Genomic DNA, 72,089 nt, shown 5'->3' on the forward strand with positions numbered 1-72,089 from the left:
CGCAGCGGGCGCGCCGTCATCGCGCCGAAGTCGCGCCTAAGTCCCGCCCGTCTGTGCCCAGACGGGCGCAGACGGGCGCAGGGGCCAGGGACGCTACCGCTCCCATAATTTACACCGCTGCGGCACTTAAAGCACTGCAGTCCCCCCCCCTGCTCCCTTCATCCTACCATCTGGGCCCGCATTTCCACTCTGGGAATTATGGGAAGTTTCCCCCCCTCTACTAGGGGTAGACATACCTGCCATTCATGAGTCACGCATTCGCATATTCTACCTCAATACTCGTTCTTTTATTAGGCATCAGATCGATATCTTCCTCTTGTTGACTACCGAGAACCCTGATCTACTCCTACTCTCGGAGACATGGTTATCGGAAGACTCGCTCCCAGATATCCTGGCGGCGTTGCCTCCCGATTATTACATGCTGAACCCCAATCGACCAGGTGGTCGTCATGGAGGGGGCGTGACAGCAGTAATTCGGAAAAATCTACAATTCATCTCCACTTCCTCGCTTACTCTCCCAGCAGTTGACAATCTTGTGATCAACTTGGGCACGAAAGAGGGCGCTGTCACGCTCGTGGTGCTATACCGTCCCCTTACCCTATGCCCCTTTTTCCCTCTTCCTTTGTCGAACAGCTGGCCAATCTCACCACTTCTTCCTCCCGTGTGGCCATCTTCGGGGACTTTAACTATTGGTTCCAACATAAGGAGGCTGGCCCTCAGGCCACTGAGCTCTTCGAGGCCTTATCGTCCCTCAACCTAAAACAACACATAGACGTCCCCACACACACTGGAGGCCACATCCTCGATCACATTTGGACCCATGGGGTCAAGCTCTCTCACCCGGTGATCACTCCCTGCATCTGGTCCGACCATTTCCTGGTCGAGGCCACCCTCACTATCACTGGCCATATCAGGGTCCCTCCCTTAGAGGGCGGCATGGCACGAAAATGGAGGGCTGCAGACACTCAGGAACTTCTTGACCTCCTCTCGAAATCGCGCCCTTCCCTCACGCCTGACCTCAGCACTGGCGAGCTAGCCAATGACATCCTCCACTGGCTTGTCTCGGCCAGCGATACCTTGGCCCCCCTCACTAAATTCCCTCGGTCCCGGCATAGTCACTCCCACAAGTGGTACAACTCTAATTTAAAACAGCAACATCTTGAACTTCGCCAATTGGAGCGCAGGTGGAGAAGGGACTATTGCACCACGAGTAGGGAGACTTACCTGGCCGCGCGTAATAAATATAAAAAAGCTATTATCGCGGCCAAATCCGCACACATCACTGAAAGAATCCTCTCTGCACCCATCAAATCCAAGGAAATCTTTAAAGTCATTGGGGAACTCACCACTGACACTAGGACTCTTCCTACCCAGGCCCCCACCCAGGAATCTTGCAATGCCCTCAGTTCCTTCTTTGTGGACAAAATTGTTAGGATTAAGGATTCCATCACCGCCTCCCTTCCTGACGCTGATATCATTCCGGTTCCCCACAATTCTTCCTCACTCTCACACTTCCCTACTCTTGACTCAGCCACCCTAGCGAAACTAGTCACCCGGGTCAAGTCTGGTTCCCCGGATGATTGTTGCCCCCCTTCTATACTACGAGACATCTGCCTTACCCTTCCCGAATGCATTCTCCCTCTGTTGAACTCTTCTCTTTCCTCGGGTACGGTGCCTGGCTCTTTCAAGGAGGCTGTTCTAGTGCCTCTTTTGAAGAAGCCTGGGGCTGACCCCTCGGTCCCAGCTAATTACCGACCCATTTCCCTCCTTCCCTACCTCTCCAAAATTCTGGAAGCCCACGTCACTGCTAGCCTCTCACAGTTCGTCGAAAGTTCGAACTTCCTGGAGGCCAATCAGGCCGGATTCAGACCCGGCCACTCTACGGAGGCAGTCATCCTGGCCGTGCTCGACACTCTGAGAGGCAATGCCGACAAGGGCATCCCCCAGGCCCTGGTATTGTTAGATCTGTCGGCCGCGTTCGACACGGTGGATCATGACATCCTTATCCGCCGTGTCGAACAAGCCGGCCTCCAGGGCCCGGCGCTGGCCTGGGTCCACTCCTTTCTGTCCGGCAGGTCTCAGTCGGTCAGTCTGGGTACATTCCGTGGACCCAAAGTACCTTCCTCTTGTGGTGTCCCCCAGGGTTCCTCTCTGTCCCCCCCTTCTTTTCAATCTCTATCTCCGCCCCCTTCTTCTTTCTCTGAGGCAGTGGGACGTCACCGTCTTTAATTACGCTGACGACCTACAACTCATCTTTCCTCTCTCCACCCCCTCCGCCGTTTCCAATTTTCACTCTGTCATGTCCCACATTCTCCTCTGGATGAGCCAAAATCAGCTTAAGCTGAACCCTGGAAAGACAGAGCTCCTTCTTCCTGGCAGGAGCTCTACCCACTGGGGTCCACACTTTTGGCCCATTGGGCTTGGCCCTCCCCCTGCGGCATCCGTAAAGAGTTTGGGAGTCATTATTGACTCCGAACTCTCTCTCAAGGCCCAGGTGGGGGCAGTGGTCTCCTCCTGTATGCACCAGCTCCGCAGGATTAGGAAGGTCGCTTATCTTTTGTCCCCCGAAGTCTTGCTCCAAGTCACCATGGCCTTGGTCCTCTCCCGCTTGGACTTCTCGAACTCCCTATACTATGGTCTGCCAAAAACCTTGCTCTACAGGCTGCAGATCGCCCAGAACCAAGCAGCGCGACTGGTATTCAGGATCCCTAAATGGCAGTCGGCCAAGCCTCTCCTTGCCAAATTGCACTGGCTCCCAATCAATCTTAGGGCAGCCTTTAAGATCGGCTGCCTAGTATTCAAGTCCCTTACTGGTCCCTCCCCAAGGTTTCTGAAATCCCTCATCACTCTGTACCGCCCCCGCGCAATCTCATATCTTCTCATCTTCACCTCCTGGTCACCCCCTCCTTTAAACTCGCGAGGGTTGGAGGTCGAAGTTTCTCACATCTTGCCCCTACACTTTGGAACTCTCTTCCCCTTTCTCTCACATCTGTCAACTCACTCATCCTTTTCCGCAAGTCTCTCAAAACTTGGCTCTTCCCCCAATCTGGTTAATCTCTAATCTGCCATCCTACAGAACCCCAATCAGCGCCAGGAAACTCACGGTGACAGTGCGCTCTAAAAGAACCTCCTAACATAACATAACAGTATGGCCAGGGTAGGTTCAGGGTCAGGTTTAGGGCTAGCCTTTGGCTTGCAGTAGTATTAGGATTGGGGTTAGGACTAGGGCGAGGCACGCGCTTACATTTTCAGTATGTTCTATGTATTTTACAATAGATTAGCTAATTTATAGGTCTTTTTGTATACTAAAAACAATATCTGAAAAGATGTAAAAAATATTATGATAAAAAGGATAGGACATACTAACAGGTACCGGCAATGACCATGTTTTTCCTAGAACAGAAAGCACCTCTTGAGTCACTGGTAGGTTTTGGCACGCAATAACTCATCAGGCATACACTCTGACACATATTCATCCCCTTGTGCATACATATATCCACAATCTAACTAATTCTTGCTTTCACCTACTCACCAATTCACATTAAAATACACACAAACTCATCAAGCATATGCAAGATAAATGTAAGGAATAAATGTAGAAAAGAGAAAGAAATGCTGCAGCATAAATGTACTTGCAGTACAAAAGTTAGGAAAAAAAACCCATAGCAGAGGGTGGCCAGCATGTTACTGCTGTACAGGGTGGCTATCTTGGACTAACAAGGATGCTCACAGCACAGATCATTTACCATAAAGATTTATCACACGTGGTAACTAACCACAAAACTCTGGCATACTACCAGAATCTGTGAGATTCCATATAATAAAATGCTTGTGTACAGGCTTCATAAAGTGTAATACCAATCCACCCATAAAGGCCTATTGGCAATATCAAATGCTTTTCATAATAAATAAGTCAGCCCTAGTTCCTTTGTTGCAAAGTTTCAAAATAAACAGATCAGACCTATGGCATGTGACTCAACCTTCCCCAATGAAGAAATCAGGCCCATTGCCTTTATCATTGGCTTGTCAACCTAATCAATTCAGGTACTGTATTGAGAATAAACTTTTCCACAAGGTAACCATCAGACATACAGTTACAAAGATGTACAAAATTAGAGTTGGCAAAACAATACACATCCCCTCCTAAGTGGGCCCAATATAGGTTCTCACTGTGCAAATCTTCTACCCTAGGGTTCGTCAGAGGGGGTAACCGACAACCAGAAACCCTTGCCTACCATTGTAGCCTCTGAGATTCCCTTTAGCAAATTACCCGTGAACAGTCATTACCACAGTAACAACAATCCACCTTAAAAGGTTTATTGGCTTTAGTATATGGCTTTTCACAATACTATTTGTCATGATTACTGCCTTTGTCATAATGTTTATTAGTAAACAGATCATTCTTATGGCATTTGGTATATAGCATTATTGACTATTACCAATTCAGGCCTACTGTACTGAGCACAGCCATACTGACGGGAGACCTTAATGCTAAGTTTGGAAGCGACAACACTGGGTACGAAGAAGTTCTCTCTGATGCAAAAACCATTTTGGCATTTACTAAGCCTTGCAAAGTTGATTTGTGTGTTTTAGTGAATACAAAGTAAAGCTGCGCAGTGCCGCTTTGATTTATTTTGCGTTGGGTAGGCGTTACATGGGTCGAGCATGGGCAAAACTCTGAATCCATCCATGTATTTTGGCGCAAACCCAGATTTGCAAAGACTTGTAAAACATTGGTGTGCTCCAAAATGGAGCACTTGCCAACAGAGGCGTAACTTCCTCTTTCTGTGTTTGCTGCATCCTACAGCACACATAAAAAGAGGCAGGAAGGTAGGCTTTCCTGCACAAAAATAATCTTGCTTAGGACGCAGACTCCCATGCACCAGGTCGTAAGGCTGCCTGTGTTAGCCCTAGGCAGCCCCAAGTGTGCCAGCACAGAGGAGCTGAACAGTGCCACATCCTAGTAAATATGAATTAAATAAAAAATTGTAAATGTCATTAACAAGTAATGGATCTGATTATGTATGGATCTGGATGTTTTATGGCCCTGTAAAGCGCTCTGATACCCTGTACAGGGTCATGTTCGCGCTATAGAAAACACCACAAATAAAAAAATAAAAAAATGGCGCAGTTCAACTCTCACCCGGTCATTCAACGCAGTGCAGCAATAGGCCTTGCTCCACTCCGTTGCATGTACTATCAGTCAATATGCCCCTATAATATTTGTCATCCATGCGTTATATGAACAAAACAGTAGTTTTTCTTATTTGCTCTGCAAAGCACCAGATATTTTTACACTGAGTTTGTCAGCGCTCAGGTGCTATTGGCGTTTCCAGTGCTTGTTAAAACTGCAATTCTGATTCACTCTATCCTTTCCCGGATGGGATGAGCTCATTAAGCATCATCAGATAGTCTTTGAACTGCTCATAAACATCATTTGCTGGTGATCAGTAAGCCTGATGTATAGCCAAGTAGATGGATGTGCATAAACCAATCAATAGCTGGATTATCGGGTGATACCCGGACACAGCACATCCTGTCAGCAGTGCCTGGAAATGACAGCGCCATCATCGGCTTTTCTGTTTATGGGAAACCTGCGGGCTGCAATGCTGTTGGTGCTGTGCTTAAAAGATTATCAGCTTAATACGACTCGCTCCACACGCGTCGGCGAACTGGACAAACCTTTCAGCACAGTGAAGTCAGGGCCATAGATATCACCAGGGCCAGACTGGCATATAGTGCAAGCTGGCAGTGCCAGCAGGACTTGTCTGACCGCTCGGTGTGTGGATGGCTGTTTTTGGGTGTTTGTGGGCCTGTTTCATGGCAGTGGGGGCGTTTTTGTTTTGACTATTTTACCGTTGTTCTGACCGATATTACCACAAGCGTTGCTTGCAGCAAACACAAATGTATTCAATCTCCCATACCTTGGAAAATACTTACACAACTTGTCTTCAAAAGTGGCGAGGAGCCTAGCTTCAGGGGGGTGTTTGAGGTGCTACACCCCCTTAAGAAATATATTCTCTAATAAATAGTTGGGTACAAGTGCTTTCAGTCAGGCTATGTCAGGTGTCTGTCAGATTTCACCTAGGATATTTACATACAGACACACACAGACAAAAGCGCACACATGCACACACACACACACACTAACTCGTCTCTGTTTTGAAGGTCTTAAAACATGTTAGATATTTTAAAATATGATAAAATTGGAGTACTTCTTCCCCTTTCCACTGCCTCTGGAGCCCCCCTTATGCCATGCTTCTCATTTTTGATTTTAACATATGTCAGTGTGATTGTCGGTAAATCTAAAGCTCACATCCCCACCTCCAATCTTCCTGATCAAGCTAGTCCCCTAAAAGTAGCCTGAAATACAAATCCGGGCCTCTTTTTTCATTAGGTTGAAGCCTACTGCTGTCTGGTCTGCTAACGACATCTTGGAGACATTTGGGAAACTTCCCTGGGAATGCATTCTGTCCGTTGCTGACCAATGGCTTTTTGGTTTAGAACTCACATTTTCCTGCTTTCTATTTGCTGGATTGATTTGTTTCAGTCTGTCCAGCATGAGTTGGTCCCTTCCCTTGGGCAAACCATATTTACAGTATCCTTCTGAGTGCTCAGATTCTGTACACAGGCATTTAAATCTTGTTCTTATCTTGTCAAATTTGCTGTGCATTCAAAGACAGAGGTCAAATATTAGACCTTTTACTTTTCTTTCTCTGACTTCAAAGTGAGAGGATTTATGTGACAAACATGCTGGCTGCTGGGGGTATTCCGAAGTGTGGTGGAAGCAAATATTTTAATACCATCAAAACAAATCAATACACTAGGTGATGACATTTCCACACAGTTTGTGCGCTGTACACTTTTATCAGTAAAACTGTATGGTTGTGCAAATGTAATAGTAATTTCAATTGAAGATGTGTTGTCTGTAATGGCAGTGTGCTACTACACCATGCATACTCCACTTTACCACACTGTACTCTGCACCACACCACTCCACTTTGCACCACTTACACTACGCCTCTCTGACACTCCACACTGCACTCTACCCTACTCTGTGTCATTACACTCTACGCCACTTCAGTCAATACCTCTCTACTATGCATCACTCTCCGCCAGTGCCCTCTAACTCACTGTAATCTACTATGCACCACTGCACTCTACACATTGCCACTCTACTCTGCAACCCTGCATGCTATGCCACTGCATTCTATACTGCAATACTCCACTCTACCATACACCATTCCACTGTATGGCACTTCCCTCTGCTCTGAAACAATCTACTTTGCAACACTCCACTTTACGCCACTGCAATTTATGCTGCACCCCTCCCCTCTCTGTCACTACTCTTGGCCAATGCCCTCTACTCTAACCACTGCACTCTATGTCAATGCTCTCTTACTCCACCCTTCGCCATTCCACTCTAGGCCACTGCACTCTATGCCACTGAAATCTACACCGCACCACTCCACTCTGCACTTCTCTACTCTACACCACTCTACTCTACACCACTGCACTCTGGCAATCCACTTTGCTCAAAACCAATGCACTCTAAGCTACTGCACTCTATGCCAATCTACTCTGCACCTCTGTACTTTATCCCATTTCACTCTAGGCCACTCTACAATACTCTACTCTATAATGTTTTACTCCATTAAACTCACTCCACTCTGTGAAACTTTAGTGCACTTTGACGCACCACTCTACTCCACTCTACAACACTACTCTACAATGCTATACGCAACCCCCTCTATGCCACTCTATTCTATGACATTACTCCACACCTCTACACCCCTCTATGCCACTTTATTCTGTCTTTCCACTCTACTACACTGCTGTACTCTTTGCCACTCCACTCTATGGCAATCTACTCCACTCTACAGCACTCTACTCTACAACACAATACTCCACTCTAAGCAAAACACTATACACCACTGCGCTCTACACCACTCCACATCACTATTTGCCACTCCACTCTGTGACACTGTACTCCACTCTGACACTCCACTCAACTCTACAGCTTTCACTCCATGACACTCCACAACACTGTGCCACTCCACTCTATGCGCCTTCATGACATTCCACTCCACTTTACCCAACTCTACTCTACACCACTCTGCAATTGTCTATGCTACTCCTTAACACCCCACTGTACTCCACAACACTCTACTTCATTGCACTCCACGCCACAGTCCTTAATGCCACTAACTGTTAGCCATGCTGAACAGCTGCCAATCTGGTGTACAACATGGATTAAACATATTGGCAAAGTGAATAGCTCTTGCATAAGTGTGAAACATTGGCTTTGCCAATGCTTGCTTTTTAGCTAACTGGTTCTCCAGTGAAGGCCACTTTTATCTTGGTGCCTGGGCCTATGTTTTTTGTCTTAGTCTGACCCTGAATATTTCTAGTGCAAACAATTGCAGTGGCAGAGAGGTGTGTTAGGCCAACAGAACCCTGATTATTGTTTAATTTTACCATCCAAAAAGCAGCCAAAAGGGTTATTTTCCTTGATTGTACCAGGGCCAATGGTAACCTTGCTATTTATTTATTTATTAAGCGCGACAGCTACCCAAAAAGGGCTTCCCCGGCGCTGAACAGGCAAGTTCTATTAAATCTCCGTTTCAACTGCAAAAGAGTTACTGATTAAAAAGACAGGTTTTAGTAGCTTTGCGAAACTTCACAAAATTTGTTTCAGTTCGTATGTGAAATGGCCGGGAATTCCACAAAGTAGGACCCAGTAGAGCGAAGCGTCTCCTCCCATTCTGGCTAACCTAATTTTAGGCACTACAAAATAGGCCAAATGGGCAGATCTCAGATTCCGGAAGGGTACATGAATGTGAACAAGGGACTTAAGGTAATGGGGGCCAGATCAGCTTTGATTTTAGACATGTAGGTAAGTGCCTTAAATTTAATACGACTATCTATTTTGAGCCAATGAAGACTACGTAAAGGACCTGAAATATGTCTAGAGCGAGGTATTTTGCACAGCAATCTCGCTGCTGCATTTTGTACCAATTGCAATCGTCCTATTACATCTTTCTTTGCCCCTAAGAAAATAATATTTCCATAGTCCAAACGTGAGGTTATAAGGCATGGACTATGGATTTTTGAGAGTCTTCAGGCAACATCCACAGAATTTTCTTTAGCCAACTTAATATGACGAAACATGAGGCCGAGACCTTGTTGACTTGATTTTGCATTGTCAAAGCTTTATCAATCACGAAGCCTAGATTACGTACATGATCCGATGGACAAGGAAGCGGGCCCATTTCAGTGGGCCAATGTTTGGGAGACCATAAGTCATGTTGCCGGCCCAGTATTAACACCTCAGTTTTATCGCCGTTAAGCTCTGAGAGATATTATCTCACATATGTTTTATAAATAATATCCTCACACAATTTTGCACAATTTATACTTTGTATGAAATACAAATTTCTCTAGTGCAGACCCACGCAAAGTGTTGGGTTGGTATTTACTATCCAATAGTTTGTGTGAATTGTAACCCAAAACAACACGACACCGCACAATGCACTCCCTTGCGTTACTTTGCATCAAGGAGGCATTTCATGGGAGGTGCATGGGCGTCCCCGTGTATTCACCAATTGATTTTGATGCAAATCCATATCTGCAAAGGCTTGTAGACATGGATTTGCACCAAAACACTGCGCCTGAATCAGGCGTGTGTAAGGAGGAGAAATAATTGGATTTCTCCTAGTGTTATTCCACTTTGCATGTGTGATGCATTCTGCAGCACATGTACAAAGAGGAAATTGTCTTTCAACATAGAAGTGTTTGCAGGAAGGGACACATTCCAAAACAAAAACCATGCTGGTCACAATGCAGACACTCTTGCTCAAGGGTGCACTGGAGACTGTATTGGTGCCTTGCAGCATAAAGTGCCCCAAAGCATGGAGGGAGCAGAACAGTGCCACATCTTGTAGATATGGCAGTGTATCAATCTCTACTGTTCATGCAACGCAGCGCTTTGACTACATTTGCTGCGCCGAGTTGCATGATTTATTTGTAAATCTGGGTCCCTGTGTGACATGCAGATTCAATGTTTTGTTTCTCCATGAAATAATATTGAGATGGATATTCACCTCTTTGGAGGAGGGCTGATGCTCCATAAAAGCCTCTTCAGGCAGAAACCTTACAGTGACCCCCAAGGTGATCGCACAATACCGCCAGATAGCAACAAATGGTTTAAACTGGCCTTGTCGCTAAAGGAAAAGTCACAAACTTGCAAAATATAATTTTGCATTGTATTCTTAATATATTTAAGCAGGAACTGCTTTGCAGAGTTGTATAGTTCAGTTTCAGGTTCTTGCATAGTTATCTTTGCCTTTATTACAAAATGCACTGAAGTAAACTGGAGGGAAAGCTTACATTAATCTCAGCCACTGGTAATTACTCGGGGCCCATCCCAGTCCATTATTATTTTGCACACCATGCCTCCACAGTTTGAACCCACCCATATGAAATCAGTCTTGACCCTGCTCCAATAAGAACAGTCCAGCCTGACCTGCCAGGCCAGATCCTCACTGAACCGGAACACAAGCAACCAAAGACTGGTTTGCCCAGATGTGGGTCTTGTGCACACTGTACCTCTAGAACCAACCTATGCCCAACTGATACACCCTAATAAGGGTAAACCTGTTTTGTCAGCTCTGACAGTGAAAAAATGTGACTGACTCACTTGTTTCTGTTTCACAGTCTCAATTACCAAGGAAGGGAGGGCTCTGCAGCGCACTCAGAGGACTGTTGCACAACCAGGGCCAGTGTGTGCCTAACAGCCAGATTGCTAGAGGTGAGGTGACTTCAAGAGCTGAATACCAATCCTGAAATAGCAAAAAGCCTGCATGCCTGCTGAGAGAGGGAAGAAATCTCCCGTCTCTGCAGGAGGGAGTGTCTGTCCAGGAGAAGCGAGGTGCAGCATTATCCAGGTGCGGTGATTCTCTAGAGAAAGAGGGCTGTGGCGAGCGATCTGCGTTCCAATGGCAGGGGACCTCAGAATCACCCATGCAATTCCTGGCATGATTTGTGAAGATTGGCGCAACGTGAACTGCTGTGCCTGAAGTATGAAAAGAAGTGCAATGTGACCTGAGCTCCTGTGTCTGATCTCAGAGGTGTGGCATGATCAGCACCACTACACCTGACCCTTTAGTGGCACAATCTGTGCTGATCTGGGAAGACCACATCTCCTGAGCCACTGTGCCCAAATTCACATCATCGTGCCAGCTGCTACACCTATCTATGTCACAGCATGTCCCAGAGTTGCTGTCTACCCAAGGCAACTGCACGCCTAAAGCATTGACCCAACTCCGGACCAGAGAGTCCTTTGCAAGGACTCCCAGGGGCCTATTCATGAGAGCGCTGCATCACTTTTGCACCACGTAAAGTGGTACATGCATGACGCATGGCTCTCATAAAGGTTTATGAAGCCACACAAAGCTACCATGCATGGTTTCGAGTGGCCACATAAATCATGACTGAGGCAACGCATCTCTGTGCCCGGGGTGGGGTGCCATGGGCATTGTGGTGGGTTTTGCCATGCAACACCCATGGAATATGACGCTGCCCCAGATTTACAAAGTGATGTAAACCTGGTGATCAGACCCCTATGCCCCATAGGTGAGGTGTAACAAGGAGAAATATGTTTTTATTTCTCATATTTATTATCTCTTTCCATGTGTGCTGTATTCTGCAGCCCAGATAAAAAGAGGAAAATGCCTCGTAGGATTGTTTTTGTGCAGGTAGGTGCCCCTTTATGTCCAAAAACAATCCTGCATGCAACAGAGGCACCCTTGCACCATGGTGAAAGGGTGCGTACATCGGCACTAGGCTGCCAAAACAGTCCCAGCACAGGCAGAAAGGATAGGAATGCACTGCATTGCTTAAATACGGTTTATTCCTGCTCTTTCAGTTTGGTGTAACGCAGCACAGCACAGCATGGTGCCTTCCTGAGCTGCCCTATGGCAAAATACCATAAATGAGGTCCAAGTCTGCTCACGTCCGCCGTGCTGGGCCACACCTGCCCAGACCCAAACTGGGGCTGCAACAAGTGCCCACCAGACAAGCGGTAAAGAGTATCCTGCTCACTCAACGTCCCCGTCCCTGATCACAGCTGCATCAACCAATGAGCTCTTTGAGGAGGCAGAGGACTACAGGTCCACACTCCACCCAGAAGCGAGTGAGCATGTGAGCACCAGAAGAGCCAGGCAGCTGCTGAGGAAGCACCAGCACCACATGGACTATAATGGAGGTTTAGCAACTGTGAGAGATTTGCTGATTCTTAGCACTTCTTTAAAAGATACAAAGTAATCAACATCTGAGCATAATCTGTGCCTGCACCAGTGCTAGAACTACCCGGCCCACAAGCAGAGGAGTAGCACAAGCCTACTTGAAGTGGCAGGAAACTAAATTGCATCAGGTGCATTCTACTGTGTATAGTAATACATTTCAGTGTGCAATAAAACTACTTTTCTGCTTGAAAGTCGAGGCCTGGGTTGGACAATCACTTATTATGTGGCTGTGTGCTTGTTTAGTACCGAGCTCGAGCAAACCCGCACAACCTCCTGGAGAAGCCTGTGACAGCTCACCATCGCTACGACTGACAGTCAAGTCTTGGAGGGGTTGTATGTGACCAAGTTTGCAGAGCCATAGTAGGACGGAATCTAGGACATCAGAGGGAAATGACTCCATTGTCCACGTTTGGGGTCGTGTGGCCCCTCCTGGCCCCGTGGACCCCCAAACAAGGCTGGCCAGTGTGTAGGTCACATTTCTGGTTATGGTAACTTGAGAGAGTGTGTGATTTTTCTCTATGGGGTGTTAGTGTTTTATGATACTAAGAAGAAAAGGCAGGATGTATCGATAGGCAATAGCATTTTTCAAGTGTCATGTTGGCTGCCAGCGTTCGTGCTTGTGGTATTCAAAGGTAGGTTGGGATATTTGGAAAGGGCATGAGTCCCAGAGGTGTTGTTATGTGGGATCTGATATAAAGCTCCCTTTGTTTTTGTTTTGGTGGGTACAATAAGATCACATGCACATTTTGAAGGCGACTGCTCTTGAGGAGGAAATCTAAAATGGTACATCCGCAATAGGCAGCAGTGAGGTATTGCTCAGTACAGAGAGAAAATACGGTTGTAAAATGTCATATACGGAAGATGTGCATCAATATAACTTCATATTTGGCTGATAGTTTGAGGGGGGAATAATCACTGTTACTGGAACTTCAGCAAGAGCATGGAAACATTTTAGTAGCAAAAATTACATTAGGGTGCAAAATTACCTGAGACCCAAAATTAGCAGACGTGTGGAAACACATTTAGAAACATAAATTATGTTCGGATTAAAACCACATTTAGGTTTAAAAAAAAAGATTTAAATGCACTCTACTATTAGTGGAACATTAATAGCTGTTTCAAAACACACTGGCTGTGCGTCACTTTTACGCCGCCGGTGCATCACTTTTTGTGACACACCAGTGGCGTAAAAAATGCACCTTGTTGCACCATATTTTCAAAGTGACGCATCTAGGTAGATGCGTCACTTTGTAAACGCCTGCGCCACATTATACCTGCGCCAGGTATAATGTATGCAAGGGGGGCGTATTGACGCAAGGAAGGGTCGTAGAAGTGACGCAGTGAAATCTATGAGATTTCAATGCGTCACTTTTAGGACGCCGTTGCATCAAAATCTTGCGCCTGCCTCACAGCAGGCGTAAGACTGACGCAGGCCCTTTCACATGGGGCTTGCTACATGTTAAAGGACGCATTGCTGGAGTTGCGTCACTTTTGTGACACACTCCAGCAATGCGTCACTATTGCGCTTACAGATAAGTCAGAAATACTGACGTATCTGTAACTCCTTGCGACATGATGCGTCATACATTAAATATGACGCATCAGGAATGTCGCAAGGAGTGCGCACTGAGAAGTGACGCATTGCTGCTTTCACGCAGCGATGCGTCATTTCTCATAAACGAGGCCCACTGTTGGGAGGACAGTAGCATTTTGGTGCAAAAATGCATTTAGTTGCAAAATTGCCCTTTTGCTAAGTACAAATAGAAAATTTGGAAGGAAGATGTAAAATCTGGTGTAACAGGTGTGCATATGTATGACGTTTGGTTGACACCACATTGAGTTGCAAACATAGACTGGGTGCAATACAATACAAGTGTGGCAAACATTTTGGAGCCCACGTCTAATTTAAATGTAAAATCACATTTAGGACAAAATGACTTTTATGTATACATTCACTTTGAGGTGCAAAATAAGCAACACCCTGGTATCATAATTAGGAACAACTGTGAATTTTGGTGCAAAGCCACACATTGTTGTATAACCGCCCTAGGTCCAATCTCAACAGCCTTATGGAAAAAATGTGATTATAGAATCAATTAAATTTATCTGTACATGTTGACCTGTGTTTTCAAGTCAAGCTTGGCGAATTTTGGTTTGTGAAGGGCCACCCTTTACCTCCACTCGGTCGACTCACACTGCAGTCTTTGATAGCTCCTCTTTTTTTTCTCGTGCTCTAAGTAACTGTTTTGACATCTTCATAAGTACAATGTTTGTCTATCTACTAAAGTACTTCATACGTTTTTAGTTGTTGTAGGTATGGAAAATAGTTATATTTTCTAGTGTGCTATATTTACTTTTGTCCTGATGAAGATCCCAGAATAAGTTGTTTAATTTAGGGGTTGAAACAAAACAATACCATTATATTGGTCCCATTATTAGAGCACTTATGTGAAGTTCTAGGATATTATGAAGTCTCTGTTCTTTGGAATGTTTATTAGTACAGGCAAAACAGTGATTGCTCTTTATTTCTTTTGTAAATATCAATCAATCAATCAGGAAATTTGTAGAGCGCACTACTCACCCGTAAGGGTCTCAAGGCACTGGTGGGGGGGGTACTGCTCGGATAGCCAGGTCTTGAGTAATCTCCTGAAGGTTAGTAGGTCTTGGGTCTGCCTTAGGAGGATGGGGAGGGTGTTCCAGGTCTTGGCGGCGAGGTAGGAGATGGATCTGCCGCCAGAGGTCGGTCTTCGGATGCGAGGGACGGTAGCTAGGGCCTGGTCAGCGGAGCGGAGCTGGCGGTTTGGGGTGTAAAAGGTGAGTCATCTGTTGAGGTATGCTGGTCCGGTGTCATGAAGTGCCTTTGTGCATGGGTGAAGAGCTTGAAAGTGATCCTCTTGTTGATGGGCAGCCAGTGCAGGTCTTTCAGGTGGGGTGTGATGTGGCTGAGTCGGGGTGTCTAGGATCATGCGGGCAGAGGCGTTCTGTATGCGTTGTAGTTGTTTCAGCAGTTTGGCCGGGGCTCCCTCGTAGAGGGTGTTTCCGTAGACCAGCCTGCTGCTGACGAGGGCCTGGGTGACCGTTCTTCTTGTGTTGGTGGGGATCCACCTGTAGATCTTGCAGAGCATGCGGAGTGCGTTGAAGAAGGAGGATGAGATGGCATTGACTTGCTTGGTCATGGAGAGTGTTAAGTCGAGGATGAACCCAAGGTTGGATGCCTGGTCGGTGGGTGTCGGCGCTTCTCCCAGGGTGGTCGGCCACCAGGAGTCGTCCCAGGATGAAGGGGTTGAGCCAAGGATGAGGACCTCCGTCTTGTCTGAGTTCAGCTTCAGGTGGCTGTTTTTCATCCATTCGGTGATGGCTTTCATTCCTTCGTGGAGGTTGGTTTTGGCGGTGAGGGGGTCCTTGGTGAGGGAGAGGATGAGCTGTGTGTTGTCGGCATAGGAGATGATGTTGAGGTCGTGTAGACTGGCGACGTGGGCGAGCAGGGCCATGTAGATGTTGAACAATGTCGGGCTGAGGGATGATCCTTGGGGTACGCCGCTGATGATCTTGGAGGCTTCGGATCGGAAAGGGGGGAGGCGGACGCTCTGGGTTCTGCTGGAGAGGAAGGAGGTGGTCCAGTCCAATGCTTTGTCTCGGATTCCTGCGTCGTAAAGGCGAGTGAGTAGGGTGCGATGGCAGACTGTATCGAAGACGGCTGATAGGTCCAGGAGGATGAGGGCCGCAGTCTCCTCGTTGTCCAGCAGGGCCCTGATGTCATCGGTGGCGGCGATTAGGGCCGTTTCGGTGCTGTAGTTGCTGCAGAACCCGGACTGGGACGGGTCCAGAATGTTGTTCTCTTCGAGATAGCGGATCAGATGTTTGTTGACGGTTTTTCTTGATGACCTTTGCCAGGAACGGGAGTAGGGAGATGGGCCGGAAGTTCTCATGGTCCCTCAGGTCTGCCTTGGGTTTCTTGAGCAAGGCGTTGATCTCAGCGCGCTTCCAGCTCTCCGGGAAAGTTGCGGTCTCGAAAGAGATGTTGATGACCTTGAAGAGATGGGATGCGATGGCGGTGTTGGCTTTGTTGAAGTTGTGGTGTGTGCACGTGTATGATGGGGAGCTGGAGTGGATGGTGTTCATAATTTTGATGGTGTCGTCATCGTTAATGTTAGTCCTGGTGAGCAGGGGGTTGCTCTGGGTGGTGGCCATGGGGCTTGAGGTGTCATTGGCTGTCATGGTGGTCTGGTTGTCGAAGCTGTCGTGGATGTCTGCGATCTTGCGATGGAAGAAGGAGGCGAGGGCGTTGCACAGGTCTTGTTATGGTGGGATGTTGTTGGTGTTGGAGCTGGGGTTGGAGAGTTCCTTCACGATGTTGAAGAGCTCTTTGCTGTTGTGAGCGTTGTTGTAGAGGTGGTCCTTGAAGGAGGTCTTTTTGGCAGATCTGATGAGGTGATGGTGTTGGCGCATGGCATTCTTGTGGGCTGTGTGGTTCTCCGGTGTCTGTTCGTGGCACCATTTCTTCTCTAGTTTAAAGCAGGATTGTTTGGAGGACTGGAGGTCTGTGGAGAACCAGCTGGCAGTCTTGCTGGTGCATTAATTGGAGGCTTTCTTGATCGGTGTGAGGGTGTTGGGGCAGTCGTCGATCCAACGCCTGAGGTTGCTGGCGGCGGCGTCGAGGTCGGTGGGGTCTGTATGTGGACTTCGGGTGAGGGTGGTGTTTAGTTGGTCTTTGGGGTCCGCTGGGTATGGTGGTGCGTGGTGGGTTTCCGGAAGGTGAAGTGGATGCAGCGATGGTTGGTCCAGTGGAGTTCGGTTGGGTGGCTGAAGGAGATGTGGGAGCTTGCGGAGAAGATGGGATCAAGTGTTTGCAGGCAGAGTGGGTGGGTGTCATGACGAGCTGTCTGAGTCCGAGGTTGGTGAGGTTGGCAATCAAGGTGGTGGAGTTGGTGTTGTTGTTGTTCTCAAAGTGGAAGTTCAGGTTTCCGAGGAGGATGTAGTCCTTGGAGGCGAGGGCGTGAGTGCTGATGAAGTCGGTGATTGAGTTGCTGAACTGAGGCCGGGGTCCAGGGGGTCTGTAGACGAGGGTTCCTCTGAAGGTGGTGTTGGCATTGGTGTGGATCTGGAAGTGCAGGTGTTCGGCGGTGCTGAGGGTGTCATAGGAGTTGGTTGAAACCTTGAGGGTGGATTTGTGGTTGATGGTGATTCCCCCTCCTACTCCATTGGTGTGGTCTCTGCATGTGATCTTGTAGCCGTCCGGGATAGCTATGCCAATGTCGGGTGCCGAGGAGTCGTTCATCCAGGTCTCTGTCAGGAAGGCGATGTCCGGGGAGGATGTGTCGAGCAGGTCTCAGAGTTCAACGGCGTGTTTGCATGCGGAGCGGGTGTTCAAGAGTATGCATCTGAGGTGGTAGCGTCTTGTCCTGGTGGGTGGATTGGTGGGTAGGATGCTTGTGAAGCTGCAGTACCGGCAGGAGAAGGGTACTTGGGTGCGCTTCGGGGCGGCCAGGAAGCAGGTGTGTGATCGTCTGGTGTTGAGTACATGGAGGGTGCTGGCATTGTAGCGGAGATGGGCGTCGTGGCGTTCGCGGGGGCCAAGGGTTCTGGCGCTGGGCACGGTCCGGCGCAGACGGGCTTGCCTTAGGTGTGCCTTTGGCACGGCCGCGCAGCGCCCTCCATATAAGGGTAGGTGGGAGGGAGGAGCAGCTGGGAGGCGGGAGCGGGGCGGCGAATGGGCAAGCAGGGGGCCGGGGCCGCAGGGACGCAGTGGCGGGAATAAACGAGTGAGGGACTGCGGAGGGAACAGAAGGCAAAACAGGGCACAGAAAATAACAAGAAAAAGGAATTAAAGCAATAACAAGTGACAGAACAGCCAAAAACAATACAAAATACAAATGCAGGGAGCAAACCTAAGGCCTACCACTGGCCACCAGGGATGAGGCGCAGGTGGTAGCCTGCGGATGGAGGAGGGCCTCGAACTAGCGTCAGGCAGCAGCAGTGAGCTGGGGGGAGGCCGTCACAATAGGTGGTGCCGTTGCGTTGGCGTGGGTGATTTTTCACCAGATGCACTTCACCTCCCTCTTGCTCTGAAACGATTATTCAGTGGCAGCACCAACTTCGAGCTCTGAATGAAATCTAATGATTGTATATTAATAGTTTCTCCTGATTAGTACATTAATATTGCCTGTGGTTATTTGTAAAGATCGTTGTCTCTTTCATTTGGTGATAATTGGGTGAGGACTGGTTGCTTCCTATGTATGATAATGCTTCTTGTGAATTGAATCCGAAGGAACCACTGTTTGTTATAATGTTAACAAAAGACAGGGCACCAGGCGATGATTGCATTTTAGAGCATAACTGCACCCTTATCAGCTTGTCTGTGGGGGAGGCGCTGGGAGGAATTCCTTGATGCGAGAGTAACACGTTCTGCTCTGGTTTGCAAGGACCTTTCGGAGTGCCCTCCAGCCTCTACCCTAGTGGAAGGCATGCTGTGCGCTATGCACAAGGTCTGTGTAAATAGCAGGCCCTGGCCTTTCTATACAACTCTGACAGGAGATGCCGTCTGCTGTGTCTGTTCCTTTACAGTCTCACAGACCTGTCACATTTGCACACATTGCCAAATAACACACCCTTCCCAATCAGGTTAAGCTAAGTTTTCTGCATGCCCGAGTCCTGTTACTTGGGAGAATTGGGCCAAATCTGCAAGTCTTCCCTTGGCAGCAGCACTAGGGTCTCTGGAAGCTCGACTCAGCTTTTATTGAAACACTCTAAAGTCTCATTTCCATCACAATTGTCTTTTTCAATGCATGTTAAGGGGGACCATACATTTCAATGTTTCTTAATTCTCCCATTTCTCTTTTACCAAATGTGAATCTGAGCTCTTCCTGCAAACATGCCAACATTTCAGCCACATGATCACTCATACATTTCCTATTACATCAAGCATTCGAACACTGCAATAAGGACCTTACAGTATTGAGACTGCTGATCACTTTCTCTCATAATAACAGGTGTTCTGGTTATTTGTTAAATGATTATTTTTTATACACTTGACCAATAAAAGGATATTTCAGACCCATAGGGTTTCAAGCCCGTGACCTAGAGGTTTCACATCTGGACAACAATAAAATCTTACTGGCTGCAGTTGATGGAGTAAGAACTCGTAGAAAAGAGACTTGCTCGGAAGCAATTCGCTCATTTAACTCACTAACATGTTATTAATTACGTTTTGTGTGAAACTAATACGCACCACATAAACACATGAATTAGTGAAGCTTGCATATGTGTTTGCTAACGTTAACCAACTCGAACGCATTGCTAAAACCGCTTTAAAGGGAAAATCCTAACTGCATATGCATCAACTGCATCTACGCAATATGACGTACTAAGGCTTGGAGGGAAATTCTTGCGCATGAGCAAATGGTATTAAAATGGAGTCTTGAAGACTCGCGTGCATGGCACCTGCTTAGCTGAAATGAAATTGAGCTATTTAACTAATGCTAATGCGGGCAAAGTATAAATAAATAAAGGAGGTTAGAGTAGAGACGGCTGGTATACAGTGAAACCATTTATTTGTAAAAAATAACATTTGTCTTTTCTGATTTTCTCATTAGTGAGCATTTGGGCCTCTTGTGTATAGCTGAAGTAAGCTGAACCATGTGATAATTGAAACTCAGCCCGGAAGAATGACATGTGGGTCAGGAAGAGGATAAGGTCGTAGTGTGCCTGAGCCTGAGAACCGACAGTGAAAGATCTAAATGAATGAGTCTACATATTCAATTTAAAACATTTGTTGCAGATGAAATGTGAATGTGGGTGGGAAAAATAAAACATGAATAAAAATGAAGTGGATGGGTTTGTTAACAAAGGGCTAATGGAAAAAAGTGATACGTAAGCATGGTGTGATGATCTTCCCCCTTGCTTGACCAATTAGATTTAGCATTTGTGGGATATTAAAACTTTAGTGGGTGGCACATGAAGAGCGAAAGGTATAACTGAGGTAGCTTTTAAAGTTAGATAGACATCCATGCTGAGATGCTGTAAGCCGTGGGTGTTGTCGGAGTAACGAGAGATTCTGATGAAGAAACCGAATGCAGAGCCCTCTATCCTAATTCAATTGGGTTAGAAAGAAGATTAAGGAAGAATCTCGAGGAGGAAGAGTGTCAGAGAGGGGCGCAATGCGACCGTCGGTGTTTGAGAGGCCATTTATCTTGTCTCGAATCCTGTCCTGAAGTCTTTGTCTCCTGAACTATCCCGAGGGACCCTTACCAGCCCTTTGGCCAGGGGGTTGGTCTTCACACCATCCTGCGTAAATATAATTTTGTGCCTTTGCCGATGTCCTTTTCTCTCTGTCCTCTCCTTTATGAGAAAAAGTCATTGCAAAGGTTCGAAGTATGTGTTTGATGATTGATTAATTGTATTTTATGAGTGATGGTGACTGTACTGTATTTTTGAAGTGGTTCACATGCAATTGATTTATATATAGCCGAGTCTGTGGCTATTTACTTCAACGTATAGAAAAGTTAGAATTATGTTCATTATCACCATCAATTAGTTCAACTAATGGTTCATCGACCAGATGAATGAACTTTGTGATCAGTGAAAGGCTAGTTAGGAATGGTGAATAACTAATCTTGATATCGTGATCACCCACATTAAACTTTGACTCCAGGGGTTTACTCGATTGTGTGTTTATGGACCCAGGTGAGTATATGGTAGTAGAGTATCTGTTATTGGTACACCGCTGGATCACAGCCAGTGTGTCCTGCATTCAGATTTGCTGTAAGTGCTCTGGCTGTGGTGGTGTAATACCTAGCAAGGTCGCACGGAAAGGAATATTAAGACCCAGGGGTAGGTTTAACGAATAAGAGCATAAGCAACGTGCAAATAAAGAATCATTGACTTTAGCTGCAGCACATGATTGCCTTTTACATGTGGACCAGGAAGACATTTATAAACAAATGGACAACTCACAAATTGAGTTCTGGTTGAGTGGCTTGTTGCGGAAAAGTGCGGCATATATACAAGCCCTCAGTGCCACTAGAGCCACTTTTTTGACACTCAGGTGGCGCAACGCCATTTTCTATATTTACAAGGTGGCGCTAAGCCACTGTACGTGGCTTAATGCCACCTTGTAAATATGCCCCTTTCTTCCGCGGTCCTTTGTGGCAAAGGGGTGTGCATTGAGTGTTGCTGTGGGCGTTCACCGCAACACCCATTGCTTTTTAATGCTGCCGCAGATTTACAAGAATGCGTAAATCTGAGGCAGCGCCAAAAATAAACACCACAGAATACCAGGCTTTAAAATGGCGCAAGAGGGAGAAATAATTAATTTCTCTTAGTTCTTTGCTCTTTCCATGTGTGCTACATTGTGCCACACACTTAATAGGTGCAAAACTTATTTATGTGCAGAAGGGACACCTTTCTGCACATAGATAATCATCCCTGCCGCAAGAGCACCCTTGCAACATGGTGGCAGAGTGTCTGTGCTGGTGCTAGGCAGCTTTTTTTGTGCCAGCGCTAGGGGAAACAGAAGGGTGCACCATATTCTTTTGAATACGGCGCATCCCTGCATTTTGTAAATGTCGAAGCCCGGCGCTGCCAAATTTGGCACAGCTCCACGCTCCGACATTTTTCTGTGAATATGCCCTAGTGTTTCTTAAAACATGTTAGGGAACCTCAATTGTAATGTTAAGCTAAACTGTTCCATGCTCCCCTAAATATACATGAGTCAAAGTATCCTCAGTGTGCTTATAAGTTCTTTGCAAGTCAATGAGAAGCCCTCTGGTCGCAGCAATGACCATGGTCAAAAGGTGAGTTCATTTTGGAGGCAAAAAAGAACTCAGAGAAGAATCGAAATATCCTTCCTATATATAGTTCGGGATCAGTAGTGGACTGGAAATAAAAATCAGCCTTGACAGAAATATTCATACCAGCCCTACAATGAAGGAGCCCATGATAGAATGGGGTAATGTGGGGGAGGGGCGATTGGGTCATAGGATTCCATTTGCTTTGAAGGGAGCCCCCCCCCCCCCCGCCTGCAGGCTACCAGGGAAATGCCAGAGTGGCAGAAAGGCCAGGTCAGTTCTGTTAGGGGTACTTTATATTGTGTGATACACAATGACTCCACACAATTTCTATACTCAGCGCGTCAGTTGGCACAGCGGGAGAAGCACTATAAATTAGTGGTCTCCATTTCCCATTTAGAGGTGAGGGAAGCACCATGATCACATTGGCAGACCCTCAGCTGACACCACTGGAACAAATGTTTGATCTGGTGCCCTGTCAACCGCGACCCACCATTTCATAGTGACGGTTGCCCTGCTGAAGGCCGCTCTTACATATTTTAGGCAGGTTGACCATCGCTAGGTTTCATATACTTGGGTTCAGGGTGAACTGTCATGCAAGATAAGTTGTTCAAGGGAAGGGAAATCAATTAATGGCCCTGACATACATACAGTAGCTGCTGCTACCGACCAGGGGTAGTGAGGCATAATAAAACAAACTGTGATTACCTCTTTAAACCTGACCGCTGGAAGCAGCCTTTTCTTTCTCCATCCTTATCTCTCCAGGAAGCACACAGCCTCCCAGAATCACCTGCCCATACCACAAGCATTGCAGCGTTGTTATTGGTCTGAGAGCCGTGGTTCGAAGCTCAGACAGGGGCCTGGCAGGCTATCCATGTTCTCGACTCAGACTGTAATACACCATGCATGGAGAACGTGGAGAGTGTGCAAGACGCTTTGGCCGGGCCGTGACTGCATGCCAAAGCATCATGCGCACTTTAAGTGCTGCCACCACTTCTCCCCCTGTGGGGAGGGGAGCCCAGCCCCACCCAGCTTCAGCTGCAAGCAGAATAGTAAAACAATATGATAATAAAGAAGTTTATTATAATTTTATTTTTTGTATTTAGCTTGCAGTTAAAGTAATGGGCCAACACACCTTCGCCTTAGCGGAGGAGCCGCCACTACATACAGAGAGAGAACTCACAAAACGTCAGCGGCATTTATTTTCTTGTTTTATAGAAATAAACGCATGCTGCAGTGGTTTATCTTTGGAATTCAGAATTCCTTGCCAAGTAATAACAAACATGGTGCACACTCAGCAAAATTCATATGGCCTCATTATGAGGTTTTGATGTAGGGCGGCGCTGTAAGGAATCTTGCTGCGCTACCCTATTCAACACTAAAGGGCCAGAATATGCTATATCTATGAGATACTGAGCATTTCTGAGCTTTTCCCCTGTGCTGGCGCACAATGGGCTGCCATGCGCAAATGCAGGCATCCTTGCACCATGGTACAAGGGTGCCTTGCGTTGCGGGGCTGATTGATTTTGTGCAGGAAGGGTCACCTTCCTGCACAACAAAATCAATCAATTCAGTTGATTTTCTCTTTTTTGTGTGCTACAATGTAGCACACATAGAAAAAGGAAAAAACAAGGAGAAATTAAAAAATGTTCCTCATTGCGCCTCAGGTGTGCTGTTAGATTCTAACGCACTCCCAGGTTTACGATTTCTCGTAAATCTGATAACGCTGCAGATTCCATGGGTTTTGCACAGGAACACCCACAGCCACACCCATGGGACGCCCCTTTCACACAGTTTTCCTCAGAAAAGAGGCACTTATTTACAAGACCATGAAAAGCCATGTACGTGGCTTTACATGGTCTTGTATATATGCCGGGGCATATTGCTCCACCGGAGCTCAAAAAAAGTGACGTTCCTGCGGTGCAAAAGTGCTCATGATTGAGACCCAAAGTCTTCATTCCAAACACTGTACCGACTACTCCAATGAAGGCTTTTGAAACCCCTGCATGGCAGGAGGGTGGACTGTTGTCAAAGGAGAGAAGGCCACTGACCTGACACGCCTGAGTGCAACGCACCAAAACTAGATCTGGCCCCTGGTTTCATGCTTCCAATGAGGAAATGGATCCTCTGTTTTCCAATATATAGAACGAAAACGGAATTTGTAGCACATATAAAATACAATAGATTTGCACTGCTTGTAACTAATTGCAAAATATTTTACGCAACTGAAATTAAGGAACTATAACAGCTATATATATATATATATATACACAACGCTCAGCTTTAGAACTTGTTTTTCCAAAGAACCGCACTCGTGGAACCAGAGTTGTCAGTGCTCACACCATAAGAATTTTAATCACAAAGTTTAACAGACGCGTTTCAGCATCAAGCCTTCATCAGTGTCAGTTACATTGTGCGAGTTAGCCTGGGTATTAATGCAGACATTCACAGACATAGTTGACGGACTTAGTTGTTTGTAACCGGGTTCCCAGCGACAGCCCCGCATTAGGGCGCGAACTGACCTTTTGTGACCCCCCCCCCTCTTCTTTCCTCAGCCTGTACCTGCAACGAGATGGCCTGACCTGGAGAGATACAGTTGCGACGAGGAGGACGACGGGCCCTTTAACTGGACCAAAGCCCTGGAAGAGGAGGTGGAGTCAGAACCTCCCTTAAAAGGCGTATCTGAGAAGACCCAGGAGTGTTATTTCACCGGAGGAGCGGTCAGTGAGGAGCAGGGCGGAGTGGCGGTGTCGAGCGAACAACAGGCTCCAGGCAGAAACCAGCTTCCTCAGAAGTGTAGACAGTGTCTCTCTCTGTTACAATCGACACCACACACCCAGTGAATAGCAACACACATAGGTCTGAGAGGTCGTCAGAAAAGAGAGAGACCAAAACCCATAGGTCTCCTGAATAGAAGATAGGGCACTCGGGAATGATAAGCGATGAGGACGCAGTAACCTGCAGAGGAGAAAGAAAACAGAACACACAACAGGGACTTAGTAGATTCAAAAGGGCACCAACGAGGAGCTTAATATATTTCTGTACCAAGTGTGCTGCAATGCTCTTACCTGCCCATTGAGTGCAGAAAACCCAAAAGGTATCCAAGGAATAAAAGAAATATACGAACCAAAAGAAGGGTGTATACTTTGGTCTCTCCAAAATAAAGATAAGTAGTTCCTCGTAAGAGATAATAGTCTCGAATCAATTCCCAATATGTAGAATCCAACAAATGATATTGTAGGTAAAAGTTAATCCTCTCTGCGTAGGCAAAAAACACAAAGTTCACAAATGCGTGCGTATGTTCACCAAGGATCCTTAAAACCGGCTACATTTAACCGGCGTGCCTTAGTGCAAAATAATAACTACGTGGATAATTGTCCTCCAACAAAAAAGGCAGAGAGTTCTCAGCAGAATTTCGCAGCGTGTAGGTGCGGAGGCACAGGGGAGCCGAAGAGAGACTGACAGAACCAGGCAGCGCTTCCAAGCGTCGCACCTGTAAACAATTAGGGTGGAGGCAGGGTAAATCCGGTCCCAAGGTCGGCGAAGGCAAAGGCAGGAGACACGAACCAAAACACCGTAGTAGTTCTTGAAATAGACCGCGTGAGCCCACACGGTCTCGAGGAGCGCTATCTCGGGGGTGGGAAAGAAGGGAGGAACACGAACACAGTTCACGGGGATACAGGAACAGTATCAGCGATTCTCTGGTCGGGAACCAGGCAGGAATCCAAACATGAAAACCAAGCACCGCCAAGAAGAGGGAGGAGGCATATGAACCTCCCAGACTGCAGCTGATTGGTGCAAAAAGAAGCATGGTTTCCATATAACGCCTCAAGGCATTCTGGGACATGTAGTCCATGGTAGGCGGAAAAATACATTACAACACACTCAGCACAGACTCGAAAGGCCTAGACTTCCCCTAAGAGCTACGGGTCCTAACAGGCGGGAAGCAGCGAGGAGAACTGGAGGAGCGGAGGACGAGTGAGCGGAGAGGACGACTGGAGGAGCGGAGGACGAGTGAGTGGAGAGGACGACTGGAGGAGTGGAGGAAGAGTGAGCGGAGAGGACGATTGGAGGAGCGGAGGACGAGAGCAGGACCACAGCTACACGTGGATCAGCGAGGACTGCATCGCGGACGAACCGAGAACCCAGGAGCAGGGAAGAGGACAAGACGGGAGAGCCGAGGAAGCACTGGACACGCCCGGAGGCCAACACCACGATTCACCCAGCCGTACGCCAGGAGGGGTACGGCTCTCTGAGGTGCGTAATCGCTTCATAGGCTGGATCAAAAAGCGAGCTAGTCGCAACAAGTAGAGTGTTGTGTGTTTTACTTAATACCCGGGGGTCCTACACTGTCACTTACCCTGTCAGTAGCGTGTATTTTGGGCTCCTGTTTTTTTGTGTATCACTGGGTGTTCCCCTCACGGCCCCCCTTCCCTGAGCTCAAGTCTTTGCTTTAGCGGTCATACTTATACCAGCCTCTCTTCTCTTTCCCCCCTGTACGGTGTCGGCGAGGGCGGACAGCACGGAGCCTCCGGAGTCCAACAGGAGGAGGAGCCCAGTACGAAGAAGAGAAGAGGGAGTGCTTAGAAAGACCAGGAGGGAAAGGAGCAGATCACCACGCAGAGGAGCAATCAGGAAAACCTGTACTGATTCATTATATGAAAGATTAAATCCTAGCATAACCAAAACCAGACTCTTGCCTTTTACTAGTCCCGCCGTTACAGTGGTGGAGAATGCGGGCACAGTGAGCGTCTGTACCAAGACGATGGAAGGAGTTGTACAAGCCCTGGTGCAGGGCCAGGAAAGACTGGAGAGACTTGCTGAACAGCAGCTCAGGGCCGCAGAAGCTGACAGGGAGTTAATTAAAACCGCCGTGGCGGCCCGAGCACTGGACCCCCCCCTTGCCTCTGGGCCAGTAACAGTGAGCAACATACCTCACACTATTGGAGGAGTGTCTTTACAGAAGTATCAACCCGGCGAAGATCCGGATGCATTCCTAATGAACTTTGAGCGGGCTGCTCGGGCCTGTGGATGGCCTGGAGTGAAATGGCCCTTCTTTTTGGCCCCCTTACTAGTCGGTGAAGCCCAAGCCGCCTATCAGGTAGCTAACCCAAGGGGTGACACACCTTACGCCGACATTAAACGGATCATCCTGGATCATCTGGGACTAGACCGGGAAGCCTATAGGCTAAGATTCAGGAGAGAAAGAGGAGTAACAGGGGAGACACCGAAAACCCTGTTTGTCCGGTTAAAAATGGCAGCCGACAAATGGCTGAGCCCTACGGAAAGCACTAAAGAGGAAATTATGGACAGGATATACCTGGAACAATTTCTCGAGGCACTACCATTTGCCACTCAAAGATGGCTAAAACAGCACACTGACCTAACCACAGCTCAAGCCGTCGAGATGGCTAATACTTTCTCTCGTGTGCAACAGAGACCCATGTTTCCAGTGGAAGCAGAAAAACAGAAAATCTCCTTCAAATCAGAGAAAAGACCAGTAAGACTCCCAGATCCTCCCAGACCACGTACCTGGAGGTCCGAACCCCTTCCGCACAGTGGACCTCAGTATTTTGAGTGTGGCACATGGGGTCATATTGCCAGATTCTGTCCCAGAAAAAAATCGACCGAGGAACCAATGGAGGTGGGATACTTACCTCGCACCGTACTCTATTCCGCCGAAATGGGAAACGCCTACAGAGTAAGTATGAGAATCAACGGTAACCCCGTACAAGCCCTCCTAGATTCTGGCTGCCGCCAGTCAGTAGTACAGGCCCACCATGTACTACCACAGCAAATCCTACCCAAAGAACAAGTGTTTATACGGTGTGTCCACGGGGACGTAAAACCTTACCCCGTGGCTATAATCACATTGATATCTCAGGAAGGCCCCCCTTCGAGAGTACGGGTAGGGGTACTAGCCACCCTTCCAGAAGACCTGATCATCGGGACTGACAACCCGACCTTTCTGAAAATGTTCAAACAGAGTATGGGAGAGGGGAGCAACGCCAGAAAGAACCCCAGAAATAGGAGTGAGGCACTCGCATTGATCTCTCCCGACCCCTGGACATTGGACCACAGCTTCCAATTTGCACAGGCTAATGATGCTACGTTGTTTAACGCCTGGGAGAATGCGCATCAAAACGAGGGCTTGGTGCCAGTTCGGTATCCTCGCATGTTCATCAAGAATGGACTCTTGTACAGACAAGGAAAAGAAGAAGACCCGGAACAGTTGTTAGTCCCGGTGTCCTTCAGAGAACAAGTGCTGTTTTTTTCACATTCTCACCTGGTAGCAGGTCACATAGGGGCCGAAAAGACAACTCAGAATCTCCTGCAATGCTTCTATTGGCCTGGTATTTATGAAGATGCCATGAACTATTGACAGGAATGTGACATTTGCCAGAAAAGAAATATGACCCGGCCACCAGCCGTACCTCTGCAGCCCCTCCTATAATAGGAGTTCCCTTTGAAAGGATAGGGATGGACATCATTGGGCCCCTACCGAAAACCAGAAAGGGGTACCAATACGTCCTGGTGATTGTAGACTACTCAACCCGATTCCCTGAGGCTTTTCCCCTTACCTCAACGACCACTAAAAATGTCGCTGACAAAATGTTGGAACTGTTTTCTAGAGTGGGATTCCCGAAAGAGATATTGACAGACCAAGGAACTCCCTTCGTTTCCCGCCTCATGGGGGAGGTCTGCAAGATGCTACACATACACCAAATACGCACTGCTGTGTACCACCCACAAACGGATGGCCTCGTGGAGAGGTACAATCGTACGATAAAAACCACATTGAGAAAAATGTTGGAAATCAACAGTACGGAGTGGGATCAGGTACTGCCTCTTGCTTTATATGTCATCAGAGGACAGAAACAGAGTAGCCTTGGATTTTCTGCTTTTGAACTGCTCTACGGTCGTCAACCCAGAACTTTGCTGGACATGACCAAAGAAGCTTGGGAGAAGGAATCCCCGGAAGAGAAGGCCAGTACCCTGGAATATGCACGCAACCTCCGTTCGAAACTAGGCAAATTACGTGACCTGGCGTTCGCCAATCTAGAAAAGAGCCAGGAGAAACAGAAAAAGGTCTATGACAAAGGAAAGAAATGGCGTAAGTTGGAGAAAGGGGACTGGGCGCTGGTGTTGTTACCCTCATCCACGCAAAAGTTCAAAGCAGAGTGGAGTGGGCCGTATCAGGTCGTGGAAACAATCGGAAATACCAGTTACAGGTTACAGATGAACCCCCGGAAACAACAAACGTATCACATAAACATGTTAAAAAAATGGCTGGGTAAAACTCCCGTAGGTGTGCATATAGTGGAGAGAGACCTGATTCCCGATCCCAGCACCATACCCCAACTGGTGATCAATGATGACCTACAACAAAAAGAAAGACAGGAGTTGACGGAAGTCCTTAGAAAACAAGAACATGTGTTTTCCGACCTTCCAGGAAAAACCACCCTAGCGGAACATCGCATCGAGACCAGCCCGGGAAAAACCGTGAAGATACGCCCATACAGGATTCCGGAAGCCAGAAGACAAGATATAAAATGGGAAGTGGATGAGATGCTGAAAATGGGTGTGATCCGTCCCTCCCACAGTAACTGGTCGAGTCCTATCGTTTTGATACCTAAACCCGATGGAACAAGACGCTTTTGCATGGACTTTCGCGCCCTAAATGAAATATCTAAATTCGATGCATATCCCATCCCGCGTATTGATGAACTGATCGAGAAATTAGAAAAAGCCAAGTTTATCAGCACTATTGACCTTACAAAGGGATACTGGCAGGTTCCACTGCGGGAAGAAGATCGACACAAAACTGCTTTTTCAACTGCTGAGGGTCATTATGAATTTACGGTGCTTCCGTTTGGCCTACACGGAGCACCCGCAACTTTCCAGAGGCTCATGAACAACGTCTTGAAAGACATATCCCCATTCACTTCCGCCTATCTGGATGACATTGTCGTCTTTAGTCCTGACTGGGAGACCCATCTTGTACATTTACAGAAGGTGTTAGAAACCCTCGACCAAGCAGGATTACGGATAAACGCAAAAAAATCCCGATTAGCCTTCCACAAGGTTAAATATCTGGGGTATGTATTGGGACACGGCCTCATAGAGCCACAAACAGAAAAAGTGAGGGCTATTGCGGAGACTCCATTTCCCAGTACAAAGAAAGAACTGCGTGCCTTCTTAGGCCTCATCGGCTATTATCGGAGGTTCATACCGCAATTCGCGCAGCTGGCCGCCCCTCTCACGGATGCCCTACAGTCCCACGTCAAACAGTCAGCCCTGAGGTGTCCCACCCCAGCCATGTTGGAAGCCTATTCGGCTTTGAAAAGGACCATCACTTCAGCCCCTATTCTCACCTCGCCTGACTTCAAGAGACCCTTTTCACTGCATACAGACGCTTCGGACTTCGGAATAGGAGCGGTGCTGTCTCAAAAGGGGGATGACGAGATGGATCATCCGGTACTCTTCGTTAGTAGAAAACTGTTCCCGAGAGAACTCAAATATGCCACTGTGGAGAAGGAATGCCTGGCTATTCGCTGGGCTATTGAGAAACTGGTCTACTACCTGGAGGGCAGGACCTTTACGTTGTACACAGACCATGCCCCGCTGCTATGGATGGCTCGGAACAGGTCCACAAATGCCAGGGTCATGCGATGGTTTCTAGCAATACAGCCTTATTCCTTCACGGTGTGCCACGAAAAGGGGGTGGACAACAAGGGGGCCGATTTCCTCTCCCGCAATCCCCTTCCCGATCGGAAGGGTCCAAGGGGGGAGGTGTGTAACCGGGTTCCCAGCGACAGCCCCGCATTAGGGCGCGAACTGACCTTTTGTGACCCCCCCCTCTTCTTTCCTCAGCCTGTACCTGCAACGAGATGGCCTGACCTGGAGAGATACAGTTGCGACGAGGAGGAAGACGGGCCCTTTAACTGGACCAAAGCCCTGGAAGAGGAGGTGGAGTCAGAACCTCCCTTAAAAGGCGTTTCTGAGAAGACCCAGGGGTGTTATTTCACCGGAGGAGCGGTCAGTGAGGAGCAGGGCGGAGTGGCGGGAAGCAGCGAGGAGAACTGGAGAAGCGGAGGACGAGTGAGCGGAGAGGACGACTGGAGGAGCGGAGGACGAGTGAGCGGAGAGGACGACTGGAGGAGTGGAGGAAGAGTGAGCGGAGAGGACGATTGGAGGAGCGGAGGACGAGAGCAGGACCACAGCTACACGTGGATCAGCGAGGACTGCATCGCGGACGAACCGAGAACCCAGGAGCAGGGAAGAGGACAAGACGGGAGAGCCGAGGAAGCACTGGACACGCCCGGAGGCCAACACCACGATTCGCCCAGCTGTACGCCAGGAGGGATACGGCTCTCTGAGGTGCGTAATCGCTTCATAGGCTGGATCAAAAAGCGAGCTAGTCGCAACAAGTAGAGTGTTGTGTGTTTTACTTAATACCCGGTGGTCCCACACTGTCACTTACCCTGTCAGTAGCGTGTATTTTGGGTTCCTGTTTTTTTGTGTATCACTGGGTGTTCCCCTCACGGCCCCCCTTCCCTGAGCTCAAGTCTTTGCTTTAGCGGTCATACTTATACCGGCCTCTCTTCTCTTTCCCCCCTGTACGGTGTCGGCGAGGGCGGACAGCACGGAGCCTCCGGAGTCCAACAGGAGGAGGAGCCCAGTACGAAGAAGAGAAGAGGGAGTGCTTAGAAAGACCAGGAGGGAAAGGAGCAGATCACCACGCAGAGGAGCAATCAGGAAAACCTGTACTGATTCATTATATGAAAGATTAAATCCTAGCATAACCAAAACCAGACTCTTGCCTTTTACTAGTCCCGCCGTTACATTGTTACTACAGGTCGCGCCATCTTGGAACATGTAAGTACATTTTCATCTCCTTACGCGCTCTATTAGATTCAAAGTGAAACCTTGATTTTATGTATATCGCCGTGGAGCGGCATAGCTCCCCGCATTACCACATTGCGGAGGGATACAAAGGGGCGTAAAATCTTACAGCCCCCGCTTTCAAGATTTTCACCTGTCCATCAAGCCATGTATTGGCAAGTCTTCGATTTCACATACCAGCTTATTTACACCAAGTGCATTGTCACTCAAAATTTCATAGCCAAATTAAAGCATTCTGCGTGTTGCACCATATCATTTAAAAGTGTTCAATATCAAATAACAAATAATATTCTTGACGTTTGTTCCTTTCCCACTTCGGATCGAGGGACAGGAAACGGCGAAGGTGGTGAGGTGGTTTAGATATATTGACGACCTCTTCATCGTGTGGCAAGGGACGATGGAGGGGGCGTATCAGTATATAGAAGTTCTAAACGACAACAACTGCAACCTACACTTTTCGGGAACGGTTAGTTCAACTACAGCTGACTACCTGGACCTGAGGGTGAGTGTGGATAAAGATGGGTTACACACCTCATTATACCGGAAACCCACGGCAGGCAATTCCATCCTAAGAGCAGATAGCAATCATCCCACGAGACTGGTACAAAGTATCCCGTACGGCGAACTGCTCAGGATGAAAAGGAACAGCAGCAGGGAGCAGGACTTTGAATTGGCAGCAGAGGGTTGCATAGAGAGATTTTGCAGAAGAGGATATGATCCTGTCTCTCTATCCAAAACTCTGAAAAAAGTCAGAAAAATCAAAAGAGAGGATCTTTTTAAACCAAAACCAAAAAACGAACAATCTAGCAACGAAGGTAAATTTCGTTTGATTACACCTTATACCAGCGAATCTATGAACTTGAGAAGAATACTGCAAAGAAATTGGCATATTCTGAAAACTGATCCCATCCTAAAGGATGATATCCCAGCAAAACCTTTACTCACCTACAGAAAGGCAAGGTCCCTGAAAGACTCACTGGTGAAAAGTCATTTTGAAAAAGCCGCCACCAAGACAGGCAAAATTGCAGAGATGGGGGTTTTTTACCCCTGCGGGAAATGTAAAGCCTGCATAGGAAGCAGAAGGGTGCGGAAATACGAAATTCCTGGCATGGACATATCCAAAACCATCAACAAGTTTATGACATGCAGTACTAACTATGCAGTCTGGTCTGCCCGTGCGGCCTAAAATACATTGGGAGCACGATCCATCAACTCAAGATCAGGGTCCTTGAACATCTAAGGGCGATAGACAAGGCAGACCCGGCATATCCCGTTGCAAGACACTTCGATCAAATACATCAGAGAGATAGAAGTAAGCTGCAGTATTTTGGCCTTGACTTTGTGCCCGAATGTGCAAGAGGAGGGGATAGACTCAAGAAATTGAGACGCCTGGAATCCAGGTATATTATTGACCTCATGACCAAGGCACCACTGGGATTGAACAGCGGTGAAGAACTGGCTGTTCATTTGGGCAAATAGTTAAATATTTGAACTGAGCATATAATTGATCTGAGATGACTGGTTTTTCTATCTCAAGTCTCCAAAGAGTAAATCTGACAATTATGAAATGATGTGATGAGATAATCCGAGTGAAAATGGAGAAAATAATATTTAGTTCGTTATTATTATGTGTTGCCCTTCAGCAATTCCTAGTTTTCTCTATAATAACCCGCCTACCCCATTCTTCATAGAATGCAAGTAAATTGTTATAACAGTAATTTGGGGATGTTGAAGAGGCGGATGGGAAAGGAACAAACGTCAAGAATATTATTTGTTATTTGATATTGAACACTTGTAAATGATATGGTGCAACACGCTGAATGCTTTAATTTGCTTTAATTTGGCTATGACATTTTGAGTGACAATGCACTTGGTGTAAATAAGCTGGTATGTGAAAGCGAAGACTTGCCAATACTTGGCTTGATGGACAGGTGAAAATCTTGAAAGCGGGGGCTGTAAGATTTTACGCCCCTTTGTATCTCTCCGCAATGTGGTAATGCGGGGAGCTATGCCGATCCACGGCGATATACATAAAATCAAGGTTTCACTTTGAATCTAATAGAGCGCGTAAGGAGTTGAAAATGTACTTACATGTTCCAAGATGGCGCAACCTGTAGTAACAACTAAGTCCGTCAACTATGTCTGTGAATGTCTGCATTAATACCCAGGCTAACTCGCACAATGTAACTGAAACTGATGAAGGCTTGATGCTGAAACGCGTCTGTTAAACTTTGTGATTAAAATTCTTATGGTGTGAGCACTGACAACTCTGGTTCCATGAGTGCGGTTCTTTGGAAAAACAAGTTCTAAAGCTGAGCGTTGTGTTATTGCGGGCGCCCATTACCGCATACCGCACCCACCCGCGAGTGCCTCGATTCCCAGTGGGACAGGGAGCGTATATATATATATATATATATATATATATATATATATATATATATATATATATATATCGTCGCTCCGTTGCACCAAAGTAACCGGGTCACTCGCAGACGGGTGCCTCTCGTGGTGGCGCTCCAAGTCACAAATTACCGCTCCGATTGTCTCTCATTTTGCAAGAAAGAAAATCCGGCACTCACAGGGGAAGTGTTCAGTTCAGTTTAATTCAAACACTCAGCAGACAAACGCGTTTCGGTTTTCCTTCGTCAGTGTCTACTATTGACACGGAAGGAAGCAGGTTTAAAAACATTTCGTCACATTTAGGCATGTGTGTAGAAAGAGGACTGTCGTTTAGCCCCGTGAGAAAGGTATTTACATCCGTATATCACAGTTTACTTTACATTTCACAAACACTTTCAAAGGCAATGAGGTTGAAATTCATATCATAATTTCAAACGTTAATTTCAGACATGTTAAATAAACAGTTCCTGAAAATATTATATACACATTTTTTGTTTATATATAATTCGTGCACTGATCACTATGTATACAGTGCTGTTTCTTCAAGTTGCCCTTATTGGTGTTACAAGTTTTATTAAGCCGTGGATCGGCAATGCGCACGGGTTATGGGATTTTTAACCAGAATTTATTTTCAGAGTCTATGCTTTTCCCAAATGAGATGCTAGTTCTTCATTCCTATTCAATCCCAAGGGGGCCTTTGTTTGGAGGTCTATTATGTAACGGGATTCTAACCTCCTTAGTCTCCGTAATCTATCTCCACCCCTTGGGTCTACTGGTATGTGGTCCAATGCAAAGTATTGCAGTAGTTCTCTGTTACTATTGTGTTTCAAGGCAAAGTGTTTCGCTACAGGATAGTTGAAATCCTTATTCATAATTGCACGTTGGTGCTCCAGTATGCGTAACTTGACATTCTTCACCGTACTGCCTATGTATTTGAGTCCGCATGGACATACCAGGCAGTACACGACATGGGTGGTGTTACACGTGAGAAACTTGGATATTCTCCCTTTCCTTCCTGACCCTGGTATCTCAAATGTTGTTCTACTTTTTCTCTTTTCGCACGCCTTGCATTTACCACAAGGGAAAAATCCTGGCATATCTTTAATTCTTCCTGTTGTTGCTGTTTTGTCAGCCAAATGGCTGTGTACGATTTTATCCTTGATGGATCTTCCTTTCCTAAAGGTAATTAAGGGAAAAGTTGGAACATCTTTTCCTATAATTTGATCCGTCTTCAGGATATGCCAGCTTCTCTTCAGTATATTTCTCAGATGATTTGAGTCTTCTGAGAAAGTGGTAATTAATCTGAATTTTCCCTCATGTTTTGCAGTCTGTTTGGTTTCCTTGGTCTTTTCTTTAAGTAATTGTTCTCGGGGAATTCTCTCTACTCTTTTTAAGGTATTTTCTAAGAGTACCTTGTTGTATCCCCTCGCTTGAAACCTACTGATACTGTCTCTTGCTGCCCTTGCAAAGTCTGTATCCCTAGAGCAATTCCTCTTGATTCTGAGAAGTTCTCCATATGGGATACTTCTGACTAGGGTCGGGGATGACTGCTTTCGGCATGTAAAACCGAGTTACCGGCTGTTACTTTCCTAAACAGTTCTGTTTCAATTTTAGTACCCGTCAAGTTAACTTTCAAATCCAGATAGTTTACTGTTGATACATTAATGTCAGCTGTGAATTTCAGATTGAGTTCATTCATGTTCAGATGCGCCACAAACTCTTCTGCCGAAGTTACCGACCCCTCCCAAACAAGGAAGAGGTCATCAATGTACCTGTACCAAACTTTTAGGTTTTCAGACCATTTTTCAAAGCCCGGGCTCCGGGTAACCTGCTCCTTCCACCAGCCCACGAATAGGTTCGCGTAGCTTGGGGCGAAGCAGGTTCCCATCGCCGTCCCGGTGACTTGCCTGTACATCTGTCCTTGAAATAGAAAAATATTATTGAATAAACAATATTCAATAAACTCTAAAAGCATTTTGCTATGTTTTGTAAATTTCATGGGTCTTTTGTCAAGGAAGTACTTGATGGCTAATAGTCCCTGATGGTGACCAATGCTCGTATAGAGGCTGGTAATGTCCATGGTTATTAGTATGTAAGATGATCTACACTCCACATTTTCTATTTTGTTTACAAAGTCTTTAGTGTCCCTAATATAGGACTGCAATTGTAAAACACTTTGAAAAAGAAAATGATCGATATAGATGGACATATTTTCAGATACACTTCCTATGGAAGAAACTATCGGTCTTCCTGGTGGATTTTTACTGTCCTTATGTATTTTAGATAACTGGTAGAAGGTGGGCACAGTCGGATTGTTGTTTTTTAAAAAGAAATACTCTTCAGTATCCAGCATGTCATTGCTGTGCCATTTATTTAACAGTATTTGAAATTTCACAATACTTTTGTCGTATATCTTTCTAGTTGTTTTCTCATAGGATATTCCGTCCTCAAGTTGTCTATATGCTTCTTGTCAATACTGTTCTCTTGACATCACCACGATGTTGTCACCTTTATCAGATGGCTTGCAGATAATGTCCTGGTCATTGTCTAAGGCTTTTAGGATTTCTCTTTGTTCCTTTGTTATGTTTGGTATTTGCTTTTTCATTTTCTTTTGTCGTGTTCGAAATTTCACCAAGTCTTTCATCACAGCCTCCGAGAAGGCATCGATTGCATCGTATGGCATTACCGGTACAAACAGTGAGGGGGGTTTAAAATGTGTCGTTGGTGCTTCTTGTTTGACTCCTATCCTTCTAGTTCTCTGTGTGATGGAGTCTGTCTCCTCTTCACAAACCCTTTCATCTGTTCTTAATTCCTCCAAAATCTCCCAAGTTGTGATGTCATCCGTCGTTAGGATGTCTGTTTCCCGTAATTTCAATTGTCTATTTTCCTTCATTGTAGGTTTTAATTTGAAATATTTATGTAGTTTCATTTTCCGCACAAAGGTAAAAAGGTCAATCCTTGTTTGTGTAAATTCGAGTCTTTCATTGGGGCAAAAGGATAAGCCCAATTTTAGAGTTTTTTCTTCCAGTGTTGAGGAAATATAAATTTTATGGTCAGGAAATGTTCCCTAACGTGTACCCCACCGTCTCCATGTACCAGCTTAAAGTGCATGTAACTTCCCTCCTATGCCAGCTATGAAGACGCAAATACATTTGCGTCCAACGTTAACATGTCCTCTTTCAGATCCACCCTGAATGGGTTGAATATTCCGTTCCTAAGTATGCCATGCCAACGTCTTTTTGTGGTGTACTTTACACGTTTTTCAGCTCTGGCGAAGTAGGCCCTGAATTCTGCCATCGAGCCTTTTCCTGCCTTCTGATTCTGAACGCCTCAGCCTGGGCTGTCTCGGTACCCGTGACCTCTGCCTTACTCCCTGTGCGGCTAACGGCGCTTGGCTCAGCCTGCTGCCTGCCAACACTGTATTCAACCTTCGAATTATCTGTTCCGCTCCTCAAACATACATTCCTGCCTACTAGTTCAAGTAAACATCTTCCAGCTGCAGAGCAAAGGGCCCGGCCTCACTGTCTCCGTGCAAGTAATTCATAGCCTCTGTTACCATGGTAGGCCCATGCCCCCTCGCATCTCATGCAGACACTTAGACGCTTATACACGCACTCACAGTCAGTATAGAATAGCCTCTGCCCAAGAGACCTTTTCCTCTAGATAATATGGTTCCCAAACATTAGATATCAGATATGGTATAGGTACGAGTTGATCTGACATGCCAGACTTCTGTCTCTTTCCGCTAGTGTAAATGTCAAGTCCCCTGCTCCCTCCAGTTCCACGTCATTCACGCGTCATGCAGCTGCGCGCGCATCCAGGCCTCAGATTTCTGCTGACATTGCCAAATTCTGCTAAGTACCCACCTACTCGTGACACTTGCATGTGACGTTTCTAGCACACACCTCTATGTCCACGCCTAGTTCACGCCTTTTGATTACGTATTGCTAACACGTGTATGCTGTTATCTTGTTTCTCTCAGCTGTTACGCCTACTGTATTGGTATTCATTCTATGGTTTAAGTATAAAAGTTATGTCTTGTCAATAAAGTATGCTCTATCCCTTCCTGCACCCCAGTGGTGGCAGGAACCCGATATCCGATCTGGTACCATGACCATTCCTTTTTAAGGAATAAAACCCCTAAGAACTCTAACACCACGGACTCTGCCTCTTTCTTTCCGATTGAGTTATTTTCTGTTTAAGTACTTACCTGCATAGAAATTAAGACGGTAAATCAAATATTTACCACATTATTTTGGCGCCCGAATAGGGACCCCTCCCCCACCCCACGCGCCGGTTGGTGCGTTGCAATCTTTGCCCCCTGCCATCAGTCAAGACGGAACTACGCGTACCCGCAGGATTTCCTGTATCTCCCTCTGGCCCACGGAGGTGACGGAGACTGCGATCAGCACCCAGACGAGGCGGTGAGGAGTGCGGAGGATCCCGACCAGAGCCTAGCCGAAAGAAGCAAGGTCCGAGGTGTCAAGAGGCCCACCAGTTTCCGAAGTATCCACGTGTCGAGTCGAGTCGAGTCCAGTCCGGTCCAGTCCAGTCGAGTTTTCCGAGGCCTTCCGATTCCGTGCTTCCCGGTGAGTACCATTGCTGGGACGTATCTAGACGGGTGCATTATTATGTATCCGGTAAGGACGGGTTTGGGTACACAAACGCGGTCTGCACTGTTTTAGACAGTGTATCTGTACTGTTTAGCAGTATATCAGTTATTCAAGTTCTTACACTGTCTTCGACAGTGTATCTGTGCTGTTTAGCAGTATATCCAGTATCTAGGGTAGAGATATATGTTCAAAATGTTTTTCATGTGATTAATGTCGTGGTATGAGTGATTGTTTAATGTGCATTATTGTGTTTTTGTGTAATTAGTTCTGTTCAGAGTTAAGTAGCAAGGATTGAGTATACAGTATTAAGTAAACAAGATGCCGTTCTTCAATAAACTAAGACAGATAGGAACTAGGAAAGGGATACTAGAGGAAGAAATTCCTATCCCCCCTAGGGACACTCCTGGAAACTTTATGTACCATAAGCATGGCTTAGATGCCATATTGTATCTAGATTTATGGGCTGACTATACTAAGCATCTAGACGAGAGACACAGATGGCCCGTTACAGGAACATGGGATGCCAAGTGCATCGTGAAGGTAGAAGAAGCGCTATGGAAAAAGAAAGCCAGACAATCTCAGAAAGACGCCATAGAATTTTGGCGTAAAGAATCACATAAACGTGCTGAAAGAGCGCTCCGTAGAGAAGACAGACATAGAGAAGAGTCAGATAGAGCCCGAGAGAACGAATTAGTTAATGAAGGAATCCGAGTAAAAGCAGAACAAGTAGACCGCGCACGAAACAATCTCGTAAATGGCATGTATCTTGTGGCCGAGGGTTCGCCTGAAACCACTTCAGAAATACCGAAAAATCTGCCGTCACCATTGGTTCCAACTAAAGTAAATCACAGGACTACTAAAGACATATTTCTGAATTCCTACCTAGACGATGTAGCACCCGCTTACACCAATTCACGCGCCCCGCCTACTGACGGTGATGGGGACGGAGGTGGCAACCCGCCTACAGACCATACCCCGCCATTACCGCAACAAGGTTCCCCCGTTCGACAGCCTGCTCCACTTGTTCCTCCACCTCCACCACTTCCCACACCTAAGGTTAAGATACCAAATCCGTTTTTGCCTGATCCTATTAAGAGACAAGTTCAAGTACACATACAGACTCCACAGAGGGATAATGCCCAAGCCTCCGCCTCAGGAGGTGCGACCGGGGGTCTCCAGACCCCGCCAGCAACACACAGATTACACCTTAGGGACATGCAGAAGCACCCTACACTCCAATCACCCCGTCTCGACATACTCAAAGAACAACTTCCAGTTTGCAGATACGATCCAGTACCCGGCAAAGACGATAGAATGTTGATAGTGTCACTACGCTTGCGACAAGCTACAGATTACCTAATGTTATTCCCAGGGATGACTGATCATCTAGATAGAATATACCATTTTGTCCAGACTGGAGAAAATCCCGATAGTATTAAGGAGGCCCTGGCACACCAGAAAGTTGACACTCAAGCATATATATTACGTTTTTTCATAAATTGCTTAATAAGAGATCGAGACAGGCCTGAGACAGACCAGGATGAAATGGAAGCACTAAACAGGTGGGGTCAAAATATAGCCGAAGGAAAGCATGATAAAATGAATTGTATATCAAGCATGTACAAGAAAATCAGAAAGGCAGTAATAGAAATACATGAAAAAGAAAAAGAAAGTGACAAGAATGCCTCCTCCGAGGAGGAGGAAGGACCTGAAGAACCGGAAACGACTACAGATACGATAGCATATGTAGGTAAGGGAAATTACCTTAGGAAAGGCATTCGTCCAGAAAGCAAGAGAGTTTTTCTCTCTGGCATATCAAAACCGAATTCTCCTGAATATCTGTTTCAAGACACTGATAAAATGCTTCGAGAACGAATGGGGTACCATGTACTCAATTCTATGGATGAACAAGAACTAGCCCGGTCAGCAGTACTATGGGCTGACAATCCTAATATATACAATGATGACACAGTAGCGCAGACATTTCTGAACCTATCCCCAGACGAGCAGAAATTAGCAGGTATATATATGATTCAGCACCTCCTCACGTTATACAGAAATAAACATTCTGATCCAGGTCCCTTACACGATACATTAGAAGCACTACTCATGGATAGATGGAGAGGCCTAAGTACCAAGTTAATCCAAATAATTCTAGAACAACGGCACAGATATAACACTTTCTTAGGCCCACAATATGTTCCCGCTCCGCCCCCAGAAAGAAAAATGTATCATATGGAACGTTTTGAAAGGCAGAACCCTTTACGAGAAGTACATCCAGTTATGGGTACCGATAATACCTTGAAACGTGTGTATGTACACACACCTCTGACCAAGTTAGAACTATTGGAGATGAAGAAACTAGTACCCTGTCACGATAAAGACCCTGCAGGTTTTCACAGAGAACTTAAAGACATGTTACTGATGGGAGATTACACATATACAGATATCATGAAAATGTTAAAGGTACTGCTGCCCACCGGCATCTACGAGAAACTCAAGGAAAGAGAATGGGAGGTGGGAGACAAAAAGATTATATGGACAGAAATAGAAGACGAGGAGAAACTTAGTACTCCAGGGCTAGGCCTTGGGGAGAAAGCTAAAGCATTACCAGGTTTGATAGTACAGGTTCTGCCAAGATTACTGACCACTAAAAAGGAAGACTGGGACGCAATCTCAGCCTGTAAACAGAAACACGATGAAGATACTAGTGACTTCTATTCAAGATTCGAGAAATGTTTCATTATTAATAGTGGCCTAAAACCAGGTAGCGAGTCGTACCCACATCTTTTTGTATCAAAGTTAGTAGAGAATTCCCTGACAACAGTCAAAAACCGTGTATATAAAGTTGAAAGTACATGGCAAGCAAACACGCCATCCCAGATGTTACAAATGTTACAATACCATCAGAACAGAATTAGAGAAGAACAGGATCATGAACAGAGACGTATGAAAGACACGAAAATGAAAATGTTAGTGGCCCAGTCAGTTCCAGCCGACGGCCAGAGAAAGGGTACGACCCAGACAGGTAATGCCGCAGCTCCCGTTAAAGGGACATGCAATTATTGCAAGCAGCCAGGTCACTACGTACATGAATGCCCAGTCCTGAAACACAATATAGCAACAGGTAAAACTAAAGAAAGACCGCATCCGCCTAGACAAGATCAGGGTCAGCAACAGACTTCACAGAATTCACAACCTATGCATGCTCCACCACATACAGCACAGACAGCAGCGGTATCACAGCCCATAGCCGCAACGCAGCAAGTTTCACGGCAGATGTGCCAGTATGCCCAATCTGATTATCCCGATTATCAACGATACACATGAAGCAGCCTAGAGAGGGAGGTTGGCTTGCCTCTTATTGAGATTCCTGTAGATCAAGAGGGTCCTTATGTACACAGTCAAGTATTGGGAAAAGACAGAAAGTTTTTAATTGATACAGGGGCAAGCCGCACAACAATCAGCCATAATGAAGTCCCAGGGGCACCCCTCTCAGGCTCACAGAATGTTTCCCTTGGTTTTTCAGGACAGCCTATTGTAAATGAGGTATCGAAACCAGTCCCCCTGGCTGTGGGTCCGTTATCACGTGTTACAGACTTGTTACTTACGAAATCATGTCCAGAAAACCTGTTAGGTATCAAAACATTGAAGGCTCTAGGAGCTGTGATATGTTGTTCTCCGGAAGGAGTTAGACTCTTTTTGCGTGACTTTAAGGGTCACTATGTATTACGAGAGTTTGATGTCAGATTGAAAAATGTACCGAAGCACCTGTGGGCACAAGGCCCGACCGATGTAGGTTGCATGCACATCACACCATACCGTGTTACACTCAAACAAGGAGTTGTTTTACCAAGAATCAGACAATACAAGTTACCACCCGATGCTGTAGTGGCTTTACTGGAAATCATTGAAGAGCTCATTGCCCAAGGAGTGGTCGTAGAGACCGACTCCAACATCTGTAATTCCCCTATCATTCCGATTCTTAAACGTACTGATCCCAATGCACCGCCAGTATATCGGTTGGTGATTGATTTACGAGAACTAAATAAATGCATTGTTCCACAGTACCCTGTGGTTCCCGACATCTCTTCCCTATTGACTGCTATTGATTCAGAAGCAACGTTCTTTACTGTAATTGACCTCAAGAACGCCTTCTTCAGTGTGCCCATTGATCCAGAGAGCCAATACCTCTTCGGATTCAGTTTAAATGGACGAAGTTTCAAATTTTCACGCGCACCTCAAGGATTCACAGAAAGCCCCAGCATCTATAGTCAAGCACTGAAAAGACAACTCGATTGTATTCAAATGCCAGTTAACACCGCTTTACTGCAATACGTCGATGATCTGCTGATCACCGCACGAAGTGAACCAGAATGTGAACAAGCATCACTGACAGTTTTACATTTCCTGGCCGACAAGGGACACAAGGTGTCTCCTTCGAAGCTACAATTCTGTGTTCAGCAAGTTGTGTACTTGGGTCACTTGCTGTCCAAAGTGGGGAGACAGCTCACTCCTGACCGCATCCAGTTAATTGTAAATATGCCACAACCCCAGACACAAAAGGAAGTGCGGGCCTTTATAGGCCTCACCTCGTACTGCAGACAATGGATTCCCCAGTATGCATTTCTAGCTAAACCACTCATGCAGTTGACAACACAGGAGGCAGCGACTTCGACTGCCCTCCCTTGGACTCAGGAACATACACAGGCCTTTGAGGAATTAAAGAAAGCTTTATGTCAAGCACCAGTTTTAGCAACACCATGTTACAGCAAACCTTTTACACTTTTTGTTACAGAACGTGATGGTACAGCGTTGTCTGTCCTCACTCAAGATCAAGCAGGTTCACATAAGCCTTGCGCTTATTTTTCAAGTACATTGGATTCAGTAGCCCAGGCACTCCCTGCGTGCTTAAAGTCAGTTGCAGCGACAGCCCTAGCAATCAGACAGAGCGATTCAATTGTTTTAGGACATCAATTAACAGTACAAGTTCCACATTCTGTAGAGGTTCTTCTAAACCGAACTCAGACTCAACACTTGACTATAGCACGACTGACAGGTTATGAACTGACACTATTCCAGCCACACATAGAAATCAGACGCTGTAACATCCTGAATCCCGCAACATTGTTACCTTCGATTATGACTAATTCAGCCCCGCATGATTGTATAGAGATCAATAATGCAGTAACAAAGCCCCGACGAGACTTAACAGATGTTCCACTGACAAATCCAGACCTGACACTTTACGTGGATGGTTCATGTATGAGAACAAACACAGGAGAATTAGTGGCCGCCTATGCAGTGACCACTGAAACTGAAGTTAAAGAAACATATCGTATTGATACACTGTCCGCTCAAGCAGCAGAGCTCATCGCTCTGACCCGAGCCTGTATACTAGCCAAGAACAGAAATGTTAACATATACACAGATTCACGTTATGCTTTCGGAGTTGTACACGACTTCGGAGTGTTATGGCAAGAACGAGGTTTCCTGACCTCTCACGGTGCCAAGATCCAACACGGTCCCCTCATTCAAGCACTATTAGAGGCAATACATCTGCCTTCAGGCATATCCATCATGAAGTGCAAAGCACATACTAAAGTTACAGATTCCATTTCCCAGGGTAACGACCTGGCAGACCAAACAGCAAAACATACAGCATTGACTCACACCCAGACAACTGATATGACAAAGACAATAGTACCGACACATTGTATGACAGTTAGGGATCCCACACTAGATGTAATCGATATTCAGACACATGCTACTCCAGATGAAATAAAGAAATGGACTGAACTAGGAGGGATCCAGACAGATCAAGGTTGGATGACGAAGGGAAAATCTACATGGTTTCTCCCCGACTCTATGGTTCAAGTCATAATAAATACAGCACATAGTCCAGCACACCTAGGAGAAAAAGCTATGTTAGACAGCTTACAGAATCTCTGGTACAACAAACACTTACGAGCAGCAGCGAAACAGAAAGTGCGTACTTGCATGATCTGTTGTCAGTTCAATCCAGGTAAAAGCGTTCCTGTAGAACAAGGTGGATTCCATCCTCCTGATCACCCTTTTGAAGTCCTCCAGATGGATTATATCCAGATGGACCGTTGTCGAGGATTTAAGTACGTCCTCGTAGTTGTTTGTGCACTTTCCCGTTGGACCGAAGCATATCCAGTCCCAGATTACACTGCCCCAACCACTGCCAGGCAGCTGGTTCGAGAATTCTTCCCACGGTACGGCTTGCCTCGTGTCGTGTACTCAGATAACGGACAGCCATTCTCATCCGAGCTCATGAAACAGGTTTCCCTTCTGCTGGGATATCAGTGGAAATTCCACTGCGTCCGACATCCCGAAGCCCCTGGCCTTGTAGAGAGGCATAACCAGACACTGAAAACACGCCTTGCTAAAATCTGTAAAGAGAAAGGGGTCGACTGGATAGTCGCCCTGCCAGTTGCACTGTTCTATATGAGAATGGTCCCCCATTCGAGATCAGGACTATCCCCGTATGAAGTGGTCTTTGGCAGACCACCGAATATGTGGGGGACGCCCATGCCTAAGAAAATAACCGATGTTGATTGTAACATGCTGACAGATTACCTTGCCTCCTTGATGTCTGCACTCCAATCATGTCGTTCACAGGTTGCTGCAGCTTCCCCGACAACACTGATGTAAAGCCACACGATGTCCGTCCCGGGGATACGGTGTTAATTCGCAACTTCGACAGGAAAAGCCCGTTGGAGCCCCGCTGGAAGGAGCCGAAGATCGTCCTTCTTACCACGAGGACCGCAATCAAAGTGGAAGGCCGAAAGGGGTGGATCCACATGAGTCATATTAAAAAATGTAATGAACTGTTGCCAGAAACTGACTCGTCCACCCCCTCCAAGGACTGCCTGGATACTAAAGACTTCAAAGTTCCAAAAAGAGAGAAAACTCCCCAAGAGGAGTATCGAACAAAACTTCGATCTAGCAAGTCAGACAGTTTAATTGTTTAAGTCCTCCCCTAGGTGAATCGGTTAAATAGTTTCTGACATGTATCCCCTAGATCGAGATAGAGAGAGAGAGAGACAACTCAAGAAACATGCATATTGTAAATCACTCCGTAGTCACTGTATAGTGACATTATTGATTATGTTTTTTCTAAGTCTTCTGATTATTGTTGCCAGTATATTGCTTCCCATATACTACCCTATCTTCAAGCGTGAACAATCTGCTTACAATGTCACTGCCGAACATTCTTTTAGCGAATTACCCCCCCATGAATTATCTTATAGACTTGCGCTGCGCAACAACACCTTCATTAGTATGTTACATCACTCCCATCAGACTAATAATGCTACAAATTGTTGGATATGTGGCCGACTCCCTCCCTATCAGAAATACAAGGGAGTTCTGCCCCTCTTTCCGTACCCGTTCACACACAATGGCTCTTGTGGAGCATGGTTTAGAATAATTAATTCCTTAGATCCTGATATTGCTGTTTTCGAAGGAAACTGGGTTTGGGGAAACTTGAACTTAGTTCTGCTTAACGCCTGTTATCCTGACAAAAAGGGACTTCCCACTAGAATAGGAACTGATCTAGAAAATGAAGTATATGGATTAGGTAATTATACAATTAACCTTATGATTCTTACTGTCGAATCCGAAGCTGCACCAGTTCTCCCTGCTATGTCAGTATTACCAGTCAAAGGTGACTTATGTGTCAGAAAGAAGGGTTCAGTACACTTAGGTCATAGCAAATGTACTACTGTGGTCGAATTCAGTGATCAAGGCAAATCTTCCTTTAGAGCTACTCGTCATTCCTACTTTGTTTGTGGCCATACCGCATACATACGCTTACCTCTAGATTGGGATGGTACCTGTTACATTGCATTCCTTCTGCCACCTGTTTTTCTAGCCCCTCCTGATTATCACAGAAATACAAATCTAGTAAAGAATAGACTCCGAAGAGATCTCCCGATTGTCGACTATACTGAAACGGCATGGGAGCAATACACAGATTTCAATAAAGGATTCTTTTTCTTCACAGGTCCCGTCCAAAATAGTAAACTGATACGAAGATTAACTAGAACACTCGAAGCAGTAGTGAATGAAACTACCTCCGCTCTAGGCAACTTAACAGAGGAGCAATCTGCCATGCGGGTTGTTGTTCTCCAGAATCGTCTTGTTATTGACGTCATCCTAGCAGATAGGGGCGGAGCTTGTAAGGTCATCGGGTCAAGTTGCTGTGTTTTCATTCCAGAAAACGCGCCTACAGTATATAAAGCTATTACACGTCTTCATAAGATTGCAAGTTTGATACATCAGAATCCAGGCACCTGGACTTGGTCCGGTTGGTTCTGGACAACGTTGACCGCTTGGGGATGGAAGATCCTATCCTTCCTAGGCATTGCCCTTGTCATAGTATTCAGTTGCTGCCTGTGCCTACAGTGTGGGCCAGCGATTTGTGGTCTGTGCGCCACTTCATGTATTACACATTCCAGTTTTCACTTAAAACGCGAAAAGAAGAAAGAAGAGCAAATAATGTTACAAGAACAGACTGATCAGTTTATGAGAATCGATATATCATGAAGGGTCCGTAGGGAACAAGGAGGGAATGAGGAAATATAAATTTTATGGTCAGGAAATGTTCCCTAACGTGTACCCCACCGTCTCCATGTACCAGCTTAAAGTGCATGTAACTTCCCTCCTGTGCCAGCTATGAAGACGCAAATACATTTGCGTCCAACGTTAACATGTCCTCTTTCAGATCCACCCTGAATGGGTTGAATATTCCGTTCCTAAGTATGCCATGCCAACGTCTTTTTGTGGTGTACTTTACACGTTTTTCAGCTCTGGCGAAGTAGGCCCTGAATTCTGCCATCGAGCCTTTTCCTGCCTTCTGATTCTGAACGCCTCAGCCTGGGCTGTCTCTGTACCCGTGACCTCTGCCTTACTCCCTGTGCGGCTAACGGCGCTTGGCTCAGCCTGCTGCCTGCCAACACTGTATTCAACCTTCGAATTATCTGTTCCGCTCCTCAAACATACATTCCTGCCTACTAGTTCAAGTAAACATCTCCCAGCTGCAGAGCAAAGGGCCCGGCCTCACTGTCTCCGTGCAAGTAATTCATAGCCTCTGTTACCATGGTAGGCCCATGCCCCCTCGCATCTCATGCAGACACTTAGACGCTTATACACGCACTCACAGTCAGTATAGAATAGCCTCTGCCCAAGAGACCTTTTCCTCTAGATAATATGGTTCCCAAACATTAGATATCAGATATGATATAGGTACGAGTTGATCTGACATGCCAGACTTCTGTCTCTTTCCGCTAGTGCAAATGTCAAGTCCCCTGCTCCCTCCAGTTCCACGTCATTCACGCGTCATGCAGCTGCGCGCGCATCCAGGCCTCAGATTTCTGCTGACATTGCCAAATTCTGCTAAGTACCCACCTACTCGTGACACTTACATGTGACGTTTCTAGCACACACCTCTATGTCCACGCCTAGTTCACGCCTTTTGATTACGTATTGCTAACACGTGTATGCTGTTATCTTGTTTCTCTCAGCTGTTACGCCTACTGTATTGGTATTCATTCTATGGTTTAAGTATAAAAGTTATGTCTTGTCAATAAAGTATGCTCTATCCCTTCCTGCACCCCAGTGGTGGCAGGAACCCGATATCCGATCTGGTACCATGACCATTCCTCTTTAAGGAATAAAACCCCTAAGAACTCTAACACCACGGACTCTGCCTCTTTCTTTCCGATTGAGTTATTTTCTGTTTAAGTACTTACCTGCATAGAAATTAAGACGGTAAATCAAATATTTACCACAGTGTTGAGAGAGTTCTGTTTGTCAGGTTTATGATTGTTAGGTTGTCCTGACCTTCTACCATCTCGCTCCTCGTTTGCTCCTCGTGATCCTGGGAGTAGTGTTGCTCCGTCCTCTGCCTCTGCCTCTGCCCCTTCCAGCCCCCTCTTCGGGTCCTTTGGTGACTTCTGGGGGTTTGCTTTTCCCCCCTCGGAGCCATGTTGCCCGGACTAGATCGTATTCCATGTGAAAAGGGGTTTTCTGGACCTTCTCCTGTGATGTACTTGCCGTTTCATCTCCAGACTGTTCGTTTTCGGTTACCTCCGATTCAGATGTCTCTACTCTTGGCAAGACTGTAGGGGAGACTCTCTTTTTGTTCATCTCCTTGCGGGGAGCATCGAATTTTTTTGCGAATGTTAGAATTCTCCCTAGAGAATAGTCTCTTTCATCCCTCTCATATTTTTCTTGCTTCCTTTGGCGGATTTTCATTTCATATTTCTCTAGTCGTTTCCTCATTTCAGATCTTAGTTAATCTTTTCTTGGTGTATTTGTTTCTTTATTTATTTCTTCCTCCAATGATTTGATCTCATTGATCGCCTTCTCTCTGTCGCTCCATGCGAACTGTATCAGCAATCTCAACATACCTTGACTGGATAGGGCTGTGTGTTCTGCCCATAATTCCAACAGTCGAGGGTCTGGATTTTCGTATGCCGGGACAGTGTATATCCTGAGTCCCCTCGGCACTCTGTCATCATCCACGTAATTTTGTAGGGAAGTGGCTTCCCACCACTTTCTAATCTCCCTTTCACGCAATCTCTCTAGTTGATTAAAGAGATTGCCCAGCGAGTCTTTGCCATCACTGCTTCTTTTCTCATTTGGTTTCACACCCTCTGTCTCCTTTTGGCGTTTTTGAAACATGCCAAGTGCTGCCTCCTGTCGAGCCTTATCACCAAACATATCGTCATCCATGGTTGGTTTGGATTACGTCTGCACTTCCCCTTCGTCTTGCCTCTCACACTCGCATTCAGCACACCTACACGCACTCGAGCTTACCCTGTGGTGAAGCCTCACTGTCTCGGGTTGCTCCTCTCAGCGTGGTCTTTGGTGTGACTCCGTTTGGTGAGCGCGGTGCCCCGTTTTGTATTTCGTCGCTCCGTTGCACCAAAGTAACCGGGTCACTCGCAGACGGGTGCCTCTCATGTAGTGCGGTTAATTCTACCTGGTTAGGTGCTGCGATCTCGGGGTCCCCAATCACATCCTCCTTTCACGGCTGCCCGGCCGTGGAGGATGCACCATCGCAGTAAGGAGCGGGTTGTGGAGCTTGAAATCTTGTCAGGCTCGCTTCACGGGGCTACAGCACCAGGAACCACGCACTATTCGGGGCCCATCAGAGGGCTGTGATTGGAGACCCCGAGATCGCAGCACCTAACCAGGTAGAATTAACCGCACTACATATCCCAGAACACCTTGGGGACTGTTCATTCGAGCAGAGCTGGCCTATCACAAGGCAGCTCATTGTTGAAATGAAGGTGTGGTTTGAGACGCTGTGAACTCTTGGGAACCGGCCTATGAAGAAGGAGTTTCACCCGAAACGCGTCAGGCTATATCCCGGCTTGCGTGTGGCGCTTGGAGATCCTGCTGAAGCCTGTGTGCATCCTCGTCTGTGGGACTTTGGAGCTTTAATTTTTCACGGCTGCCCGGCCGTGGAGGATGCACCATCGCAGTAAGGAGCGGGCTGTGGAGCTTGAAATCTTGTCAGGCTCGCTTCACGGGGCTACAGCACCAGGAACCACGCACTATTCGGGCCCATCAGAGGGCTGTGATTGGGGACCTCGAGATCGCAGCACCTAACCAGGTAGAATTAACCGTACTACATATCCCAGAACACCTTGGGGTCTGTTCATTCGAGCAGAGCTGGCCTATCACAAGGCAGCTCATTGTTGAAATGAAGGTGTGGTTTGAGACGCTGTGAATTCTTGGGAACCGGCCTATGAAGAAGGAGTTTCATCCGAAACGCGTCAATCTACATCCCGGCTTGCGTGTGGCGCTTGGAGATCCTGCTGAAGCCTGTGTGCATCCTCGTCTGTGGGACTTTGGAGCTTTAATTTTTCACGGCTGCCCGGCCGTGGAGGATGCACCATCGCAGTAAGGAGCGGGCTGTGGAGCTTGAAATCTTGTCAGGCTCGCTTCACGGGGCTACAGCACCAGGAACCACGCACTATTCGGGGCCCATCAGAGGGCTGTGATTGGGGACTCCGAGATCGCAGCACCTAACCAGGTAGAATTAACCGCACTGCATATCCCAAAACACCTTGGGGACTGTTCATTCGAGCAGAGCTGGCCTATCACAAGGCAGCTCATTGTTGAAATGAAGGTGTGGTTTGAGACGCTGTGAACTCTTGGGAACCGGCCTATGAAGAAGGAGTTTCATCTAAAACGCGTCAGGCTACATCACGGCTTGCGTGTGGCGCTTGGAGATCCTGCTGAAGCCTGTGTGCATCCTCGTCTGTGGGACTTTGGAGCTTTAATATATATATATATATATATATAACTGAAGGGGCCCTAGTCTTTGAAATCGTCCCTAATGTTTTAATGTATGAACAGTTTTTAATGAGTACCCGAGAAACCACCAGCATCCTTTTAAGGACTCTGATCTGTATAAAGATATTATATGTCTTGTGGACTCTGCATTCAGTGAAATATAAATTGAGGGAGCTTCATTGTGTGACCTATCATAACGAACTGCATTAAGCCACGGATTATTAGTTTAGCTAAAATCTCTTTATGCCACTTCATATAAAAACTACTAGGCTGTCTGATTAAATAGGTGTGTTCATAAGCAGGTTTCTCCCCTTGTACCTCAACCTCGAGTAGTCAGCTTAATTACCAGATGCTCGTAACAGTTTTCTTCTCACTTAGTTATGAACTGTCAGAGGGAGACAATTCAGATGAAAAAATGCCCAAATATTCAAGTTGTAGACAATATTTTGAGTAGATTGGGTAGAAGAGTCAATTGCTGAATGATTTGCCAGAGCCTTTGTCCTTTCAGAACAAGGTGTCCAAGTTAGTTCCAGAAGGGCTGGATTCCTATCAGACTTTCAGAATAAGTTCCATGTATCTGACTTTTAATTTCATTGTACATGAGCTAATATCATGTGAATATCATGACAATCTGATATGGCTCTGCCAGTTCCTGGTCCTACTTTGTCTGCTTCTTCTTCAGTCACTTCATTGGATGCACTCCTACAAGGTGAAGACTGTGATCCCCATCTGAGGATACTTAAAACAGATATCAAAGGGCTAACAAAGTACTCCCACTTCAGTGTAGATGTAGAAGCAAGCCCGCAAGCACACGCTATCAAGCAGGATCCACATTCCCATTATCGTGGTTTTGTGTAATTAAGGGCCACGGCCAAGAAAAGGAGAGAAACTGGAACCTATAACCCAGACTCATGGTTTAGGCAAAGTATCTTTGACAAGAGGCAGGCTACCCAAAGAGAAGACCAACATTAATAAGACTTTGTGATCTGAAAGGAATGCAGGGGCCTCTTGCCAAAAAAGTCAAAGCATCTCCCAACCCGACCAGACGTGTTCAAGTGCAGGCAAACCAGCCATGACTGCCCCCACCGTCCAGCAGGGATGGAACAAGTAGAACTAGAGAAAAGAACAGAAGAAAGACTAGAGTCAGCACAAACCCAGATCAAGCACAAACCAGGGCAGTGACCTTTCTACAAGGCATTTCAGCAGATCATTTAAAGTTAATATTATGATTTTATCACCTAAAGAAAATAGTCCTAGAAACATCGGCCGTTTTAGGAGCAGGGGATTCAACTCTCCAGTAAACCTGCTCTCTTTCAGCAAGAAAGCCACTGGGGAGATCGCCTACCATATCATTCTTTTTTACCACAATTTTACTGATTTTACAGTCAAATGTAATGCTACATAAATCCCAACAGGTAGAAAATAGTTTATATAATTACATACAACATAGACTTAAAGCTATAAACACAGTAATGATAAACATTCATAAATGTAATGACCCATCTACACAAGACCCTAAAGTATTCATGCAATCTCATAAAAATTAGAAAATGAATCAAAGACCTCCTCAAGTACCTGAAATTTCCCTTTAGACGAACCAGCTAAGTTCCACATTTTAACCACAATTCCAAATTCCATTGTCTTCCTATTTTTAAGAACCAACTCCGTACCTTAAAAGACTGGTAATCGGCAACGTCATGGAGCAGCCACCTTATAGAGCTTAATTGTTCTACCCACAATCACCTGAGTGTACAGATGTATGACATCATGGCAATGTGAACAACTCCACCCCTCCCCCGTCTCCCTTCACTAGAAAAAACATAGAACGCCACTTAACTGAGGAATAGCACAACGCATCCTACAAAAGGCAAAACATGCAAATATCTTCATGCACTTCAACCATAGCTGTCACCCTTATCTGGCTACAGTTTGTTGAAGTGATTTGCTTTTGTGACCTGTAAGACGATTTCTAAAGTGTTGGACTATCAGACGACATGATTAGAAATGGGGCATGAATTCCCAGGTCTCCAGCCAAATTTTGCTTTTGGCCGTGAATAGTCTCGTATGTCACAGACTTTGAAATAGCGTATAAACAGCATCTACCAATGCACACGGTTTCAAGAGTCTGAGAAAGACAAAAAAACCTAGGCATTCAAGGTTGGGTAAACATTGGCCAAATAAAGAGCTGCTCGTTCCAGAAAAACAAAAACGTGAAATCAAGATTCAGTAAAAGTATATAAGTGTATTAAAATTGATCGAAAACTGAAAAAAACGGAAGTGAATGCGAGTCTCAGTTAAAATATGTGCTCCGCAGTGGATCTTTATTCTGAATTCTGGTCTAACATCTCCACCTAGAGGCATGGTGTATAACTGCAAAATAAAAACATTTTTCTAAGAATGATGAAGAACTCAGGAAAGTGGTAAGAGAGTATTCCAGTTGCACTCAAACGATAAGGCACAAAACCTTAGTCTATGATAAGAGTGTTAAGCGTTCTACGATTTTTGGTCATAATAATAGGACCCTCCTCGCTGTCGGTAGTTGCTCACCAGGGGTAACCATTGGGGCATATTTACAAGGGGGATTGTGTCACTGGAACATCACTTTTACTGACAGTCTGGTGGTGCGGTGCCCTTCACCATATTTACAAAGTGCAGTTAAGCCACTTTTTGTGATTTTATGGTGCTTTGGAAATATGGTACCCTCTCTTGCAGGTATCTGAGTGTAAGGGGAGTGCAATGGGCGGTGCTGTGAGAGTTTCACCACAATAATACATATTGGTTTTTAATTGATGCCCCAGACTTATAAGGAGGTGTGAATCTGTGGCAGCGCCAAAACTAACGCCATGCAAGAGCAGGAATTGATAGGGAGCAACAAGGAGAAACACTTTCATTTCTTATTGTTTTTGCTTATTCTATGTGTGCTGCATTCTTGGCACACATAGAAAGAGCAAAACACCATTAATAATTGTTTATGCGCATAAAGGTGTCCCTTCCTGCACATAAACAATAATTAAATAATGACAATTTGCTACTTATGTGTGCTACATAAACAATCTTTCCCTGCAAGGCAGGCACCCTTGCACTATGGTGCAAGGGTATCTGTGTTGGCTCTAGGCAGCTATTTTTAGCGCCAGCACTAAGGAAAATTCAGGGGTATACCGTATTGTTGTAAATATGGTGCATGCCTGCATTTTGGAGTGCAACGCTGTGAAATTTGCCACAGTGCCGCACTCCGATATTTCCATGTAATTATTCCCCATTATTGTCAAAATTTCACTTTAAGTGGAAGGCAATATTCAAATGTGTTTCAAGCACTTGCAGTGCAGTCTATATAGAAAAAAATCTCTGCTTCAAACGACACATCAGACTCAAAATAAAGTCAGCCTGCCACCAGAAGGCTGTGCTTCTCCAGGGGGAATCCTTTCCAGAAGCTGAGTTCAGGGCAGCCACAAAGACTTTGCAGCACCTTTCTCATCAGTTACTCAGGTAACCCCCGACACCATTGAGGATTATTTTACAGGCTGCATTGTGTGTCAATAAAGGCTTCTGCAAATATGCCACAATTACTCCTGCACTAGGAACACTGACAACAGAAATCACAATCAAAACCGTCTGCCTCATAGACAAGACATCAGTACTGACACCAGGCGCGTTTTGCCACCGAATTTGAGCCCTGTGGCAGATCACGAACTAGACTCTGCAGTGCCACCTCCAAACTGCAAAAGGGGCACTGCAAGAAAGAACAGAGGGGAGGTCAAGCCTTCTCCTGTACAAGGATTATTGTAAGATGCGGCCCGTGCAGGTATGACCACAAGGGAATATTAAGTAAATCATTCAATTTCCCCCACATCGTCTGTCGAAATCCCCCCAACACCCCACTGCTCTTAATTGCATGGGCAGAAGCTGAGTATTGCACTCCAGAACAGTTCAAATCTTGCAGACTACCCCCTTCTCCAGCTCCAGATGCAGCTTAAGGAGCTCATCACTTCAGGCAGAATCTGGTATCTGAACCAACCTCCTCCGCCTTTCACTTTGAAGTCTCCTTGCTCTATTTCTTTCGCTGTCTTCTGGCCTACCGAGGACCCCCCAGGCTACTGCATCTCTGCTCTCCAAACTCTCTCTGGGTCCTCCCTCCACCTTCTTCCAAAATATACATGCTCTCCTATACATTGCATCAATACAGTACAGACAGGTTTCTGCTTCATAAATGTAAAGGTTTTACTGTAGCTAGTCACCTGTAATAAAGAAATGATGTAGTTGCTAAAATATAATAAGTTGTTGCAGTTGACTTCTAACATCAGAATGCCTGCTGCCAGTACCAGAAGTAATGGTGAAAGGCAAGTAATTTAGCATTACTGCAGTTAGCAGTTTAAGCCAGGAGAATTGGAACCAGCTTTATTCACTCTATATGTCTTTCTAAAAAAAAACATGCCTCTGCGAGGCAAACGAAACATTGCAGAAACATTTTCAAACTTCCAACTTTGCACGTATGCTGTACTGTTCAGCAATTCAATTGTATTCAATTCAGGGAGATGTATTAAGTGCATGGCTACTCGACTTCCTAGCGCTGGGTAGATTAAGCTCAAATAAGAAGTCCTAATCAAATAAGTAGGATTTCAGCTATTTTCTACAGCTGAGAAGGTTATTATTTGATCTGATGGTGAGAGGCAATCGTTCAAGAGCTTGAGGGCAATAAAGGCAAAGGAATGCCCTCCACAGCTGGTCTTTTTCACTCTAGGGATAGAGAGATGGTACAGGTTGGTTGATCTAAGTGTTCTGTTTGGCTGGTGAGGACTGTTCAGTTGATGGAGGATGTGAGGGCCATCTTGTATTTTGTGTGGTGAGTCACACAAAACACTTTGAAATGAATCATCTTGCTGATGGGTAGCCAGTGCAATGTGGTGAGTGCTGAAGAAGCAGATTGAGACTTAGGAATACCCAAGAGGATCCTGTCCGGGGCATATTGAATTACTTGCAGTCTTTTGATGACTGAAGAACAAGTTACTTACCTTCGGTAACAGTTTTTCTGGTGGATACAGTATCTGCCTGTGGATTCCTCACCTTGTGAATATCCCCTGTGCCAGCAGCCTTCAGAAATTTTTCGTAGCTCTCCATGCCGACGAGGACGACGTCACAGAAGCATGGCTCCGCACGCAACTCCGCTGACGTCACCAGAGCCATAAGAGAGCCTCATCGGCATGATGACGTCAGTTCTGCCCTTTTGTCCTTGCCTTCGGGGCACACGAACGGACCAACACAAATATACACAGTATACATAGTACACAGTATTCAAAGCAACACACACAGTGTGAAATCAATGCATTAAAACAAAAAAAAATAATACCATTCTATTAAAAGAAGCAGATAGAAACTCTCAACATTGGAGGTATACAAGGGTGGACAACGGGGAGGCGGGTGGGTCAGTAAGGAATCCACAGGCAGATACTGTATCCACCAGAAAAAGCTTTACTGAAGGTAGGTAACTTGTTCTTCTGATGGATACATCTGCCAGTGGATTCCTCACCTTGTGAATAGAGTCCCACAGAAGTCCCCACTCCCGGAGGAGGGTGTCCACCCTTCTATACCAAAAAGTCCCGAAGGACGGAATGCGCAAAGTGACCGTCCCTCCTCACCTCGGAATCTAAGCAGTAATGCTTTGCGAAAGTGTGGAGGGAGGCCCAAGTTGCCACTCTATAAATGTCCTCTACATGATCATCTCTAGACATGGCAGATGTTGAAACTTTGCTCTGGTGAAGTGAGCTCTTATACCCTCTGGAGCATCCTTACCAGCCAAAGAGTAACATCTTGATGCACAAGATAATCCATCTGGAAAGGGTGCGCTTGTGCACCGCTCTGCCTTTCCTGCAGCCAGCAAAGCCCATGAAGAGCTGGACATCCACACAATAGTCTTTAGTCCTATCGAGGTAAAAACTCCCCGCCCTCTTAGGGTCCAAGCGGTGAAGCCGCTCCTCCTCCTTGGAAGGGTGAGGGGGAGGATAGAAGGTAGGAAGGGTAATGGACTTCCCCAGATGGATGGAATTACCACCTTAGGCAGAAAAGCAGCCCTGGTCCTGAGTACCATTCTATCAGCATGACATGAATGGTCAAGAGCGGGGTTTCAAACTCAGAGCTTGAAGCTCACTTACCCTCCTTGCTGAGGTAATGGCAACAAAAAATACAGTCTTAAAAGACAATAGTCTCAAGGGACACTTTTGCAAGGGCTCAACGGGAGAACCCATCAAGAAGGTTAAGGCAAGATTTAAGTCCCATTGGGGCACAATAAAAGGAGTGGGCAGAAACTTGTTAATAAGGCCCTTAATGAACCTTAACACAATGGGCGACTTGAATAAAGACTGCTGATCCGGCAAGCAAAGGAATGCCCACAAAGCCGATAAATAGCCGTTTACCGTAGCCACAGCAAAGCCCTGCTGGGCTAGAGAGAGAGCAAACTGAAGGATGTTAGATAAACGAGCCCTCAAAGGGTCAAAAGAATTATCCCCACACCAAATGACAAATTTGGACCACCTATAGGAATAGATAGACTGGGTGGACTGACGTCTGGCGGACAAAATAACGTCCACCACTTTAGGCGGGAGAGAGAAAGAATTCATGTTGCCCCGTTCAATCTCCAGGCATGAAGGTGTAAGCTCTGGAGGTGGGGTGTTGAACCTGCCCCTGCGACTGCGAGAGGAGGTCTGACCTGAGAGGGAGACAGAGCGGAGGGCACGAGGAGAGTTGGAGAAGATCTGCGTGCCACACCCTTCTTGACCAATCCGGGGCAATCAATATGACTTGGGCCCGGTCTTGGTCAATCTTCTTCAGAACACGAGGAATCAAGGGTATGGGAGGAAACGCGTAAAGGAGTCGTGAGCCCCAACTCAACTGAAACGCATCCCTCAAAGCTCCCTGCATCGGATACTGGAAACTGCAGAATGACGGGCAGTGAGCGTTTTCGTGAGTGGAAAATAGGTCCACCTGAGGAGTTCCCCACGTCCGAAAGACGTGACGAACCACCTCCGGATGAAGCCTCCACTCGTGGTCGGCAGAGAACTGCCAACTGAGACTGTCTTCCGCACGTTCAGAACTCCAGCCAGATGATTTGCCATCAGACAAATCTGATGGTCCTAATCCCAGGACCAGAGACGCAGAGCTTCTCTGCAGAGACAATGCGACCCCACTGCTCCCTGCTTGTTGACATATCACTTCGCAGTAGTGTTGTCCGTCAGGACTTGAACCGACTGACCACGAAGGGAGGGGAGGAAGGCCTTGAGCACCAAACGTATTGCCCGCAACCCTAGAAGGTTGATGTGAAGCAACCTTTCCTCCGGAGACCAAAGACCCTTGATCTCCAGGTCCCCCAGATGAGCACCCCACCCTAAGTTGGATGCATCCGTTATCACTGTGGCCACCGATGGAGGCAGATGGAAAGGCTTTCCTTGAGACAGATTACTCTCCACACTCCACCAAGACATATCCGCTGCAGCTTCTCTGGAGATCCTCACAGACTCCCTGAGATCTACGTTATGCTGATACCACTGCCTGCGGAGGCACTACTGGCGCGCCCTCATGTGCCAGCGTGCATGGTTGACCAACAGAATGCAAGAAGCAAACAGACCGAGCAGGCGAAGGGCCTTCAGGACTGGAACGACCGCTCCATTGTAAAAAAAGAAATTATTTCCTGAATGTCGAGAATCCTTTGAGGAGGAAGGAATGCTCGACACACAGTAGTGTCCAGTACCGCCCCTATGAACAGATTGTGCTGAGAGGGCACCAGGTGAAATTTGAGCATGTTTATCGAGAAACCCAATTTGTACAACAGTTCATTTGTCACCTGCAGATGATGAAGCACCTTCTCTGGCAACTCCGCTTGAGCAGCCAGTCGTCCAGATAGGGGAAAACTGGAATACCCAATCTCCTGAGATGGGCTGCCACCACTGGCATCATTTTGGTGAAGACTCGAGGTGCAGTAGTAAGTCCAAAGGGGAGAACCGCAAACTGATAGTGTTGCGACCCTACCGTAAAACGGAAATACTTCTTGTGCGACTTCAGGATTGAGATGTGGAAATACGCATCCTGCAAGTCGATGGACACCATCCAGTCTTCCTGTTGCAGTGCTTTAGGAACCTGCACAAGGGTGAGCATCTTGAACTTCTCTTATTTCAGAAAAAGGTTCAAGATCCTGAGATCCAGGATTGGACGTAACCTGCCATCCTTCTACCAGGAGTAGCATCCTTGACCTCTTTCCAGCTCTGGAACCACCTCTATTGTACCTTTTTTCAACATTGTTAGGACTTCCTCCTGCAGGAGAAGAAGGTAGTCTTCCGAGCAAGCCCCTTGGCAAGGAGGGTAATTTGGAGGGAATTCCAGAAAGGGAAGAGCATACCCATTTTCCACAAGATTTAGAACCCAAAGGTCTGTAGTGACCATTTCCCAATCTTGCAGAAAATGGGTAAGCTGACCCCCCACAGGACCAACATGATCCAGGGCTGCTTTGCTGTGGCAAGAGGGGGGGAGGTAGAGGAGGAGGAGGGCTGACGACCTCGTGGACGACCTCTGTTCTTGCCCCTGTAGGTCTTATACAGGGTATTTTGCTGCTGCTGCCTGTAGGTCCAAAAGGACGACCTCTTAAAACCTCTGTACTTTCTATAAGAGGAATCTCTAGGCTGAGCATGTAGACCCAGGGACTTAGCTGTGACTTTGCTGTCCTTGAACCTTTCCAAGGCTGCATCTGCTTTCTTTCCAAACAGCCCAGAACCATTGAAGGGGAGGTCCAGAAGTGTTGCCTGCACAGCTGGAGAGAACTCCGATGACTTAAGCCAAGCACTTCTTCTTGTGGCAACCGAAGAGCCCATGATCTTGGCAACAGAGTCTGCAGTGTCCAAACCACTCTGAATGGCCTAGCGTGCAGCAGCTTGAGTGTCCGATAACACCTCATTAAAATTCTGTCTGTCCTCCTCAGACAATTTAGGAACCCGCTGTTTTGCGGAGTCCATTAGGGCATGGATGTAACGGCCCAAAAGACAGGTGGCATTTGTGGACTTCAAGGCCATACTTGCTGAGGAGAACACCTTCTTGGCTGACCGGTCAAGCTTTTTCGACTCTCTATCTCTAGCAACCTGAGGAAAAGCCCCAGAAGATTTCTTCGAACAGGCAGCTTGAACTACCAGGCTCTCAGGAGAAGGATGGGATATTAGGAACTCCGGATCACCTGGAGCCGCCCTGTACCTCCTAGCAACAGATTTTGACACTGCTGGAGCTGAAAAGGGCTTTTGCCAAACCTCTATAACTGGCTCAATGATGGCATCATTGAAAGGAAGCAAAGGCTCTATTACAGTGGAGGGAGAATGAAGAACCTCCGTCAAGACATTGGACTTAAATTCAGCCGTTGGTAGCTGGAGGTCTAAGAGCTCAGCTGCCTTCCTTATTACTGTGTGATAAGGAACCACATCCTTAGAAGGAGCATCTGATGGAGGGGAAAGCTCCCATTCTGGGGACATATCAAGGCCACTTGCCTCCCTCAAGTTTTCAAATAAGTCATCCGACTCTTGAAGCTCACCTTCCTCCATTTCTTCTGCCCGATACCTCTGCTCCTTCAAAATCCTTTGAGCCTCCCGCCTGGATCTTATTCTCTGAACCAACGTCGGTATTTATTTTTAAATGTGGATAAAAACGGAGATTGGGTGCTTTTTGAGTGATTCTAAATACACTTTACCATGGTTGCCAGGCCAATAATTGTGTGTATTGATAGGCAAGGGGGTTAAAAAAGAAAGGAATTTTAGTAAAGAGGCTTAAACAGCAGTAAAGAAGCGCAAAGCTGATACTGAAATGTGCTCATTTTCATATAAGTGCATTGATTTATCTTCTGCGGGTGCTCAGATCACTGAACCCTGGCAGGCATTCAAGCATGACTGCATATTTATTGGTTAAATAAATGTGGAAATATATCAGTTTCAGCTTTATTTTTTTCACAAAATCCATAATATATATAGATAAATACAGATAAAGTTGACAAAAAATAAATATGGATAAATACAGACCGAAACGTCCCAAAAATAAATGCCATAACACTGGGAGCCCTAAATATCTAGTAAGATAAGGCACTGCTGCTCTCTTCCCAATTACTGCCGCACAATTTGGTGGTCTTGAACCACATTAATCCCCATACATACAAAGATGTTGGTTTGATGCTTAGTTTAGCATAAGTTTTGTACTTGACCGCTACTCTTCAAGTACAAAATGCTATGTCTAGACAAACTTGAAAAGATTTGCCACTCTGTATGTTATTTTTTTACACAAATCCCTGACTTCAAATGTTATTAATTAAGGCTTTGCATCAAAAACTGAGGGTGCTAGGTTGTGAATGCCCACGTATCACCCATAGGCATTCACCTTTGATGCAAAGTAAAGCAAAGTAGCACATAGCACTACTTTTCATTATGTTTTGGGAACTTTCCATTGCAAATAAAGCTTTGGGCTGGAAAGTAAGTAACAAATTAACAATTTGTGTCTTTTTGCATTACTTTTTGGTGACTTTGCACTAGTGCAAAGTGTTCATAAACCTGGCCCTAGATATTTTCTAATTCTGTGTTACCTAAGGAATCTCTTGGTCTAAGATGGACCCCTTGTGCACTGACTGGCTGTCCGGTAGAATACACTGAACAAGATGGTTCTCAGATATTTAGGAACTTGAGAGTGGGGCTAAAGGGAATTACATAGGAAACCATCTCTTATTCTTCTGGGCATCTTAAGTGGGGAGATACTGGACGTGTATGGTTTTCTTTCGGTTTGGGTGCCCAGAGGAGAGAAAATATGTGCAGTGCATTTGGAAAACTTATGAAGCAACTGAAGAATAAGTTACTTCCTTTCAGTATTGCTCTTTCTGGTGCATATTCTATCTAAACTCAGATTCCTCATCTTTAGAATATTCTCAGGCACCAAATAGAATCCAGAAAGCTTTCATAACAGTGCTCCCACTTGCCAGTAGGTGGTGCTGGTCAGAATTGCAGTAACTCCATTCCATCCCATAAGTGTTGGTGCGGAGACGCATGTAGGCATCAGCCCCTTGCGCTAACACCAGTTTCTTTCTTGGCTTTGTCCATGTCCATCTTCTTAAACATGGTGCACAAAACCAATCAGAGGTTCTAGTGTGCAAATCTGTAATGTGGTACCTTTTTAGATGAAAGTAGAGACCAATTTTGTGAATGAGGAGGTAGGAGGGCAGGAAGGAGTCTGCAATTAGGGTAGCTTACAGAATGCATTACCAAAGGAAAGTAACTTGTTTTTCTGATGAATACTTTTAACGGCAGATTCCTTACCTTTAGAAAAGAAACCAATGCAGTACCTCCCAAGCTGGAAGTTCTGTGGAATGGGTTCCGACCAAAAAAACCTAGTGCAAAGGGCACGTATGCACTAAAGCCCACTTTATAGCCTGAAAGATATCAAGAACAGGCAACCCATGTGTCAGCACTGTGGTAGCAGCCTTGGGTATGGTTGAAAAAGTCCTCAGACCTTCTGATTACTATTTCTTGACCAATGCATAATAGGGCTTAATGCAGAGGCTCATCCACCTTGACAAAGTCCTTTTCTGCACCATCTTACCCTTCTTTGCTTCAGAGAACCTGACAAAAAGCTATTAGTTCACCAGATGGTCCTTCGTACAGAAGATGTAAAAACTCAAAGCTCTTTTGGAGTCCAACCAATAGTCTATGTTCCTCTTTTGAGGGGATAAGTAGATCCAAGAATGCTGGGATGGTGAAAAAAAGTCACAATTTCTGGCAAAAAGGCTACCCTGGCCCTCAACACCAGCCTGTCCGTGAAAAATGTGGTATAAGGCAGATTGGGCTGACAACTAACCTCTAATTGTGCCCACAGCAATTACTTGCTGGTCCAAACAAAAAAGCAATAAAAAAATCAATTTGGCATGCAGCAGGCCTATGTTGTAGGTTCCACACCAGGCCACAACTGTGTCCCATCTCCCAGTGTAAATTGACTTTTTAAGAGTGCACCATGCAGCAAAAATAAGATCCATAACCTCAAGTGTTACTGATTATGCTAGACCTGTCGGCGGCTTTCGACACCGTTCCCCACGCACTTCTTCTTTCCAGACTCTGGGAATTTGGTCTGCGGGGAACGGTGTGGAATTGGCTTAAATCCTTCTTAGCCGACCGCCGGCAGACAATCTGGGCGCCTCCCTACTCCGCCGAAATGTCACCGCTAGAAGTGGGGGTTCCCCAAGGTTCCATTCTAAGCCCCCTCCTCTTTAACATCTTTATGGCCCCCCTGGCGGTGACGGCGGAGTCTTTCGGCGCCCGGATTGTCACTTACGCTGACGACACCCAGCTCCTCTTTGTAAGCAACAAGGATGGCCTGTTTGACGATGCCCAGGTCAGGGGCTGTTTGAGCGCTGTTTTTGAGTGGTTTGGACGTCATGGGCTGAAGTGCAACTCCGACAAGTCGGATTTGCTCTTCTTTGGTTGTACCTCTGAGCCTGATTGGAAACCCTGGTGGCCGCAAGATATGTTTCCTCCCACTAGTTCGTCTTTGAAAGCCAAAAACTTGGGAGTTTTGATTGACAATGAGCTATCTTTCGGACCGCATATCTCATCTCTGACTGGGAAATGTTTCGGCATCCTTCGGATGCTTCGTAAATTCCTCCCTCTAGTCTCCATCCAGCACAGAAAAATCATTGTCCAGGCACTGATTGGCTCTAGGCTTGATTATGCTAATGTTCTGTTCCTGGGACTTCCCAAATATTTGGTCAGGCGTCTGCAAATCGCCCAGAATTCTGCAGCCCGAGCCATCTTTGGTCTTCCAAGAAAAGCCAGAGCCACTGATCTTCTCTCAACACTACACTGGCTTCCTATTGCTAAAAGGATTCTGTTTAACACTTTGACCACGACTTTCAAGGCCCTACATGGCATAGGCCCCAAATATATTTCCAAACGATTGTCCTGGTATAACCCCCCCAGATCTCTCAGATCTTCGTCCCTATCTAAAATGAGTGTTCCCATTATCAAGCGTGCTAGAGCAGGAGGACGGTCTTTTCGCGACTTAGCTCCTCATGCTTGGAACGACCTCCCAATCTCTTTGAGACAGACCTCTAGCCTTCTGTCCTTCCGAAAGGCCCTTAAGACATGGCTTTTCCCTTAATTTGATGCTGCTTCCTGTGTCTTCACGTCCTCTCAGTGTTATTATCTCCCTTCTTCGGTTGGGTTTCCTTCGATAAAGCGCCGGGATACTCCGTGGAGTGGCCGTGCGCTATAGAAGTATAAAAATAACATAACATAACATAACATAACAAGAGTTAGGTCAATTGAACAAGTTACTTATCTTCAGTAACACATTATCTGATAGAGACAATATCTAGCTGCAGATTCCTATTCTTTTTCTGACATTTCGTTGAGAGATTTTTTTCTTGTGTGTCAAGGGATGATCTCTAGACGTACAGGGTTCAAACCGTGTGGCACCTGTCACCACTGCATGTCGGTAACCAACCCCCATCTCGTCTGCTTGTGGTGTCTCGAGCGCGACCACGACTCGAAATCATGTTTGGATTGCCAGGCCTTGGTGCCGAATGCCTTGCATGAGTAGTCCATAAAGTTCCTTGCAGGCCGCCAATTGACACCGACTAGCGCAGCTCCTCAGAGATCACAATCTGAATCGAGGAAGAGAAGTTTGTGGGACAACTTCAAGAGCCCCAAGTCCTCTTCTTCACACTTAAGGTCCTCCCTACACTTGGGGAAGAGGCATAAGAAGAAGAAGGAGTCCAAACAAACTTCTACTTCACCTTGTCTTTCATCCGTTGACGAGATAGGTAAGGAGCAAAAAGCCGGAATTCGGGAAAACGCCCTGGACTGGACCACTTCCTTCCTCTCGGACAGAACCCAGAGTGTCTGCCTCCCACCCTACCGTTCCAAAGCTACCAACCTCATCTGCAGCATACCCCAGGGCTCATCCCTCAGCCCGACGCTGTTCAACATCTACATGGCCCCCCTGGCACAAGTGGCCCGCCAACACGACCTGAACATCATCTCCTATGTCGACGACACCCAGCTCATCCTCTCCCTTACCAAGGACCCGCAGACCCCCAAAACCAACCTCCACGAGGGTATGAAGGCCGTCGCCGAGTTGATGAGGCGCAGCCACCTGAAGCTGAACTCAGACAAGACGGAAGTCCTCATCCTCTGCCCTACCCAGTCTGCCTGGGACGACTCCTGGTAGCTGACAACAATAGGAACAGCACCGACGCCCGCTGACCACGCTCGCAACTTGGGAGTCATCCTCGACTCCTCCTTCTCCATGTCGAAGCAGGTCAGCGCCGTCTCCTCCTCCTGCTACAACACCCTCTGCATGCTTTGCAAGATCTACAAGTGGATCCCGATCGAAACCATAAGAACGTTGACCAAAGCCCTCGTCAGCAGCCGGCTGGACTACGGCAACACACTCTATGCAAGGAATCCCGACCAAACACCTACAGTGACTACAACGCATCCAGAACGCCTCGGCCCGCCTGAACCTCAACCTCCCCCGACGCAGCCACATCACCCCCCACCTCAGAGACCTTCACTGGCTCCCCATCAACAAGAGGATCACCTTCAAGCTCCTCACCCACGCTCACAAAGCACTCCACAACTCCTGACCAGCCTACCTGAACAACAGACTCAACTTCTACACCCCCACCCGCCACCTCCGCTCCGCCAGCCTCGCCCACGTCCCACGAATCCAGCGTACCACCTCCGGAGGCAGATCCTTCTCCTTCCTCGCTGCCAAGACCTGGAACACGCTCCCCACCCACCGGCGGCAGACCCAGGACCTGCTCATCTTCAGTGAGCTCCTCAAGACCTGGCTCTTCGAGCAGTAGCGGCAGCCCCCCCCCCCCTCAGCGCCTTGAGACGCTCTTGGGTAAGTAGTGCGCTTTACAAGTTCAGTGATCGATTGATTGATTGATTGAGCATCGGCACTCTAGGCATGGTTCCGCGGAATTGTTGACTGGTTCAACTCTACACCTGCCCCCATTTCCGGGAGCCAGAGAATTTTCCGCTCAGATTAAAGATTTTTACGAGGCCATGTGCAACATATTTGAGAGGGCCTTACCCTCCAGTGCACCTTTGGGCCCAGCAGGTTGGGAAGAGATGCCACCAGGCTCCATGACAATGGCTCCAGCCCCAACGGGGTCTCATGGATCCAATTCCAGATCCGGGTCGGTGCTGGCCATGCCGTGACCTTCTCCAATGTCGGCTTCAAAGTCGGTGACCGCCAGCCTCATTCTGATACTCGACCACGGATCAACATCGACTTCAGCACCAATGGAGCCCAGAGGTTCTATATCATTGCCTGTTAATTTTGAAGCGGTTTCAGGCATGGGTGAGGATTGGGAGGGGTCCCTGGCAATTTGGAACACAAGTTGGCCCCTTGTGATCAATTTGACTCGCATGAGGACCTTGGAGAAGCCAATGGACCGGACACATTTCCAGATACTGACGAGCTCTCTCCACCTACGCCATGGTGGTATGGAGAGCTGCAGAGGTCCTTGAACTGGAGCTACCTTCGGTGCAGGTCAAGACTAATCTCTTGACTGAAGTGCTTCAGCCTGGGGCTTCTGCATCCAAACCCCTTTTGCTCTTTAATGAAGCACTGACAGATGTTCTTCTGGGCATGTGTTCCAAGCCTAGCACAGGGGCTCCTGTAAACAGGACAATAGCATGCCACCATTGCTCTGCACCGGGCGATCGAAGTTTCCTCAGCCAACACCCCACCCCTGAGAGCTTGGTGGTTCAGGGTTCAATGTCCATGGCATGTTCCCTTCTGCTCCTCCTGATAGGGAATCCAAGAGGCTGGATGCACTTGGGAAGATGTTTTCTTTCACCAGCCTGGCATTGCAGTCGGTAAACACTGCATGCTTATTGGGCCGGTTCTCGCACACTCTTTGGGAAACAGTAGCGCAAATGCTGCCACGGGTACCAGAGGAGTAAAAGATGGGAGAGATGCAGCAAAGTTCACTATTAGGTGTGACTTAGATACGACTCACTTGCTGGGTAGAGCTGTTTCATCCACGATGACCTTACTGTACCACACCTTGCTGAGAACATCTGGCTTCTCAGGAAATGTCCAGGCCAACCTCATGGACATAGCCTTTGTTGAAAAAGGCCCTTTTTGCAGGGTTATCCCCAAACTTTTTACTTCTTCCTCCCTTGTTTTTCCTGACCTGTGGTTATTGGCAATAGGACTCTTGGCACTTTACTACTGCTATTCAGTGATAAAGTGCATATGCACTCTGTATTTAAATTGTTATTGCGATTGGTTATCCATGATTGGCAGATTTGTTTCATCAGTAGGTCCCTAGTAAAGTGCACTGAGTGTGCCATGGCTGGTGATTCAAATGCTACTAGTGGGCCTGCAACAATGATTGCGCCACCCACATGAGTAGCCCTGAAATGGTGTCTCAGGCCTGCCACTGCAGTGCCTGTGTGCAGTTGCAAACTACCATACTGACCTGACCAGTGTCCCCACAGGCCAGGCCTAACCCTTCCATTTCTGTACACATTGGACACCACTATGGAAGGCCCAAGGTACCCCCCTGGGCAGGGTGCAGTGTATGTGAAAGGTAGAGCATACACTAGTGTGGGTGACATGCTCTGATAGTGAAATACTGCCAATTTTGTTTTTTCACTATTGAAAGGCTATCTTGCCCATAGACTAAAATGGGGAATGCTGTGTATAATGTTTCCCTGCATATCTTCCCATAAGAGCAAGATAGAAAATTAAAGTGTGGTATCCCTGAACTCAGAATTTAATAACCCATCTTTTAGGATGGATGGTTTTTAAATCCTGTGTTTGAAAACAGTACTTTTAGAAAGTTGCTGTTTTCTTGTCTGACCTTTCTGTGTGCCTTGGCCTGTTTGTGAATTGACCGTCTGGTTTGTGAGTGACAGGGGCTTGGGTCGCTCCAGGAGGCTGAGTGAGCCTGCACAAGGCTGAATAGCTTCATCTGCATCTTGAGTGGCGGGAGGGGATAGCACCTGGGCCTGAATAGGGCTGTGCCTGCCTTCCACGATGCTGGCTCCACCTCCTGCTGGGCGGCTGATGACCCTGCAACTCTCTCTCTAAGGAAAGTGCTCCAGGACTGACCAGAACAGGTTTGGACTAGGCCAAGACCTCTCTGCCTTCAGAGAACAAAGAGAATATTGGTATAAAAAGGGATACCCAGACCCCAGAATATTAGATCATCCTGGAATCAAGAAGGGACCTCTGCCAAGGAGAAAAACTGGAAGACTGAAGAGGAAGGACTGTCCTGCTGTGTGTTTGTGGGCTGACCTGCAGTTGCTATTCTGCCAAGGAGAGGGGAAGGACTTTGCTGTTGCTGTGTCCCCTTGCTTGAAGAGATCTCCAATGGCCTGAGAAGACCTGGCCTCCTGTTAAGAAGTCCCAGGATCAAAAGGACTTCGCCCCTCGCTTCCCCCTGAACTCTGCTGTGTGAGTTCTGACCTGCCTAGAGTGCTGGCTCCATTTGTGGGGCCTCTGGAGGTTGTTTCCTGCTGTTTGGGGAGCTGGACAAGAAGAAAAGAAGAAGATCTGCAATTTGCACGCATCGCTCGCGGAGCGCATCGTCGACAGTGCGAGAAAATTCCCGTCGCCGCGAAGATAGTCACAGCGCCTGTTGCTGCTGCAAGAATTGACGCATCGTTTGCTTGCGGAGCGCATTGCCCCTGTGCGGGAAGATTCCTGTTGCTGCGAATATCATCGACGAGCCTGTCGTCGCTGTGAGAACCACTGCACTGCTTGCTTGCGGACCGCATCCTGTCGCAGCGAACATCGTTGCAGAGTCCAACACCATCGCATTGATGGGCTTCGACAGAAGAGGATAAAGGCTGCGCCGCACATTGCCGCTGCACCGAAGATCATCGCTGTCCTGAAGATCATCGCATCGTGCCTGTGTGAGACGCTTCTTCCAGAGAAACCTGCACCCCGTAATCCATGCAAGGTATTGCATCGCTCCCCATTCTGACCAGATTCGTCGCAACACATCCGCTGCATGCAGCAGGGTTTAACGCTTCGCCTTCCCAGGGTCTCAGGAGTGACGCATCGCTTGTTTTTCAACGCTGCAGTTGCCGCTACGAACTTTTGTCGCATCTACAGGTACTTTAGACTAAAACTGACGCAACTGTGGATTATTTTGGTGCAAACCTTTGAACTCTTTTTAAAGACTTATTTTGGAACAGTGTATGTTGGATTTTTGTCGTTTTAGTCTTGTCTAGTTTAGATAAAAATACTTTATTTTTCTAAACTGATGTGGAGTCCATTTGTGGTGTTTTCACGGTGTTACTGTGAGTGTTGGTACAAATACTTTACCCATTTCCTTTGTTAAGCCTTTCTGCTCGTGCCAAGCTACCAAGGGGGTGAGCATGTGTTATCCAAAGAGTGCATCCGCCTTACCCTGACTAGAAGCAAGGGTCCCTATTTGGACATTGGTACCTACCTCTGCCAACTAGAGACCACCAGATCTAACGATACGACTCACTTGCAGGGTAGAGCGGTTTCATCGATGATGGCCTTACCGTGCCACACTTGGCTGAGATCATCTGACTTCTCAGGGGATGTCCAGGCCAACCTCTTGGACATAGCCTTTGACAGGACTCTTTTTTTTGGTGAGAAAACCAACTCGGCTTTGGAACGCTTAAAATAATCTCGTACTATGGTCAGATCCATGGGACTCTCTTCTACACCTTGTGGCCAGTCTAGCTTTTACCCCTTTCATGAAAATGGAAGAGGTTATAAATTGCAGTAACCATATCCCAGCCACCATCCGGCACAGACTCCCCAAGTTGTGCGTGGACGTCTTTCAGTCAGACCTTGTGGGAATGGTAGCCAGAAGTAGCCTGCCGCTCAGCCTCCAAGCGTTCCTATGTTGGTTCTGCAAGACCATGTCTCTCCAGTTAGAGGGAGAATTCAACACCTTCTTGTTAGAAATGGAGGTCTCTAGTTGGCAGCGGCAGGGCAGGTATTTTTGTCCAAGTAGGGACCCTTCTTCGTAGTCAGCGTAAGGGAGTTAAACTCCTAAAATAACTCCTGCTCATTCCCTTGGTAGCTTGGCACGAGCAGTCAGGCTTATCTCAGAAGCAGTGTGTAAAGCATTTACCCTTAACCAACAGTAATACAGTAAAAACACTACAAAAGGACACCACACCAGTTAAGAAAAATATCCAATATATTTATATATCCAAAACAAGACCAAAACTACAAAAATCCAACATACAGTACTTAAGAATATGCACTTTGCAAGAATAACGTTAAAAATGCAGTTCCTTGAAGTTGGTAGCTCCATCTGGTGCTACAGTGATACTGAAAATGACAGACTCCAACAGTTCCTGCTGACTGCGTTGGAGTGGGTCAACGGTAGGGTCGACCGACTAGTAAACAGTACCTTTTTCATTGCAGCTGTTGCGGCTGGATGCAGTAACCTTTGCGATTGCGATGCAAAGCATCTCGGGGCACCGTGCGGTGTCCTCAGGTCGCTGTGCAGGCAGTGGCTTGGTGATGGTCGTCCAGAGGCATCAGTGGGACCAGGGCTGTGATGCGAAGCAGGGTGGTGCTCAGTGTGGTATTGACAGATTGCGGTGCAGGTGACAGAGCCAGTTGAAGAGCAGCAACGCGACATCGATAAGACCAGGGCAGCGAGGTGAAGCAAGGCGGTGAGGAATGTTGTGCCCACAGGTCACGTGCAAGCAGCGGCTCGGTGGTGACAGCGGTCGTCATTGTCAGTGAGACCAGGGTTGCGGTGCTGGATTGGGCAGTGCCCTCTGCGGTGCCTTCAGGACATGGAGCCGGTGACAGAGGCAGCTGCTTTTCCTCTCCTGTGGCAACTGTAACCTACATTTCCAGAGGCGATGCCCAGAGGTGAGTGAAGTCTTTGCTGTCCCTGAGACTTCGTGAACAGGAGCAAGCTCGGTTACAAGCCCTTAGAGATACTCAGCAACAAATTAAAGAAAGTTCAGTCCAGTCCTGTCCTGTCAGTGCCCAAGGCAGAAGCAGCAACTGCAGGGCAACCCAGCAAAGCAACAACACAGCAAAGGGGCAGTACTCCTCCTAACAAATCTCCCAGCTCTTCTTCTTGGCATGTTCCTCGATTCCAGTGAGTTCTCTGAAATCTTTTATCTCCCTGAGACTTCCAACAGGAGGCAAGCCCTACTTCAAGCCCTTGGAGAAAACTCAAACAGAAGGATGATGAAAGTACAATCCAGTCATTTCCCTGCCCAAGACAGAAGCAGCAACTGCAGGCCAACACAGCATAGCACGTAGCAAAGTGGCAGTTCCTCCTGACAGCTTTTTCAGCTCTTCTTCCTGGCAGGTTCCTTAGTTCAGCAGTAATCTGACATTCTGGGATCTGGATTGAACTAGTTCGTTTCTCTTTGTTCTTTTGGGCAGAGAGTGTCTGTGCTCAGCCCAAACCAGTTCTGTCCGCTCTGGTCCCATCTTTCAGGCAGCAGGAGGAGACAGCATTGTTCAAGGGAGACAGGGCCTATTCAGGTGCAAGGGAAATCTCCACCCACCACTCTAAATACAGACTGGGCCTATTCAGGTGCTAGTGAAACGTGTCCCACTACTCTGAATGCAGCCCAGATCTATTCCGCCCAGCCCTGACGCATTAAGAAAAGGCAAGACACACATCAACCACCCCTCCCCCCAGTGGCTGTCGGAGAGAGTGTGCATCCCCAGCCCCTGTCACTCCAATGCCAGACAGTCAATCC

This window comes from Lissotriton vulgaris, chromosome 1_1, assembly GCF_964263255.1.
Source record: "Lissotriton vulgaris chromosome 1_1, aLisVul1.2, whole genome shotgun sequence".
Lineage (NCBI taxonomy): Eukaryota > Metazoa > Chordata > Amphibia > Caudata > Salamandridae > Lissotriton > Lissotriton vulgaris.